Raw genomic sequence first — 69,730 nt, forward strand, 5'->3', positions numbered from 1 at the left:
CTCACGCTAATTGTAACATGGCAGAGAACTTGATCGTTCGTTGTGAAGTTGCTGTGGATTCTGTTCACCGCTTAGGACAGAGGTGCCCAAGCGAATGCTGACAGAATTCTGCCTCTTGAATCGCTGGTGAGACAAATTCAGTACAGTTCAGTTTTGAACTTGAGTAATCTCAAACTACACAAAGCATAAGCAGTGGAAAACATTTTTATAGAGAAAAATTTATATTTGGGTTACCTTTTAATCTTGGGTTTGCGTTAACCGGCTTTGGAACAACCCGGCCCTGATGATTCGAGAAATAAGACTGACGTGGGTTTTCCAATTCTGGTATCAGTATCATGCTGGGTCATGTGCGAAGTAGAAATATATATATTCAGCGTCAGCGTGTAAGGGAAAGTTTTTTTGGAACTGACCCAGCAGGGTCTGATTTGAGGTGGTTCAATACCATCACAAGACGTCAGGGGACTTAATTCTCTCTGGCACATTGATGGACTACACTGCCTTATCAGTTGGAGGTTTGTAATACACGGTGGTTTTGACAGGGCTTTAGACTTTAAGTTGTGCAACAAACAATTCTGCTGTAACTGGGCTCGCTCTGTTCTTAGATGCTGTGCAAAGTTATACATTGCCCTCTAGAGTGTGTTCAGGCGAAGGGGATGAAAATTAAGAGGTAGGAAGAGCTATGCTATGGCACAGGGGATTTAATAGGGGAAGCAAAATTGCTGGGTTGTCCTACACAACCAGTGAATTGAGGGTCTCTGGAGAGAAGTCTTTATTGAAGTCGGTCAGTTCTACTACACTCTGTTCTACCAGATGGAAGAAAATGGCATCCTGGAATCGACCAGCATAATCGATCTGTTCTGTTTGTATTGCATATTTCTTTCCAGAATTAACAACTAGTTAAACCTCCTAGTTGAGGCATGGAATAACCATGCTGTACGCACAACCAATATGGGTGAACGCAGTGATTTTACGAGATATGTGTAATACTGGAAATACTAGCTGTCAGGAATACATTTGATGATAACACCCAACCAGATGGATCATCTGGTGAAGACCCAATAGGACTTACACTAAAATCACATTCTGTTTCCTACAACTCCCCTTGAGGTATTGATATATCATAGGCTGGACGACCCACTCTTCCATTAGGAGCTGATACAGTTGGCAAAGCCCTAATGGGAGCACACTGAGGTGCATGAAACTGCTCTTAATGCAAAGATTTCTCATCTAAGTAGTAAATATTGCATTTGTCTCACCAGCGATTCTAGAGGCCGTATCCTCTCAGCATTCGTCTTGGTACCTCTGTCCAATGAGTCAACTAAAGGATTAGCCTGCGTAGCTTGGCGGTTTAGCAATTTTTTAAGCAATTTGAGCGCGAGCGCACAAAGCGACAAAGCCGCGAAAACGAGCAGGAACTCCCAAGGTTTCTCGTGGCTACGCCGTATTAGGCGCTTGTTATCGCAGCTTCGCCGCTTTCTTAGCGCGTTCAAATTGCCTAAAAACCGCCAAGCTACGCAGGCCACTAAACGATGTACAGAGTAATCCACAGCAACTTCACGACAATTAGCGTTAGGGTAAAATCTTGAACGGTCATTCAACACACGCATAACTGTTTCTAGACGTTCATTCACTGGAGCGCTGCAGTAACAAACATTAGACCAAGACAAGGCATTTTACCACTGCCGCCATATTGACGATTCCTAGTTAAAGTAATTTTCATTGCTATCATACACGAACGGCCATTCTTTTAAAAGCCACATTTCGCGCTGGCATATAAAACGTAATTTACGAGACCCGCATATACGCGCATTTTAGCACGCGTATATATGGGTCCTCGTAGGACGCGTATATTTGGGTATTTATTTCACATATCCCCGCGCTTGAATTTACGCAAATATGTGGCCCTTTAAAAATGCATATATACGCGATCTAAATGGTCGTACATATGAGCTTAAAACCCATAGGCTACGTATGTAAACAAGTATACGCAGGAGAAAAACCCGCGTATACTCTGTCGTAATTTTGAAACGAATGGCCAACCATAATCCACCGTAGGAAAAAAGATGTCCGCTCTATATTTTACCACAATACCTTGCGAACCTAACACAGCCTATAAGGCACAAAGAAAGCCAAATTTTTACAATATTTGTCCTTGTACTAAGGACATTGTGTATGCCAGGTTTGAAGATTTTATAGCTCTTCTGTACGTTTTTATGAACGTTGTTAAGGTTTTCGTGCGCTAAGAACTATGGGTAAATGTACCGGTCGCCATCTTTTTTCCTCCGGAGGATTATGATATAATGCTTCATAAATAGTTATGTTAGAAGTTCCAAGAACATTCTAGAAAATTAGTTAAATGTATATAAAGAATCAGCCAGATAGTAGTAGGGGTTGTTCTTGGCAGAGACCGAGTGGAAAAGCTATAGAGTGCTATTGTAAAAGCTGTTGAGGAACTTCGTTCAAGGTCAAGGGGCCCGTGCGGAGATTTCTTTGGAGACATCGAGATTTATTGTGAGTTCGTGTCAGTGGTGACTAAAGTTTAGCATTAGGCTTAACTTAGTTTGGTAGTAGATTGTATTGTTCAGAAATCGCTCCTTTGTAACCAAGCTCATATTACGTATTGTTAAATAAATAAGCTGGGTTCGTTGAAGAGTTTCTTAGTATATCTTTCTGTCGGTCGAGCGATACCGTAACAACTGCCGTGATTTCTTTTACTTAAAAGGTTTCTTCGGCGGCATTGGTATTATGTTGCTCAAGTTTAGGCTTTTTCGTTCTCCAGACATTTTTTGAAATCATGCCTCCTGAGCCCAAAAAGGGGAAATCTCGAGGTCTACATTGTCTACATCTACAATGAAGAATACAAAAGCAAAAACCGACACAACGTAGGATGATTTTTTGAAGGTGTACTATATTTCGGCTGACCAAACCAGCCTTCTTCAGGTACAATGGAAATTTTTACATTGGGACGTGTTTTTATGTAGCCGATATTTACGTAATATCGGAAATACGTAAAAGTAATTGAAAGTGTAAATTAAAGATAAGCATAAGGTAAAATAAAATAACATGATAAAAGAACATAATGAAAGAAAACAAATGAAAAAAATTAATAAGTTTCTTCGCGGATATTCCGACCATCCGGATCAATTGTTCTGCCTTTTTGAATTAAAAAAGCTTCCCTGGCCTTACGGATAGAGTCTCGGTTAGAAAATATTTTTTTGATGGGGATTAATTGCATGTCGTTAGCAGTGTGGTTAGGAGAGGACAGGAAATGTTCGGCGGCTGTAGTAGGTTTAGATTTGTTGTTAGGGTTATCTATGGTACGGCGGTGTTCATTAAATCGGTCTTTTAATCGTCGTTTCGTCTCTCCTATGTATTGTAAATTACAGCGGTTACATTGAATCATGTAGATGAGGTTTTTAGTGTCACAGGTCAGGTCAGATTTTATGGGGCGCGTTTCCCCGGTAGAAAAGAAGGTATATGTAGTAAGTCCGTGAGAAATGTAGGGACAAGTAGCACAGTTTTTGCCACAACGGAAAGAACCAGAAGGGAGTTGGGGATTAGAAGAATTAGAAGAGAGTTTAGCTGTAACTAGTAAGTCACGAAGGTTAGGGGAGCGTCTGAAGGCTACAACAGGCAAATGCTGAGGACAGACGCATGACAAACTGACGTCAATTTGTTATTTTCTCTTTATCTTAAAAAGTAAAAAAAGCTTTTTTCCCCCATTCTTTTTGCATAATATTTATCTCATTCTTCTCAATTTGAACAGCCAAAAACATATTTTTTGCATTTTTCGTAAAAATCCACCTACCATGATACCTTAATTATTTCACTTTTTATATCGTTTCTATCGTCTTAGCGTTTTCAATATTCATGCAGTAATTTTCTTGTATTGTTTCTATGTAAATATTTGAGAATTGTAGTCAGTGTCTCATGCAGTGTCTCTCTCATTCACGAGAGAGGTTTACTACGGTTACTGCTTACCGAGGTTTCGTAACTAAGGGACCGTTCATTTTTTATGAGGGAGGGGGGGCTGGTGGGATTTGGGAAGCACCATTTAAAAATTGCATGACCCCCCCTCAGCTTACCAATTTTCTCACATGGCCCCCCCTTATAGCGGTCATTTTTTGGGATGACCCCCCCCCCAAAAAAAAAAAATTGAACAAGCAATATTTAGATTTCAACTTTTTTAATATTTCTCTATTATCCCCCTACTTCACGTTATTGTGCTCACTATGAAGACAATATTTACAATCTCTATACGACAGAGAGCTGTTGTTTAAAAAACAAATCAAAAGAAAGAGAAGTCAATTTCGGATCTCCTAGTTATGGCTCGCACTGAGCGTGTGGCATTTGGCCTCTCATTGGCATCTTCCTCATCTGAATTGATGAATGTCACTTGAGTCATCTTCTCCCCCAGAGTCAATGGCATCACTGTCATACTCATCATTGTCACTTTCATCCGTTTCACTGCTGTCAGCACTTGCCCTGTTGTCATTTTGTGTCAATGTCCTGGCATTTCTCTGTGTTGGTTGGCCAGCTCGGAGAGGACTCTTCTGCTGCAAGGATGAATGTCTTACAATTGCCTTTACTTTCTCACTCTTGCTGCTTTTCAAATGCTGCTTCAGCCCGTGGTGGTTTGAGTACTTGTTTAGTTCTGGAACACGTAGCTGTTTAAGCTTGGTTAGATCTTCGCACAACTCAGTCCAAGGATAATCCTCCTCCCTAATTAACTTTGCCTTTTCTTCTGCTCTCTTTTTCCTTTTAAATTCCAGCACTTCGAGATGCTGAAGATAATCCACCACAAACTTCGATTTGACAATAAACTTATCTGCAAATAGAGCAACGCTCTCTGGGTCAGATAAAACCAGCCTGCCACTTTCATGCTCTTTCTTCTTTATATTGTTAATCCAATCGGGGAAAGAGCGCATTACTACATGAGCATCATGAAAGAGGCTCATTCCAAAATGCGCAATAATGGCGAAAGCGACGAGTCGTTTAAGAAAAGGTATACAGCTGAACGATCCGGGCAGTTTGACATCTTACATGCAAAAGAAGCAATTTTTCTAGGTGCGGATGGCTGTTCAGAAAGGGCGAGTGAGTTTTCCATGCAAGGGTACCAGTTGAAGCCCAGTGATGGAAGAAAACTGAACTTCTCCATCAAAGAGCACAGAGCAATGGTGGAAAAGTTGAATGTCTTATTGAAAGATGTAAAGGAACACGATTCCACACTCTTTCAGTCCAATGGGCTTGCTTTAAAGCAGGGCGAAGAATTTGCCCACAGTTTTAATGTAAAACAGATCAAATGTACAGAAGCTAAGTTGACGAAGGTTACGCAGGACATGGAAGCACTAGAAAATAAGAACAGCAATTATAACAGCATATTCAAAGGCATACTCAAACAGCACATCAACAAAAGGAGAAGGAAAAAAGAAAACCGCAGAAAGTCAAATGAAAGAAAGAGGAAGCGGACTGAAAACAACGTCCAACGAGTTTATGGAATCTGTGTTGGAAACCCGCTAGGAAATGATCTTCCACAATGCCTTGTGTACCCTCCTAGAACGGCCGTCCCGGAAGAGTGTCTTAAAGTTGAGGATGTTGCCACGTCGATATTTAGAAGAGGTGGGCCATACATCGCACAGCTCTTGGAAGGGAATTATTTCACCAATGCTGCAAGAAGCAGAATCACCACCAACCTTGAGCGGGAAGTCAGAGATTATGTTTACACCTTCATGTACCCTGAAGAGTACACTCTGACGGAAAGCATTGCTGCTTCTTACAGCATTGGTGAAAGAGACTCCCATAACAGCACAAGCGGCGACGAAGAACTCGACGACAGCGGAGATGAAGATGAGTGCCAGTGAAAGTTGCATTCGAAAATAACAGTGTTAAATACTTCTTTTCAGTAGCTACAAATGCTTTTTGTCGCCAAACGTTTTTTTAAAGCAGAAGGAAAGCTTGTAATAAATTTATATCCTGCCTTCTATGTTTATTCTATAGCAATTTTTTTGATATTCAAACATTATGCCATTTTAAAGTTTTACTAAAATATTTCACGGGACCCCCCCTTTTCCCTTATTTTTTTGGGATGGCCCCCCCTCGAAAGCCATTTTTTTTCGCATGGCCCCCCCCCCAAATCCCACCAGCCCCCCCTACCTTATAAAAAATGAACGGTCCCTAAACCGCACTGAGTTATTAGAGAAGCTGTTTACACGGAACTAATTAACTAAAGTAGGCCGCATGCAACGGACGGTTTGAGGTTTTCTCGGAAAGCAAGTGCTGTATTGTCGCTCAGAAACTATTGGAAAATTATAAAATTTGACTTAACCTTAATGCTGAACGCAGTTCGTTGTCAATTTGCTTGCGGTGATGTCGAGGCAAACTCTCCTTAAAAGTAAAGCTTTATAGATAAATAGTTGAAAGAAAATTTTGATATCTCGCTGAGCCTCTTCCCGCAAAAAACCTGAAACTGCATCTGCCACGGAGCCCGGGCTACGAAAATGTTTACCGGTACTTCTTTTTATTCGGGGCCGCGTTAAATTCTAACATTTGCTTTTCTTCTCCATAGACCTCAATTATGATTTTTTTTCTCTATATTTGTGGTAAGTCTTCTTTTAGTTGCGCCTCCCTGTACACTGTAGTCTGCTGGCAGCCGGTTTTTTCTCTTAGGGTCACTTAGACGAGTGTTTAGTCATCGCGGACGCAAAAGGGCAGTATGGCCGTGGCCGAGTGGGGAAGAAGGCGAGACGAGAGAAAACCGTCTGCGGACTCTTTTTAACTTTTCAAACTCTCCGTCAGCCCAGCAACGTGCGTGCCGCGCCCATGTCTCGTCCCATTCCCCTTTAGGCTAAAGCGTCATATCCTCATAGCCCCTGCTGAATTTCGAGAGAAAAACAGACTGCCAGCAGTCTATGCACACTGCTACTAAGCTACTGAGCTTCTAACAGAAAGGGAACGCTTACGGCACTTGACGATGAACGGGAAACAGCAGTCCGGGATTTCTTTGCCTAAACACGAGTTTAATTAGCTTTTTTTGCCCGTTGACTTGAAACCTACCTACATTAGGAGGAATCTTTGTCTATTTTTCTCTTCTTTACGCGCTGCACGCGTGAACACTTGCTGCCAAGATATATCACGACAACGTCTGCTTTTCCTCGGTTACTGTCGGTTACTGAGCTAAACCATGCGTGACGGGGCGATCAACTGTCGACAAACCTAGGTTGGCTTACTTTTGATTTTGCCGCCATTTACCGAGGTTTGCTACTGTGTTTACACGATTACAAATTTCACTCCAGTAAAGTTAAAACAAAACCAAGGTAAACATCTCTCGTGAAAACACGGGCTCATTAGTATTCTTATAATCGATTGTATATATTTGAGCGTATACAAAAATTTTACTTTCGACTTGAAAATGACCGTCGAACGGTCGAAACGTCGTTGCTTTTTAACGTTAACTTTCATAGTGAAATCCGTAACAAATTACTTACAAGAATTATGGCCTCAAGAAAAACCTGATTTTCCCGATAAACTGGATTGCTATGTGCATTAGGCTGTATCTGCTTGACGCGGTCACCGCATTGGCTGCAGTGCCAGTAGCGGCTTTGTTTTCTAAGATTCTCATCCCGTTAATATTCTTTGGATTCGTCATACTTCAAAGTCAATTCCTACAAACTTTAAGGGACGATCATGTATATGTGGGTTATTGCGGTCGATGTGTTCAAGTTCCAGGTCGCTGGTACAAGTTAAGCGGCGAATAAGACTTGTACATTTTTTTGCGGGGAGGGGGCGGATGTACACAGGCTACAGTGGAACCTGCCTTACCGTCACTTGTTATGACGGCTAAATTTTTTTTTGTCCCGGTGAAACGCAGTTAAGTTAATACGACCAACGACCACATTTTGAAATCCCAACCTGTATAATCCTTTATAATTTTAACCCGTTAATCAGCCACTCGAACCAAATATGCATTCGTAGTTGATCAAGCAAGTCAAAGATTGAGAAACAATGTTGAAAAGTATTCTTTTATATTCAAAGAGCCTATAACATGCTTTTGACATTGAAATCTTTTCATGATATTATTGCCTATACTGATTGAAGCTTCAATTTTTTAAAATGACAACAGCTTACATCAGATGTAGTTGAAAAGCTATACTATTTTCCTTCGCTCCTTTACGTTAGCCCATAATGTTTTTGAAAGAAAAGAAAACGTAAATAGTCGTCAGTAAGAAATATGAATAAAAAATACATTGTTCGAAATCTATAAGATGGAGGAAACCCCGGCTCACCTAAAGGCTGGAAACGATTATCGAGCTTACTGGAGACAAAAATGGAACAAACCTTGTCGTGAAAAAGGCCTTGACTTGATTTTCCGATAAGACGCGAACTACTTTGTTTAATTCGCATGTTTTTACGACCAAGGCTTTGTATAACTTGCACAAGAGGTTTCTCTATTTTGTTTTCATGGATGGATAGGATATGCTGTGATTGGTCGTTGTTTAAGTTGGTCGTATACCACCTTTACCGTGTAGCAGTTTGCTTGTGTAAAACCGTGAACTCCTATTGGAGTGTTAAAACTCTTTTTTACAACTAGTCTGTCCTTGTTTGATTTGTCTTCACCTTCTGCATCTGGACAAGTCAGTGTTCTATGAATCAAGCTCCAAATATTGCACAATTTTGTGTCTGTTCTTCGAAGCCGTTGATTCTCTCTGTTTTCTACTTTGCCCTCTGTCTCCGCTCTCTATCCGGTATTCCCTGATCTTGGTGGCTTCTCGACGCCTTCCCTCGCTGTGCCCGCTGCTCTTCCCGAGTCGCCACCCTTGCTTGTTTTCGCTCGCATGTTTGCCCTTCCTTCTCGTTCGCAGCTCGACGTCCTCTCTTCGTAGCCGCTTCCCTCTTCGCCGCAACGGTGGACGTTGCCAACGGTGTCCACTGTCCGTTCCCCAACGTATACCTCCTTTTGCTCGCTGCCTCCCTGCTCCGATGTGTTTCAACATATTTCGGAAAACTTTTCCTTCTTCCTTCACGTCGCCTTCTGCCTCGCCATATCGCTTCAAATTTGGTTATGCATGTCTCCGCCGCATATTTCTTTTTCTTCAATTGTTCAACGGCTACGAAGAATATGTAAGGAATATCAGTGTCTCCAAACCAAATGACTTTTTTTGGGGCCCCCCCCCTGGAGAGACTTACTTAAATTAGCGTCCAAGGAATATATATATAGTGCTCATTGTGTTCACTGTGTTCCTTGTGGTGCAAAGACCCTTGTCTACGCATGCGCACATTTTTACGCATGCGCTTCGCTTTAATTTCTGTTTTTTTCCTTGGTTTAAAAGCCACTCGTTTGTTGCTATAAAAATAAAATGATGAATTCATGCTTTGGATTTGTGGGGTTCGTGATGAAGAAAACAAGCAGATCGAAAAGCTGTTAAGCCAAAGTGACTCAAAGCATCAACGGCCGTTTCAGGATACTGGAAACGAGGTTTCCCAGCGTACACTTGGTTTTTTAAACACGAGGGCGGCCATGTTGCTTTCGCCGCGAACTTTTCTTTGACAAAGTTTTACAAATTTTCTGATCGGTTTTCACGCGATGTCGTATCATCCGCCACCACAACAGCCACTCGGCCATCCTCCAACGGGAATCCGTCCTCCTTCAAGCGCTATGCCACCCGGAATGCCGCCTCCTGGTAATTTACCGCCGGGGCTGCCTCCTCCGCCACCGTTTCCTGGTCCTCCTCCCGGCTTTCCACCTCCTCCGATGCCTCCACCAGGCACTGCAGGTGAGAAAACTAGCATACAGAGTGTCGTAAACGCTTTGCAAAGGGATTTAAAATGTTCTGGAGATTCCATGAGACGCTAAGAAGCGCTTTTAGTGAGTATTTTAGAGTTAAACCTGCCCGTTCTTTATCGTGTGTGATCTTAGTTGATGCTCACTGTTGGCTGCCAGTTGTACTGCACAGTTACAGTCAGGCCTGGAGCATTTTCCACTTGTTCTACAGAATCCAAGGCCTTCTTTTTACAGCTTTAAAAAATGTTGGAGTTCCTTAGTTTCTTTCAAAACTGCAATAATTTATACGCAGCTTTTAGAGGCATAGTACGGTCGACAAACTCTTGACTACATGCATATTCGTACGTACTGTCGTGTAAGCTTATGTACTGTTCTTGCAAAACTGAAATTTCATTCTTAGTTGACTTTCAATTTTAAATGCCGATAATTGTTGTAAAAATAAAAGATGTATAGATTTACAACTTCTTTTGAAGTTGAATGAAGTAAGGTTTCGTTTCTGTGCCGAGTTATTCTGGGACTTGTTGATGTCGTTGAAATTTTATAATTTATTTTATTTATTTTTTGTGCCCCCTATTAGTAGAGGGTTTTTTTTATCCTCGGCTAGAATGTATTTGACACATTAATAAAGTTATTGATTGATTGATTGTTGTAATTCATATTTGTTAGAGATTCGTCGCTCTTTATGGCATAAATAACTTCATATAGAGTTGACTTAAAATATGAAATAGTTTCCTGTACTCAAAGCGATATAAGCCTCTGAAGCCATTTAGCTCAATTTAAGGAATGCATTGGTCTATCAGACTGATGCAGCTCTAAATTGTAAATTGTGGCTTTGGTATAATGTGGTTCAGGATTTGTACAGCAAGCAAGTAATACTTTTGAGCACGAGTTTTGTTGTGTCAACTTTGTGATACTTGTGACATTGCTACCCTCCAACTATGGTCAATACTGTTACTTAGTGTAATTTTATGGTGGCAAGTGTTCTGTTCCACTGCTTCCTTAATGCAAAATAACTAACCACAAACTAGGTCATGATCATGGCCATGATTCCATGGAGTGTTCAAAATGCAGGGTAGGAAAAAAATTGTGAAATCCAGTGGGCCCCCACTAAAATATTACTTGCCCAATAGGCACAACTATGGAAAGAAATACAGAATGTTTGTGTTTTTCGTTGCGATCTTTAATCTACCATGTGCTTTATTAGTATGGAGTGTGTTCATTGTTACGTAATAAAAAATAAAATCAAAAACCATTCAGTGGATAAAGTCAAGAAATTGTGATATTATAGAAGATAAATAAAGAAGACAGTTCTCCAAATTTAGGGTGTGTGCATTGTCCCAAAGTTGACAAATTTGTCAAAATATTCTGCGCAAAATTATAGAGCCTAGTATGGAGCCGTCAGGTTGGTGGACCTCCTTAGCCCTCCAATATGGCGGCCAGAAAATAGTGTAATCATCTGGAACTTGCTTTGGCCATCTAGTTGACTGATTATATGAACCGAACCAAAAAACATTTACACACACACTTTCCCTAATACTTTAACTCCTAAAATGGCTAAAAATCACGAGATAAGTGTATATTTTTTGACAAACGTGATTTTAGCTTTCTCTCATGCACAACCCTAACTCCGAAATTTAAAACGCACTGGTTTCCAAACGAAGTTCACTATTGAGCTGGAAAGTTGTAAACAGATGTAAATTTAGTACCTCTTATGCCTGATGAGGATAAAACCTTTAGTGGCTCTTTAGTTTTGGATTTCAGAATTTGATGACATCACATGAACACACTCTCTTGCCAGACTTCTTTTTTCCAAACATGCAATATGGTAGCCAATATGGCAATCGGAGGACGAACACAAGCAACGTATGCTTGGATTTTAAATTAATCCATGTTTTCGACTCATTGTTATGCTCATCTTGCAGTCTGAAGTTTTGAAATTGTTTTTGATTGGAAATTATCACTGACAAGACCACTGAGACTAATTTCACTTCCCCACCGGACCACTAAACTTCTATTTTCACTTGCCCAAGAGAAAAATTTACTCTCCCCCCCCCCCCCCCGGGCAATTGGACCTTGGTTTTTTCATGCCCTACGGTAGTGTTTCATTTGTGTAGAGTACTCATGTAGTCAAAATTTTGTGTTGATTAAATTTAGTGACACCACGCTTGAGTTTAGTACATTTAAACTTTCCAATTTTGTTTTTGTTTTTTTTTTTTTTTACTATTGCATACAATACTAACATTACTTACACTACTAAGGCTTCTTACAATACTAACGTTACCTACAATACTTACATTACTTACAATACTAATATCACTTATGCCACAACTGACCTTACTTACAATACGACCGTTACTCACACTACGATTACTACTAACACTACGATTACACAGAACAACTACTACAGATGCTCTGCCTACACAACTGATAATACAAATCTTACTCTACATTGTACTCTAATTACACAATTACTTTTCGTGTTAACAAGATACTTTATATGAAATTACAATACAGCTATTTGAATTATCATGAATGTACATATAAATTTACATAATTTACAAGCAGCACTTACTCCTGTCCAAAAAAAAGCTTAAGATGCTTTGAGAGGCTATAAGCTTTTTAATTTCATATTTTCTCTTGACCACATCTTCGAAAGGCAAAAAGAGAGGGATTTGTTTATTTTTGCAACAATTCCATAAATAAATTTTACCTAAAATGATAAAGTAGTTGAGCAGGTTAGATCTCTGATCTAATATTCCTAATATAATGTTAATATAGTCCAGTTTTATTTGCTCCCTGGTTACTGTCAACCAAAAGTTTTCAAATTTAGTCCAAAATTCTGTTGAGAAGGAGCATTGATAAAAGAAATGTTCTAATGTTTCTCGAGAGGTTTGACAAAACGTACAAATATCACTTTGAATCCTTCCGATTTTTGCTAATCGGGTATTCAAAAACAAAATGTCGTTTAAAATTTTGAACTGAAAACATTGTATAAATGTTTCAAGAGCAACTGATTTTGCCAGTACAAACGCTTTTCGAGTCTCTTCTTTAAAATCTGACATTAGTTTAGAGAACCCTCTTGAATGTTTGGCTTTTTCTTGAATGAGAAAAGCATAAAAGTTTCTACTCTTGCTCGAGAGAGGATCAAAATCTTTGTTACCACATTTTAACTCAAGTGTATTTAAAACGTTTCTATCGATGATGAGATTCCTTAAATGCTTTGGCACAGAGCAACGAACAGCAGACCACATCAAGTAATTTGAGCCATTAGACCCTTGTCCTTTGCTATGTTAAAGGATTCAACATTGTTCCGAGAATACATTAAGTCGCTGATAAAAATTAGCCCAACATTCATATAGTTATGATAACAGATCGGTTTGCTGTCTATCTTTATACAGTGGAACCCCGTTAATACAGACACCAAAGGGAGATGATTAAGTGTCCGCATTATCCGGGTATCCGTATTAAGCGGGCTAATTTAAGAGAAAATATATGAGCTTTTTAGTTGTCGGGACAAAGAAAACTGTCCGTTATAAGCGAGTGTCCGTATTAAGCGGGTGTCCGTAGAGCAGGGTTTCACTGTATTACAATTATTCCAAATTATAGAGTCAAAAGCTTTAGAATCCGTTGAAAAATTTGAGCGAAATTCAGACCACCACTGCAGCATTTCTAAATAAAAAATCGAATTAATATGATAGTCATTAATATTATAGCTGCAGTGAAAAAAGAAAAAACTTCCATAAGGTTTGAGCAAATGTCTAAGATAGCTTTTGCATGGAGACGGTTCAGGATTGAAAATTTTCGAAATCCATGCTAATCTAAAAGACTTAATTGAAGTCTCTAAATCAGTGAGATTTAACCCACCATAGTCAGAACAATTAATTGTAGCTCTTCTGGTTATTTTATTAGGCCCTTTCCACAAGAATTTATATATTATCGTTTGAATCAGGGATATAAATTCCGAGGGAGGTGAGAGGATAGAAAATATATATACCAATTTAGGGAGAAGAAGACTTTTAATGATTGACACTTTATCAAATAAAGAGAGACCTCTCCAGCTCCACTGATGTATTTGTTTTTTAATTTCGGCAATCTTGTCGTAAAAATTTTTCTGAGAAGACACTTCTTTGTTATAACTGTAGTGTACCCCAAGAGCTTGTACGCTTTTGCACCATTTTAAAGATAAGGGTCTCTCGGGGCTGTCATGACATGAACCAATCCACATTGCCTCTGTTTTAGTATAATTAATCTTTAAACCTGATAGTTTTCCAAAACGATCAAGTAATTTAAAGAGATTTTGTGTGGATGTTAAATCGGATAAAAAGGCAGTGAGGTCGTCTGCATATTGGACAAGTTTCCATTCCTCTAAGTCTAATTTAATTCCTTTAATATCGATACTAGTTCGGATTGCAGCAGCTAAAATCTCAATTGCGATCACAAATAGATATGGCGACAGAGGATCCCCTTGCCTAACACCTCTGCTTAACTCAAAATTAGCAGAAAAAGATCCATTGTTTATAATGCAACTGGATACATTTCTATAAAATGTTTTCAGCCATCTTACAAGACTGTTACCAAAGCTGAAAATTTCTAAGCATTTAAACATAAAATTCCATTCAAGGCTATCGAATGCCTTTTCAAAATCTATGAATAATAATATACCCAGAATATTGAATGTGTTAGTGTATTCCATGACATCTAGAATTGATCTAGCTGCGTCCCCTATGTATTGACCTGAAACATATCCAGTCTGATTGCTGTGGATTATCTCTGGTGAAATGTTAGTAATTCGTGTTGCTATTACTTTGGATGCTATTTTATTGTCAACATTGGTGAGAGAAATCAGTCTCTAATTTTCAAGACGGGTTCTGTCTTTACCTGTTTTTTCGATAAGTGTAATGACCCCTTACCTTTGTGAGTGAGACATTTCTCCCTCTTCATACATGTAAGCCTCGTTAAAGCTTTCGACCACCATTTCACCGATTGATGACCAAAATACATTATAAAATTCAATTGGCAGACCATCATTTCCAGGAGTCTTACCTAGTTGGAATGTTTTGATAATGTTTTGGCATTCTTCAATTGTTATTTTTCCTTCACGTCTCGCACTTGCTTCATTTGATAACTTTGATAGATTTGGATTTTCAAAGAAGATTGCTGCATCTGGAGTGTCTAACTTTGTTTTGGAACTGCTGTACAGCTTAGTGTAAAATTGCTTTTGTGCGCTCATTATCGAGAGTGGATCGGTAGAGATAACTCCACTAATATATAATTTTCTAATATGTTTCTTAATATGGTTGCGTTTCTCCAAATTTAAAAAATATTTACTATTCTTTTCTCCGTGTTCGTGCCATCGTGCCCTTGCCCATATAATTAAACCTTCAACTTTTTTGTCATACATCAATTCAAGTTTGCTTTTATATCTTTCCATTGTTATTCACGTATTGTTACAGGGATTATCTTGAAAGGCAGCTAATGATTCTTGATATTTGTTAGTTAATTCTCTTTCATGTTTTTGTCGAATTTGCAATAAACGCTTTGAGAAAATAATAGAATTGGTTCTAATATTAAATTTTATCCAATCCCAAATTGATCTTTGGTCTCTGAGATCCTTTGCTTCCTCAAGCCAAATAGGCAATTTATCAATGATCATCTTTTTATATTCTTCATTCGCCAATAGCGTCGTATTCAATTTCCAGTAGCCAGGACCTCTGTTATTTTCCTTAATTTCTTTGAGTTCTAGGAATACTGCAGAATGGTCTGATTTGATTGAGGGCAAAATATCCACATTTGTAACTAAATCATGCAGTTTATCCGAGATCAACCAGTAATCTAATCTACAAAATACAAAAGGATAACAGCGACCCCAAGTGAAACTTTGTTGATTTGGATTTTTTATACGCCAAATGTCATGGAGACTGAACTCATCTTGAATTTCTTCAATAGATTTTACGACGTGTCTCTGGGGAATTTGAATTCCACCTTTTTTATCCAGATTAATATTCAGGGGACAATTAAATCACCTCCCATAATTATGTTCTCTTCATTTCCGAAATCATTGGTTCTTAATAGTTTTGATAGTTTATGATAAAATTGAACAGCTTCTGCATCTTTGTTGGGCCTGTAGATATTTCCAATTGTATAATTTTCCTCTTTGATCAAAGCTTTAAACAACAAAAGTCTTCCACTCGAATCTGTCTGAGACATCATTATATCAATGTCAAAACTGTTCTTTATAAGCACCGCGACACCTCTGGCGTTTGTACTCCCACGAGAAAATAATATCTCTGCACCCCATTCTTTTTTCCACTGAGCCTCACGCTCCTTGCTTGAATGCGTTTCTTGTAAAAATATAAAATCGGCTTTTTGCTTTCTGCACCAGGAAAATATTGCTCTTCTTTTTTTAAAATTACTTTGACCTCTCGCGGTAAAGGATAATAATTTAATTGTATCAGGCTTCGAGTTTTGTTTACTCATCATTTTAACTATATACGGGAGGTTGTTTCATTGCCTGGAGTAACTGCCGCTTTTTTAAATACAATGATGTTAGAGATAATGTTTTCAATATGCATGGTATCAGTTTAAAAGTAGAGATTATTGCATCCAACAGTAAAGTGTTCAGCGCAGTGCAAGCAAGAACAAAAATCAACATACACACAGTGACAAAAACACACATACATATAAACGAAAGTGCACTTACCATCCTGTGGTTGCAATGCACTCCCGTCGGGATCTCCACATAAAGGCGATTATCATTCGAATTGAACTAGTGTGCTTATACTCAATCTTATACTTAAAGAAGAAAACTAAAATAAAGCCAAAAGAGTATTCTAGCTCTTAGAGCTTGACATACACTGCAGTAGTACCCTGGTAATGTTCTTACAATAACTATACATGAGATGTCAATATCAGTGTTAATAAATCTGAACTCGAATTAATAACTAGCGTAAGGAACAAACTCACCATTCAATATCAGAATGTTAACAGGGAGATAACCTAGAACAATAACAATCGAAGATATTTGAGCAAAATATTAATAAACGTCAAAGCGTAGACATGTTCCTCTGTCAGTAGATTGATTTCAAAAACAAGTTGAACGTATTTACTCATCCGGAAGCTTGAAAGATTTTAATTTTGAGCAGTTTCGATCCTTGAACAAAATTTGTGCCGGTACCGACCAAGGTATGAATGCAAATTCGACATCACTTCTTTCTTTGATCCCCTTGAGATAGTCTTTTCAAAGCTTTGCTCGGTCTTTACGGACGTTCTTTGAGACATCATCAGAAATAAAAATCTGACTGTCTAGAAAGGGATTATCCTTCAAAGCATTTGTGGCGACCTTAAGAATTTGAACTTTGTCCGAATACCTCAAAAGATGGATATGAATCGGCCTAACTGTCGATGTGTTTGCCTCCGTGGCTCATTGGTTGACAATCGTTCGATGGGCCCTCATCACCTCAATGTTTTGAAGTTGCATGTGTTTCTCGAAGAATTCAACCCTCAGGAAATCTTCTAAGGAATTGTGTCCGGCTTCTGCACCTTCTTTGAGACCCCAGATGACAATGTTATTTCTCTTCGACCTATTTTCCAGGTCCTCCATCTTTTTATAAACAGACGCTAATTCTTCACGGCTCGCTTTGCAAGTCAGCTCATTATCTACATCTATCATTTGCGCGTCCAGTGAGCGGTAGCTGTCTTTCAGGGCATCAACATCGGCAGCGGTTTTTCTCTGTGAACTCTCTAAACTAGATAATTTCTCAAGGATACTATTCAACTTTGTTTCTTATAAGTCTGTTGACTTAAGTAAGTCGTCCATTTTGGCAAGGATGCATCCAGCTTGTTTGAGGTTGAGTCAGTATTAGACATTTGTAAGGTTTTAGATGTGGTTCTCACATTCATATAGAACGTTTATTGAGCTTAGGAGATTGTCATCCGTCGAGAAAATGAGATTGACCAACTTCAAAGTGGAGAGCTCGAACTCATGCATCCTACCTGCGTCACGTCATCGTGTGACCTCCCTCATTCAAATTTTTAAATTCACTAATTTATTGTTGCCAACATATACATGTAACATGTACATCATTCTATATATCAGAGTGGACACTTCTTTGTTCAACAGTTCCACCTGCTTTACCCACCAAACCTCCGATACCTGTTCCAGGAATTCCTCCTCTTGCAGTTGTAAGTAACAGCTTGCTTTACATAACTGTACATTTCATAGTGGTTTAAGAACCTGCTGGCAGAAAATTGCCATTTAATACTCCAAAATAGAAAAACCTGTTTAGTCATGTAGGATCAAGTAGGTTCTTATATGTGGGTATACAAGTCTTGTTACAGAGAAAACACTACATTTATGTACATTCTGTAATCAGTTATGTAGGACTTATCATAATACAGTTGTGAACAGTGGCAGATCTAGGGGAGGGGCCTGGGGGGGGGCACCCCCCCCTTATTTTGGGTAATGAAAGAAAAAAACACAGAAGGAAGAAAAGCTGGCAGGGCAATCAAAACAGAACTGTCCCCTCTCCCTCCTTTCCCCCACCCCTTTAGCTCAAGGTCTAGATCTGCCACTGGTGAATATTTAACAATTAGACCTGTAGCCCACAAGGGCTACGGGTCAATAGCCCATGAGGCGAAGCCGAATGGGCTATTGACCTGTGGCCCTTGAGGGCGAAGGGTCTAATTGTTTTAGTATCACCCAACTAGTCGGACAGAAAAGGCAAAGTTAAAGTTAGCAAATGCAAGTTGAAGAAATATTTATTTGGGAATAAAACAAAGGAAAGTGTCACGCTCGATGGCGCCAATTTCGCTACTCGATGACTATTACTAATAGTCCCCTAGTAGCATAGCCAATCAAAATGCAGGATTTGCATTAGTCCACTAGTTGGGTGATACTAAATACTGTTATTAGGGCCGCAAGTTGTAAGAAATAATGCCCATTGTAACAATGCCATCAGAGTAAGTAAAAGATTTCATCTAATCACCTCTATTCACTCTTGCTAGTGATTAATTTGATATGTTACTTGGAGAGCTGACATGCCAGACATTGGCATACGTCATTGTGGCAGGTTTTATTTCATTGTTGTTGTTGTTTTTAACCTCCAGCCACCTGGTCTGCCTCTTCTTCCTACTCCGACAACAATTCCCTCTGGGCGACCTCAATACAGACCAGAAAATAAACACACTAATAACCAGGTTAGTGGTTTATCTTTTTGATTTCATGTTTATTTTCTAATGGGTTATCAGTTAAGTTCAGGGCTGGGTTGTTCGAAAGCCGGTTAATGCTAACCCAGGATTAAAAGTTGACTGAAGTATTAATTTTTCTTGTGTACAAATGTTTGTTCACTTTTTATGTTTTGTGTACATGTTTTGTATACAATATAAACAGGAAACCTCACTGAAACTAAAATTCTCATTAATCCTGGGTTAGCTTAATTGGGCTATGAACAACCCAGCCCATGTTCTTCAATACACAAGAGGAAATCTCATGGGTAAAGCTCATATATTGTATATATTACACTGTATTGTACACAGTATCACACTATCAGAAAGTGTGTCCTATGAAGATATGAGTGATCATTGCAATTATACAAATTATGCTTTTACCCATAAATCAAACCTTTGTAATATATAGGTATATGTAACAGTTATTTCTACATGTATATGGATAATCAATATTGTGTACTCTTTTATGTCGGTCATAACAAGGTTTTGCAGAGCCTGTAGAAATGACTGTGTCCAGTGTTGAGTGCTTAATTCGATTTATTTTCATTTCAGAATCAAAATCAAGGAAATTCATCCAAAACAACAACAGTGTTTGTAGGTAATATAACTGAGAGAGCGTCTGATGCACTTATAAGACAAATTTTAACGGTATGTATATTTCCTCTACTCGTTCCAAATTCTTAACTGTGATTAAATATGCTTGTTAAACTGGTCTTTGGTGAAGGCAATCCTCAGTGTATCGTGTTATGTTTTTGTGAGAACAGAAATGCGGTCTTGTAGTAAACTGGAAACGTGTGCAAGGAGCCAAGGGAAAATTACAAGGTAAGCATATGCTCACTGTTTAATACTTGATTGAAACTTCTAAAGTGGAAAAAATAAAAAGATAAAATCATCCAAGTTGGTATTAATTGTTTTTCTTCACATTGTAGCTTTTGGATTCTGTGATTATGGAGACCCTGAAGCAAGTCTTCGAGCCATAAGATTACTTCATACTAAAGTACTGGGAGACAAGGCATTAGTTGTAAGTAAATTATTGTTCATCATCTTGTAAATCTTCAGATTCTTTCCTGAACGTGTATATTGGTTAAGCCATTCTGCTTACCCCCCACATGAACTCCCATGAGTATTCAACATTTACATTGTATGGGATTGTCAAAGCTGACAACGGGTACATTTTACCTGCTATCCCAAATACTGTGCTGGTCTGTCTGAAATGTTGATAGGTCAGTTTGGAGAGAATATTGAAATAGAATTGCTCAGTTAGGACCAGAAGCAGTGGACAAAGTAAAATAGGACATAGGATTAATGTGATTTTAATTCTATTTGAGAGAAAAAGATAAAGGTGCATATGGTTAGTTCCTATGGGGACCATTATTATTATAGAAGTATGAGTATGAGATTAAGTGCCAGTATGGCATGAAAATGTCAATCCAGTTATGTTCCCAGAGTCATCAATCACTTCACCTTGTTGTTGAATAAGAGACTATTTACTTACAAGATTAACGTGAGAAATGCGCAAAATGTGATAATCAAAAGCATAAGAACTAGTTTTACAAAGTCATGCTCTTAAGTACTCCAATCAGCATCTTAAGGTCCCATGTTGTCCTGAAAGTGTTTATGAATAGATTATCAAATAAGTTGTGGAAAACTGACATCTGTGAAAGCTGAATGATATTGTACGTATGGAGGAGTGAAAGATATGTGAGGCAGTCATTACTTAGGAAGGGTTTATATTTCACCACTTGCTACTTTGATGATATTGTTATGGAGCTACTGTACGTACATAAATCTAGTTAATTGTATATAGAAGTGCATGTAAATAGTTTTGCCAAATTCAGCTTAGCCACTGCATGTGTACAACATGCCCTTTCTTAATATATGTTTTCATGTTCTTCTTTTTCCTGGTGGACATGTAGGTTAAAGTGGATGCTAAAACCAAGACCTATCTTGATGAGTACAAAGCTGAGAAGAAAAAGGAAATGAAAAAGGTAGCTCATTGAAACTTTGTACAATATGAAGTCAAGGAAAGTATAAAATATACTTTCTAAAAAATTATGCTAGCACATGTGGAGGTGTGTTGATAATGTACCAAACAACGGGATAGTGTTTTGTGTAAATTCTGTTAAGAAAGTACAGTAGTGGTCAAAAGAACTTTGAAAGAATTTTGCTAAGGAAACAAGAATTCTTGTTAATCAAATCAATAAAATATTATTTGCTACCTATGTTTACATGTGAACTTGTCTTTAAAAGCTAGGTCACACAAATGGTTCTTAAGGCATTGTTTAACAAATTTGTAGGCAGTTTGATGTAAAGTGCAAAAGCTATTTAGCATGTGCAGTGGCTTCATTTTTGAAAGCTTATGTTACAAAATAATTATTTGTCAGTTTAACTGGTAACAACTTTATGTTACGGAAATCTTTTACATCTTTGGTAGAACCCAGAAGACAAGAAGAAAGAGGATGGGGAAGCTGATGATGACGAAGATGATGATAATGACGATCTTGATGAAGATACATTAGTAAGTAATAGAACATATTTCTAGTAAATCCTATTTTCTTGCTTACATAAATTAATTTTATTGAACCTCCCCAATGGTGTTTTTCAGGAACAATAACTTTTAAAAAGCGATAATAAATTCAATTGTTTACAGCTATAGCAAACTGAATAGTTTGTCTTAAAATTAATTTCTAATCCTTTGGTGTGTACCTGATTGCTTGATGCATATGAGATCGATATACAGAAATCAAAAATAGAAAAAAAAAATTGGATATTGTTTTTTTCTTTGCCGTGTTTCAGCCTTCTGAAAACCTCAAATTTCATGGTTAGTGCGCCATACACTCACAGTGCCTCTTTCCACCCAGGTGTTTAAATGGGTACTGGCTAATTTAATGCTGGGGGGTGGGGGTAACCCTGTGATGAATAGCATCCCATCCAGGGGGGGGGGGGGGGGGTGGAAATTATAAATACTCCTATCAACTGGAGATAACTACCTTTACCTGTGTGCAAATCTAACTATATGGAGGTCTGTATGTTTCAATAAAAAAAATCAAATAAGTTGCACAGTTTGTAGCACTGCACTCTCTTTGTTAAATTTTGTACATGTCTTAATGTTTTTTTTTTTGTTTTGTTTTGTTTTTTGTTTTTGTTTCAGGCAGAGGATACAAGGGTCCAGAAGGCTATTGAGCAGATATTAGTAGAGCATTCTGATATTTTAAACAGGAAAACAGAAGGTATGTGAGTTTGTTTTCATTGATTTGTTGCTGTGTTGTTAAATTTAAACATGCCCTCTTAAATTTTCATCAGTGTCCTCAAGTTTTTGCTTGAACCTTTCAATATTTTTTTTCACTCTTTTATCCCATACTCAATTAACAAGTTCAGTTCTCATCAACTTGTGCCAACTCTTGTTCTCATTTGGCACTGGTTTGTGGACCTGGATTAATGCAGTTGTTCATCTTTCTTTGTCAGGTGATACTTATTATCGGCCCACGCACAGTGGTTCAGAGGTATGCCATGTTCGATAACTTTGAATATTCTGTACTAAAATGTTACCTCTTCAAATAGAAGATGAGGTTTTATACCTTTGCTGACATCCAGTTTACTCAAAGCCGGTTTTGGCTATACACAAATGCTTGTTTGAAAAGCTATTGCTAATTTGCAGGTGTTTATGTGGTGAAAATCTATGCTCCTTAAGCAACACTTTGGCTGTTTACAGTTCATTTCATTTTGCAGACTGGTAAAAAAATAGGTTGCCATCTCCTTGCCAGCTTTGCCTTTTACCAGCCACCCTAACAATGTTATCCACATTTGAAGAAAACCAATTTTTGAGCTTGCCCTTTGGGCAAGTTATAACTGTGATGTACCAGCCAGAAAGCTTTTCACTAGCCTCCCCAAAATTTCATGCTACAGTGTAGCATGATAAGTGAGTTTTAAATCAAATCAATACAATGATTTTGTCACTTAAAGTTCTTCTGAAATTTGAATTTCCTCACAAATGTTCCCCAAAAAACTTCTCTTGCCCTTTGGTCAGGATCTGCTGGCCCATAAGCAAAAGGCACTTGTCTAGTCTTGAGTCATCAAACATGGCTTTCTGTGCACCCTGGTATTAAATGATATTTAAGTAGAAAAGGTGTTTTTGTATGGTTGTGTGTTTATATAATTTGTCTTTCTTCTCAGCAAAACTTGGAAGGACTGGATATGGATACAGAAAAGAAAAGCTTAGTGTCACGGGAGATCCGAAGCTTTCGAGACACGTACAGGGTAAGTTGACTTCTTTTCGTACTTTCTTGTAGTACATTTTTGGTTTGATTTTGTGTTGGGTCATTCAGCTTTTGTTTTAGAAGTATGGTACAGCATGTATGAACTTGAAGGGACATAAACTAAAGTACAGCTAAAACTGTTGGGCTACTGTAAACAGCAACAACTATGAGAACAAAAACAGACCAGACCAACTCAAACATATTGAAATGCTATCTGTGTATCCATCAATGATTGGCCCAGATTAACAAAGTTGAAAAGCTTCATTTTTGTTCTGCATTATTGTTATTAGTTCTTGTTGTGTTGTCAGTGTTTGTACAATTTGAAGCTAAACGTGAAATATGGGGTTTATTTCAAATCATATTTTAATCAAACCAGTAACTATGCCATTTACGCAGCCTAACCATTTCCGCGCAAAACAAGCTTGTATGTTCAATGTAAATTGGAGTGTGGACCCTGAATTTTGTGTAGATGGAAAGCACACCTTTTTGATGTACATTACGTATGTACAGAGGTTTAATCAGCATTATTATTGACACATAAAACAGTTAATTGATGAGTTGGTGAGAATGGGCGATTTCCTCTTCTGCATTTTCTGCTTCTAGGATGAGTGGCGGTAAGTAAGTATGTAAAATCTTTGTTATAAAATAGCTAAAGTGGAACACACAATTTGATCAGTCAATAGCTGTGAACCTGTGCCAAAAAAAAAAAAACAATAGTCAGTTTATAGAAGAAATTTTAAACCTGGCCGACTTATTGGAACAAAGAATGAAACCTCTTGGGATGTATACCAATGTGAATAACTAGGTTGAAGTTGAAGAACAAAAACTGCGCTCCACTTCTTCAGAATCTTTGGGTTTGTTGTAAACTGTCCTCATAAATGTTGGGCATACAGGTGTTTGCCTAAATCCATTTTGTTTGTTGGAAGTTAAAATAACTATGAGAATATGTTTTCTTTTTTTTAAAAAAAATAATAATGACATTTTCGTAGTCAAACTATGAAAATGATTATTGGATTGTGTCAGACAGTGTTAAACTGGTATTATAGACCTGATATCATCACCACATATATAATTGAAAATGACTAAGAAGCTAAAGAAACAAGTTATACGAACCCTCCTTAGCTTTAAGGTCACTTTGGTTAAAAAAGAAACACTAAAGAAGCGATAAAAACGGGTGTATTCACATTTCACATGGTTTTTGTTTTCCAATAAATTCCCCAAAGGGCTCATTGCATGTAATGTAAGCTAGTGCGGAGGGAATCTCATATAAAGGAAAAGTTCCTATAAGAGGTAATAGACCATTCAGAAAAACTTGGCAAAACTTTTCATTTTCACGCCTTTAACCATAAGGGACTCATCAGAGTACAAGGGGGAAGAAATGTATAGGAAAAGGGGACAATTAATAAAATTAATTAAGTAGAGTAATTAATAATCAATACTCGAGAGATGTACCAAGTACTTGAGTGAAGCCGGTACATACAACAGACTTTCAAGAACATGGTAAGTATGAATGGACTGTGTTCTGTGAACGGTTCGTGTCTTGTACGTGTCTTGTGCTTGTCCTGTGTGAATGTGTTTTGTGAAAACAGTTGTTGCTCTTTTCTTTTGAACAGATGCAAGTTGTAATCAAGGAGACGTTAACTGGGATAAAGAAAATGTCCTTGCTGAGGTTTAAAATTGAATTTCGACTGCCTTAAACGCTAATTTAAATGGCAGCGTATTTTGTTTCAGGATCTTTTGGAGAGAGTGGAAGCATTAACGACCATTCGCAGTCTGTAGGAAACTACAGACATTCATCGTGTTAACCGCTCTTTTACTTGATGTTGTTAATTCTCATCATTCCTCGTCTTTCTGTTGGTGTTTTTCAGAAAGAGGACAAGAGAAAGGAAGAGGAAAAGTCGGAAAGGAAGGAAAAAGAAAGGGAAAGAGATAAAGATCGAGAAAGGGACCGAGACAGAGATAGAGACCGAGATAAAGATAGGGAAAGAGAGAGGGAAAGAGAAAGAGAAAGGGAAAGAAAACGTGAACGCGAAGAACGTGAACGCCGAGAAAAAGACCGTGATCGTGGTGATCGTGATGATCGTGACCGAGACCGTGATCGCGATAGAGATCGTGATCGCGACAAGGCGCGTGAAAAAGACCGTGATTCTGACCGTGACAGAGAGAAGGATCGTGATTATGACGAGGAGGAGGAGGCAGACAGAAGACGGCGAGAGAGGAGACAGAGGGAGAAGGATGCATCTTACCAAGAGGTTGGACTAATTCACTTGCTTTTAGATGAAAGTTTTTCCGTTTATTCTTGTTTGAGCAGTTTTCAATTGAACGTCGTAAAACCAAAACCAGTGTAATCACTCTAGCCAATCACAAAGGACACAGACAATCCAATTAACCAATCAAAACGTGAAGTAATTGCATGTAGCCTACGCGAAGCGCGAGAAAACGTATGCGAAGGAGTCATGATTGGTTTTGGTTTTACTTTGATTGGATGAAAAAGCGGCGCGAGTTTTTTAAGCCAATCATGAAGTGTGGTGATGCAGAAAACCAATTACTTCTCAATATACAATATGCAATGGAACTGAGTTCAATTCAATGGAATTAAGTTAAATTATGCGCTGCGCTAATGGGACTTGTGCCATCAAGTACTGCTAGCATATTTTCCCGCGCTTTCTACCGGTTTGACGTTTTCCCGCGCTTGCCATTGCCTGCCCTCTTTCCCGCGTTTTGCAGCCATTTCAAAGTTTTCCGTACTTTCCACCACCAATATGTTTTCCTCCGCGTTTCACCAGTTGCATATTTTTCCAGACTTTACTGTCAGTAACATGCTTTGTCGTGCCTTCTAACTGTCAAAAGTTTCATTTTACTTTCAGTTTTGAACCAATCGTTGCGAGACAATATTGACCAACAGCACTTGGCTAAAAAAAATCAGTTTTGAGAACGTCTCAGACAAAACTGAATAATAGGGAAAATAAGATAAACTAAGAAGTATTTGTTCAACGTGCATTTATTTCCTTTCCGTTTCCTTTTAGCGTTTGAAAAATTGGGAAGCAAGAGAGCGGAAGAGAGGCCGAGAATACGAGCGAGAGATGGAAAAGGAAGGGGAGAAGAAAGATGAACAGGTATGATCACATTATTTGTTGTCAGTCTTACAATAAAAGAAATAAAAACGATTGGAATCGATACCGTGTGCCTGTCACCATTGGACTGGACCACACAAAAACAAGAGCGAATGAATGAGAGTAAGAGAACAGAAACTGTCAAACGAGCTGAATGTATGCAAAAGTTGACACCAAGAGAGTCCAAATTCTTGATAAGTCGTGGTATGTGTATCCGGCCATGACAGTTCCGAGAAAGGCCTCCTTACATTGAAAAAAAATTCGGCTGGGTCGATCATCTGTTTAGAAAGAAAGAAAGAAAGAAAAGCACAGATAATTTTTCAGACACTTCATTCGATGAAGAGCCGTGGGAAGAAAGGGTTCAACCATCCTCAAAATAAACAAAAATCTCCTCACGTTGTTCATTAAATACGGTTACTTATTTTCTGTTTCTGACTTAGGCCCGCGAGAGGAAACATTTATTAACATTTCTTGAAGACTACGAAGATGACAAAGATGATCCTAAATATTACAAGTAAGTGACGATGACACGTCTTACATTTACAGTGATAAACGTCCAAGAAATTTACCAACCTTATTTTCATGAGTCGCTTGTCGTAGAGCTGACTACGGCCTACACAGGCTTTCGCTTGCCATACGTTACCATTATTGGTCACTTCCTTAGAGGACTAGCAGCAATTAATTTACAGCTAATTCTCTACTTTTTACTGGTAATAGTAGTAATAGTACTAGTACTAATGTACTAATAGTAGCCATAGGAAAACTTCGCGAACCTGCAGCCAATCAAAGTGGAAGTAGTTTTGCCTCCTCGCTCTGACTGGTCATATCATCTTGCAGAAATTTTAAGACCATTCACAAAGCTAAGAAAACGCAAAACCCGGCTAAAACATCAACTTACAGTTTTGTTTATCTCTTGAAGGGGAAGCGCATTACAGAGACGGCGGCGGGAGCGAGAAATGGAGGTGGAAGCCGACGAAAGAGACCGGCAACGAGAAATGGAGGAAATCGAAGAGATTAGAAAACAAATTGTTGATACTCAGTCGGAAGAAATGGATGAGCAGGTTAGAGCATCCGTTGCAGAGCGCACAGATGCATCTAGATAATGACTATTTTCACTAATAATTCAGACCTTTGTCGAGTGTTGTTTCTAAAGCTCTGATATTGGGTGTTCTCCGTCAAAATTTTCAAGTTAACAGGCAATTTAAATCTTGTCAACCGTTAAGGCGTTATTGCAAAGAGTGGTTTTTAAACGTTGAATTGTTGAGCTGAGGGACACATACCGGCACCAAACTCCAAAGACTGGGTACTTATTTGTCATCAACAGTAATCTTGAAAGGGACTCTCAGGGAGTGAAATGCAAGATGGCGGCCACACCGCTGTGAACTGCGGCTAAATACAAGAATTGCACCTCATTAAATGTTCTCCGGTTAGCCTGAATATCACTGTACTTGGCCTAAACAGCACTCCAGTTAGCCTAAATACCACTTTGGTTAGCCTGAACAGCACTCCGGTTAGCCTGTGTAGCGTTTCGGTTAGCTTAAGGTAACGCTGACTTGGGAATGGTTAGCTGCTTAATAGAGTGCAATTCCTGTCTTTAGCTGCATGTCTGCTGTGACAGCCCGCCATATTGGATTTCAGTGTCTGAGATAGTCTGGGAACAAGGTTGAATCCTCGTACAAAAATCTCGAACCCCTCGAGGGCACGTACGTTACGTTTGTTTCGTCATCAACGGGCGTCTTTTCACGTAGAATTTTTCTGGCGAAAAATTTGTTTGGTCCTCGACTCAGTGAACTGCTTTGTTCATGTACAGGATGGTAAAGACAGCGACAGAGAGGAAGAGCCTAAACCCGCTTTACAACCAACCTTTAAACCTGCGGTAGTACCACAACCTCATGTAAGTTTCCACCTTTCCTGATCTGCATCTATTTTCTCCTAACAATAACGAGACCATGCAAATAACCGATGATTAAATCATCATGTTGGTAGTGTTGTCTTGATGTACCACGTAATTCTTAGAACTGGCGTTAAAAGAAATTTATGGCTTTCGGTGAGGAGAATCCGTATTTTAACTTGTCTCGTTGTTCTTAAGTTTGTTCCTCAGGTTGAACCAGCCCCTGTATCGAACTGGTCACCAAGCCCCAGGTCAACAGACTCTTCACCGGTCACTGTCGGCATGAAAAGATCGCGAGAGAATGGGCAAGAGGCTGAGGCAGACGTGGAGCCAGCACCCAAGAAGGCGTTTGGATTTGAGATGAAGTTGAGCAGTAACATGGTAAAAATATTTAACGTCGATTTCAGTTTATTAGGATACATAACATCACCTCCTTATAATATACAGTGTTGTCTTCTCTGGTACGAAAACCACAGTTTTCGGCATCCTTTAACCTTACCTTGCCTGTCTGATGACCTGGTGAAAAATTATTATGAAAATGAGTTTAATTTGCATGTGAATGAAATCTCATTTTCATATAAAAGGATGGCCAGCACTTTGACTTTAAGAAAGAGGCTAAAGGTAATTCGGTAATGGTCTATTGACTTCACCTGCCAATTTTTTTTTTTCTCTTTGCATGAGGTGGGGAGGGGGGGGGGGAAGAGGGGGGGGGGGTTGAAGAAATCGAGGACCAGGTTGGTTCATTGTGTTGTGAGAAAGTTCTCTCTACACAGGTGTTTAAATATCATATCTGTACCAGCAAGTACTGGGAGCGTTCGGGGCTACAACAGCAACAGAGTGTAACCTTTTATTGTTTCGTTTGACACCAGCCTTCCGCGGCCAGCCAGGCGAGTCGTAAGAAACTCGAGGCAGTGTTTGGCGGCGTTGACGATGATGAATTGGCAGGAGCGGTTCCCAAGCGGAAACTGGTCAAACTGGACGAGGAGGAGGCGTCTAAGGACGAGAGTGATGAAGCTGAAGATAAGAAACGGATTATTAAATCGCTTATAGAACGTATTCCTACTGCTAAGGAAGAACTGTTTGCTTATAGCTTGGATTGGAGTATTGTAGACCAGGTAGGTGTGTGCTGTTCAGGGTATGTTTTGTTTCAGGTGGAGGTTGTTGCTCTGTTCGCCCCCTTGGACGCCACAGTAGCGGAACATGTAAGCTTAATATAGCTTGCTCAGATTAGTACCATGTAAAACAATGCGTACGTTCTTGTTTAAATGCCCTGTTCGGACTGTGTTAACTGGGAAATCGTAATGACTGTCCGCGTCAAGTTGTCGGGGTGTCTAGCGATCAGGAAAATTAGCGATCTGTAATTAAAGCTAATCTCACCGCAATCTTAACAAATTCTCTGGGCACTGGGCGTTCACCAAAACGCGGCATTTTTGGAGGAAATATTACAAAACAGCTCGTAGAAAGTCTGTATACCCAAGAAGTTTTAGTTTTAAGGTGGCTCAGTGTTGACTGAATATGCGCTTGTCAAGTCTTCTTACTTGCGATTTCATTGGACACTTGGATCATCATGTGATGTAAGTACAGTTCCTATATTTAGTATGTAGTCAGACTCCACGCCAGATCTCGCGCTACTTACTGAATATGTTAGTGTAACTAATTTTGCGTATGTTGTATCTGTAACGTTAATATAGCGAATGGGATCTGGGCGCGAGGCTGTGATCACGTGCACAGTTCAAATCCTAAGCTCCTGATTGGTTCATTTTAGGGTCTTGTGGATCGTAGAATACGACCCTGGGTTAATAAGAAAATAATTGAGTACATTGGCGAAGAGGAGCTGACCTTAACAGACTTCATTTGTAGCAAGGTAGGACGTTATTTATTAGTTCAGTAAACTGCAATCCTGGTCAAAAGTAACTTTTCACACATGCGTTTGAATAACTTTTGCATTTTTATGGAGTAGCTGTTTTGATTTTCAATTGTGAGGGTGACACTTCTTGCTTAACAATGTGGAGGTGAGTGGGTGGGTGGGTTGTGAGTGTAGCGAAACCTTTCCTTGCTCAAATAAGGGGAGTGGTATGTATTATCGAAGGTGCAGAGGGGGGGGGGGGGGGGGGAGTAGTTGTGGCTAAGGGCCCCTCTCCGAGAGAGGCATATCGTTTACGCGATGTCTCGTGTGTGGACTGTGTGGAAGCAGTGCAAAAAAGCGATTAGAACAGAGATTCATGATTTCTCTTTTCATCTGTTTTGATGATTTAACAACATTCGTCGCGGGTGGAGGTCAGGCGCCCGGGGAAAACAAACCCATAGCCTTTCGACCTTAATCTTTTGGCTGTAAGTATTAATTTTGAGTGTTTTTTCCTCCAGGTCATAGCTCGCAGTTCGCCAAAACATATCCTGGAGGATGTGTCCATGGTTAGTAAAAATGTTTGTACTTTGTACGTTTTAGGATCAACAAATGTTGTACCGTTTATATAAGCGGGGATAAGAAAGTACAGCAAGAATTATTAACCCAGTAATTGTTTTCATTTCGTATGCCTTTTATTGTTTTCACAACTATTCGCGTGTCTAGACAACAGAAAAGTACACATGCAAACAAAACAAGAAGCCATGCAATGTATACCTCGTTCTATAAACGTATGCAGACAAGTGATACGTTTTTTAAAGAAACGCTCGTGGAAACAAATCAAACTACACACCCATACAATGAAACGCGTTTGCAGACAAACTAAAACTACGTGTGCAAACAAAAAAGAACAACCACGTAATGTATACTTCGAGCTATTCGTCGGAAATGTCAGTGTCGGTGCGTGATTCTGATCATAGTAGTGAGAGTGGGAACGTTTTTCTCGCAGGTGTTAGACGAAGAAGCAGAGGTGTTTGTGGTGAAGATGTGGCGCCTTCTTATCTACGAGACAGAAGCCAAAAAGCTGGGGTTGGTCAAATGATCCTGTTAGATTAGTGTTTTTTCCTTAATTCTTATTTGTACTTTCCATCTGTGTACATGTGAATGCCATTTAGAGTTTTACAGACTATTTAAATAATGTAAATACGCGTCATTGTCGCCTATCCGTGGATAGCAATTCTTTCACTGCCATGATCTTCATCGTGTAGTTCATTAATAAAATGGTGGAATTTTCCAAACAGCGTTTTCCCGCGTGACATTGGTTAGCTTGTTGCTTCTATTTCAATCATCTCCTGTTAAGAAGGTGTACGATACCTGTATAGCTTGTGCCCACTGCTAGAGTAACGCAGTGCAACTTGCTCTAAAATTGTTTTACCGTACCTCAAAGAATATCACGATTTTGTTTGTAGCCCTTTTTGGCAACGTCATTTCTAGTGCCTGTCTTCGTTCTACACCCTGAGAAGGACTAGCTTTCGTTTGACTCGGGGGAAGGGGCATGCTCGATTGCCAGCCGCTGTCAGGTGGACGAACCCGGAAAAGCAGCGGAAATCGGGCCTAGGGAAGGGACTAAATAGTTGCCAGACTAGGTAAAGAAGGTTGCGATAACGCAATGTGATGTAGAAACCAATTTTAGAGTTGAGTGTTAGGGAAAGATTACAGAAACGTCATGTTTCGATTCAACTAAATAACTGAAGCCATCAGTGTATCAATGCGAATTTCTTAGCGTAATTTCCTAATGAGTATTTTCTCAGATCGTATAAATAAAAGCGTTGATTCAACTACGCCTAGTATGCAGTGTTGTCTCTCTTTAGATAGACTTCCTTATTTTCTCAGGTTGTATAGATAAAAGCGTTGATGCGACTACGTCCACTTTGCAGTGTTTGTCTCTCTTCAGTTCGACCCCTTTACCAGTGAGTCTTTTCCGGAAAGCTCAAAACCTCTTTCGTGTACTCGTGGTTGGTGGGTCGACTTTCGCTCTGCGTGGTAGTTGTTAGCCAGCTCGCTAGCTCGCTGACAGCTTGGAGCTAAGGACATCCTGGTTAGGGGAACAACTGTTCACAGACAAAGTTGGAGCGGGACGTTCGACAGTTCTAGTTTTGCGCGGTCATTTTCCCCTGCTCGTTTTGTAGCGTGTAATCTGTTTTTTATGCTCACAACGGTATATCTCATGATGCATGGCCTAGTTCTGGCTTCAGTTGTTCAAAGGGTGGATAACGCCCACTGTTTAGCACATTGCCGTAAACTGCCGCTTTTAAGCCCTGGGCTTGTACAACTGTGTGAGGCTTTTAGATGGGCTTATAAACGGAGGGGCTTAGTTATATCCGAGGGGGCTTATAACCGAAATGATTAAACAGTTTCGAGACGAGCTATAGCTCCACATGTTGATGGAAATAGGTTTTTCATTTACTAGTAATCGAACTTTGAAACATAATAAAACGAATTCAAAACAAGGAGAGCTAGAGGGGGGTGTATTTTAGTTTACAGGTAGATGGGTCTAAAACCGGGGGGGGCTTATAAGCGGCAATTTATGGTATCTGATGGATAGGGTGGTTTGTTTTGTCAACACTTACCCACTAGATAGCGATTTGTCCTGTGGATAGCATTATTCCATCCTTCTAACACTGGGCCCTGATCTTTAGCGAAAACATTTTTCCGGAAATTTCGTACGTTAAGTCCTATCCCCAAAATACCCGAATTATTTCAAAACGCAAGAGAAGAAAGCCCTGGTAACAACCCTAGTAGTCTCGCGCGGGGAATAAATTAGTACTCGAAGTTTAGTTTGTTTAAGTTAGTGTTAAAATATTTAGATGGAAACAAGGTGAGTCTAGATGATCGCGTTGGACGCAGATTTCCCTTACATATGGCCCCGTCTCCAGCACAGCTGCCTCAAAGAAGAACATTGAACCCCAGGCTTGCGCATTCTCACTTCCTAGCTGGATTTTGTCATCCTGGATTAAGGCTGCCTTAGTTGCGGTCAGGCGAAAATATTTCGGCGCTCTTTAGCGTATCATCTAGTGAGGGTATAGATGAGCTTGATCTTTTCACCAATGTGACGCTTTGCCGTCTCAGTGCTCGATTATCGTGCCAAATTGAGTAAAAATACAAAGTGTCATGAAAACTCGTTAAAATATGGGATACCAAACTTGCCAATTTGTAAAAGAAATGTATGCCAAGGGAGCAACGCTTGCGCCCTGGCATACATTTTTATAAAACTGGTAATTTTGGGATCCCATATTTTTATGAGTTGCAACGGATTATTTCAAAACTTTGCATTTTAACTTAAATCGGCATTATACATTGAACTATGGAAGTGGTTTTTGGTTATGTAAAAAATACGATAAAATGTTGATATTGCATGACATCGGTAAAAAGAAGTCCATTCATGTAGGTCAAAATTTTAATTGTCAGCTGAGAAATGGTTTTCTTTAAAAGACAGCGGAGATCTGCAACGTGTACGCGACAACGCCGAAAGGCATGGGCAGCGGTCGTTCACCAATGCTTGATCGAAGTGCATGGTATCTAACCGAAGGAAGGAGAAACTACAAATTATCTTTAGTGACTTTTTCTTCTATCCCAACGAAACAATGACAGCTTCGATCAAACAAGAGTCAGCTAAAGCTGCCCATAATATCTTTCGTTGTTGTCGCGTACGCTTTGGTGGGACATCACTCGAAACAGCAGTGTAGCTGAGAAATGGGATGAAAATTTGGACTGATAGTCGAGAAATCGCGCAGATTTAACCGATAACTGAGGTTACAGCACCTTATCTAGATCCTCTTTACTTGTTGACCTCAGCTTGATCCAGGGGGAAACGTTTACATTGAAGCCAACCTCGATCCCAGGCTCTCTCAGGACAACGAGATGGGAGACAAAGGAGAGAGACCCTGGGATCGAGGTTGCATTGAAGCGCGCTGATGGTCGCGCTCTCCAAAGAACCCCTGTTGGCCGTGGCAAGGTATGGCTGTCGACCCGGTAGAATTTGGAGGGAAATAATGACCAAAGGGATCGACTGTTAAATTTTGTTTACCTGCCTAATCGTTAAGCCTGTCCAAATGCGTTAAGAGAATGTTAAAGCCGGAAGCCGGTTTCCGAATCTTTAGCCTGTGATCAGCATAAACATTCTCGAAATACCAACACAACGTTTAAAGGGTTCATTTGACTTCTATTTCGGCATGGCTTTTCAACCCTTTTGAAATATACATTCAGCTGATAATTTTCCAAATAGGTTATTTGCCTTCAAGGTCGCTCTGAATTTTCTTCAAGATCCCCAGCATGTAGGGGGACATGGCGTTTGATGCCTTCTTGTTCTTACCTCATCCCCAGGAGCCCCTCTGGTTGAAGCGCGGTGCCCGTTGTGTTCTGGGCCTGTTGCAACGCGCTCTGTTTCTCGCTCTTCACCGACGAAACGCAACGGCGCGTGGGGACGAGTCAGCTCTTGTTCTGTTGTGCTGCGTGCCTGCTCACTAAAGTTACTATTACAAAGAGAATTTTTTTTTTATTTTCCTCTCTTTCCTTACTACACAAGCAGGATTGGTTTGTTGCTATGTCTTGACTTCTACGCTAGTTAACTGTGCTGGTAAAGTTTCTTTCAATTTGAAGGGAACTTTGTACGTCGCTAAAAGACTGTATACAAACAATCACAGATTTTTTAAACGTGAAAAACATCTACTTCGTAGACCGACGCGATTCCGAAGTTGATCTGTTCCTCACCAGAGCGATAATATTTATTTACATCGATCAAGAAGCCGACAATACTCTTAAATAAACTCTTTCATTGTATTTTTACGTCTTGAAGATCTTCACAAGACTATTTTAAGTCTTGACAGAGTGGTTATTTTTTATCCTCGGGTAACAGATGTTGAAGGAAGTTCTGAAGAAGTTGTAGCGCGCTTAAAAGTCCTCCCTGTTTGTTGCGCAGCACATATGCCTTTTGGTACATATCAACAAGCGCCAACAACCTGACAATGAGAAAACAACTTGTCATTGTTATAATCTACATTATAAAATAACTGAGATACTACGCGCGCTCTCATTGGTCGATAGGTGTGTTTAGATGAGAGTATGGAATCTCGATTGTGACGTTTTAGATTCGCGCGTACTTTTGAGAAATATTCTATAAAAACAATCGATACATAGTCTCATCTAAACATTTGGGGGATAGGGAGAACTCTCGAAAGTTATGCACACCCTCGAACCCCCCTCGTGTTTAGATGATGCTATGTAGACAAGGAAAAAGTGCTCTACTGCTTAATAACAGCACAACAGACAATCTGTCATCTATAGATCTTGTGACGAGGAGAAAAATATCTGCAACCTGAACAGCGACCAAACAACTTTAACACAGAGCGTGACACTGCTGGCTAGTCACGAAATCTTGTCACCTGAAAAACGTGACAAAATCAAACCACCAAGCCCCCTTCCCACGAGCCAAAATAGCTTTGCCACTCCCTCCCCTCCTCCCGCTGTGATACTCGATGCTGCCTCATCACACGAAAAGAAGAGGAAAAATAACAACAACAGCAGTAGCAACAACAACAACAAAATAACTCAACAGTGCACGACTGAATTATTCCTTAAAACTTACTTGTTTGCAAGGTCCGTTTTGCTGATAGCCGGTAAATCTTCAAGGGAACCACTCGAGCTCTGTTTTCGGTTTAAAAGCAGCGTGCGGCAAATCCTATGGATAAACCAAGAGTCGCCGTTATAATTACCATAACATCCCTCAGTGATAGGGTAGAAAAGCGTCAATCCTGTATTCGATTTATATGGGGAAGTTACTTTCTATTCAAGTATCTGTTAGGTGGACTGGGTAAAGAGTGGGGGGGGGGGGGGGGGTTAATCAGATATCAACGGAAAATATTATTCTCTTTAAGTTATAAAACGCAAAAAGTCCCCAGCAAGCAGAGTTCGACTAACAGAGAGAAAGGTCTGGCAGGTTTTTGATAGCTTCCTCCTGCCTCAACCAGAGTCTCAGAGGTGTTGGAGTAGAGTTAACATGATAAGTGTCAGATTTCCCGCGACATGATGTTGCATTGTTGAGGTCTCGACTCCCAAACAGTCGTTACTACACTTTCTTAGTCCTTTGTGGTTGAAAGTAGTCCAGGCGAGAAGCTCGAGCTTGCAATTATTTCTCCTCCTTGTGCTTTTCGTTCTCGGGTTTTGAACGAAGCGGACATATTTCTCGCTCAGAGCTCCGCTTATGCAGTTCGATATGTGGGCAAGTCTTCCAGACAGCAAGTTAAGCTTGAAGAAGAAAACAAAAGGAGAAAACATCGCAAACATGACACAAAATGACATCCATTACCTGGTTGTGAATAGTAGTATTTCTACCAATACATCAAGTTCCTTTAAAATATCAGTTTTCTGTTTGCATTTAAGGTCAGCGGCTATAAACGTCTTGTGGCACTGTCGTATTTGTCGCACAGCCCTCTAATGAATGAGAAAAAGAGTAAAAAATTACAACAGTCACACGTAGTAGAAGAATCATGTACAGTTTTGCAGCTTCTAGAAAAACGCCTGCTATAAGAAAATTAACGCTTTAGGATTCTATGCTATCATAGAATCCAGGAAAGCGACCTGTGACAAGATTTAAAAGAAATTAAGTCCAAACTGGGTTCGGTTTCTCGCACAAGTTTCCAGAGCAAACATGTCGTTCATTTGCATCCTGATCATTAATAGCCGAACTGATTTACTAATGGTTATCATTTGTTGAACGATTTTCTGAAAAACTAAACCATAATTTTTGTGTCTCTTTCATCTTGACATAGCAATATGTAGGAGCGTCTGGAAATCGTCCTAAATTATCAACTTAACAACTTGACGTCAGTTTTTTATGCGTCTGTCCTCTTATTGATGATAAATTGCGTCATAACATTATCAAAGTGGCTGTGGTTCCGCAGTAAACGTTGACAATGTTACGACAAAATTTATCATCAATAAGAGGACAGACGCATAAAAAACCTGTCGTCAATTTGTTTCTTACAATAACAAGACCCCAAAATGGTCAAATGGCGGGAATAAATGAGGGGAAAAGACGCCGTAAACTTGCCGTAAGCCAAGATGAATGAAATTTCTTCAAAATGACGCGAACATTGTCAATAGCTTTTCTCGATTTTTGATTGGCTACTTAAAATACTCTAGAACATCTCACTGGTTAAAAAGTTGACAGTTAGATAGCTGAAAATTGAACTTGAAAGCTTGCATAAATTAAAATTTTATCTGTCTGTACTCTTTATTGATGATAAAAATGAGCCAACCAGCGCGCGTGAAATTAGACAGTTATTTAAAAAAAAAAAACAGTTGATGAAGCAAGGCGCCATAATTACGTGCGAGGAACATTTAATAGACCATACTCGTATTCTCGGTATTGGACTGGAACTAGCTTGTAATGGAGGCTCATGCGAGGGAATATCATAAAAAAGAGATTAATGTCATTTGCATGTGAAAAGACTCCCCGCATTAGCCTCACTTGCAAGCTAGTTCCAGTCCGATACCGAAAATACAAATATGGTCTACTGGCTGGAGTACCACTCTATATGATCTCAAAAACATAATTAGATAACCTGTCTTTGTACCTGCAAACTATCCGAAGTAACTTTGTCAATACTGCATGAGCCTTCAGTCTCTAAAATTCGCCACAGCAGCTTGCTGCCCGGAGAATGCGCGACCGGGTGAACTCTTCTGTTGTCAGCGGTGACAAGTGACTCTATGGCGTCATCACTGAGTAAAATCGAGTGTGTTGTACCCAGGTCCATCAGAGCTTGACCAAATGTCCCGGAAGTATCCATAAACACGTGTTGACTTAAAACGTCGGGGAGGGATGTCTTCACAGACGACTAAAAGAGGACAAAAGGTGTTACTTAGTACAATCTCGTAAAAGGACTAAAATAGGTCTTAGTAAACAGACATATCTCGTCAATAACTGGGTCCAAAAAACTTTCCCCAGTCAAGAGATATGTTAATTATTTTGAGCTCTGAAGAAGGCCCTGTTGGCCGCCGGGTTGATCTGCATTACTTTGAATCCCCTATTTTGATTGGTAATCTGCACCTCTCAGTTTTAGGCCGCATAGAGCTAGGGGCATTGTCTGTAATCTTTATTGTTTCGTTTTTAGCCAATTGAAAAGAACCTTGTAAACGCCTTCTGTGTTGGCTGTCGGGAACGTATGTATTCTATCTTACAATATAGCGCCAAACATTTCACATGGAGACAACGTTGCTCTTCAAGATCCATGCAGTGCCTTTGATTGGTGTTTACTTGGCGCGTTAATTCAAAAACAAAAGGATACCTCACGGATTTCACAAAAAAAGATGGCAATTTCCTAAATGGTTTCCATGGTGCAACACAATTTTTGGAAAATCTCGCACCATTTACACGCGCTTCTCAATTTTTCAAACCTACCTACGCTGCAGCCATTTACATCCTCGCCACCGTTATGACTGATGAATCAAGGCAAATTTTAGGGCAAGTTGTCTAAGATTGTTTGGAAATTGTTGCGGCACAACATGAGTTGGTGAGAACATTGTCGTGCGGAACTTACTGTTACCGGCCGCGGAAGGAGAAGTCGAAGTCGTAGGCATACAAGACAAACATACAAAGCAATATGGCGGACAAAACGAACCTCGTGCGTTTATTTTTACCAATAAGTTTAAGGGAAGGAGGGGTGGAGTCGGTTTCTTATCCTCAACATCACCCCAAAATGAACGCGCCTTTCAACGTTTCCGTTGTTGCAATCGTTGCGACACATTCATGGCAAGCCTGACGTATTTTTTTAAGCCTCACAGTGTAAACATCCGCAGAAGAAGTGAACTCACCACATCTGCAGAAGCCTTCCACGCAAATCCGGCACCCGCGAGCAATGCTGGGATACTGACGGTCAGAGGGTTCACGTGACCTGGTAAGGACCAATCACAGATGAGGACACCGAGAGCGCCGCACATGACTGCCGCTTGCACAGCATTGTTCATGACAGAAATACTTTCTTCGGTGTTACCACAAGCACTGTCAAGAAAAACCCAGAATTTAACAATAGAAACTTACTAAATTCACACCTGCATATCTTCCCACTAGAGGGCAATCTTTTTGTCTTGCAGAGAGTCTCGGTATTAATATCGTTTCCTAAAGTTTTGGCGTTTGTTTAGCGAAGAGAAACTAAATTTAACGGCTCACCTGTTCCACGAACTAGTTCCTGGACAAACAAAGAAGCTTACTCTGAAATGGAAGCCAAAAATATATCAATAAATAAACCACTCCTCGACCTGAAACTAAAATACGCAACCGTATTTTTCTATTATACTTTTTTTACCAAAAGAAAAAGCTGGTAAAATACCATTTGCTTCATGTGATCATACTTACCCAGCATCGACTAATGGCTTACAACATTTGAAAAAGTCGTGATCAGCCTAAATATATAAACGAAAAAAAAAAAAACAGTATAAAACTTAAGCCTGAATTATGATTTGTAACATTCAAGTAAATAATCAATAAATCAAGAAGCGATTTAAGGACGTTCTCGCCTTCGAAGGGGGATTTTAAGGCAAAGTTAACCCGGCAGTAACCTCGGGAACATTTATCCCTTTCTATAACCCTTGAAATTACAGAAAATGAGATTCGTTTATGCGTTCGCTTGCTCTTATTATAATTTCTAACCAGATTAGTCCAAAAACAGGGTTTTACACAAAGCGTTCCTCGTACGTTTTGCGATTTCTTTTTTCCAAAGTTAATGGGAAGAAATGGTTAAGAAGCCTGTTAAACATCAAAGAAGCAAAGTTAACAAACAGGCTAAGATTTATGTTGGAAGGTCCTTGACCCTGCACATCTTTTGTTTTATGCTCATAGACTATGCATCAATTACATAATCGCAATGCTTCTATTGATTAGTGATACGAGTACACATAACCACCTTTTGTATTTTGTCAGGTTTTGTGCAGGGTCAACCCCCAAAAAAGTAAACAAAAACATACAACAAAGAACTTCAAGTGCCAGGTTTCATAACCATTTCCCTCTATTAACTATGGTTTTTCAAACTGACAGAACGAATCAAAATTACGACAGCAGTCCACTAAACTAAAATCTGAGCGCGGTTATTGATGTTTGTCTATTGACAATGTTCTGTTATCTAGCAACCATGACTGACAGCAAATTTATAGGCCAACAGTGTCTCATCGACCTGTCGCTTCTCTTTTCAGTAACAAAAAAGAGATTGAAAACACCGTAAACTATGGCTATCACAGCGAAAGAGAAGGAATACCGTATTGCCATATTCCATGGCTATGACTCCAGGGGGGAGATTCCACAACTGTTCAGGGTCATCATGAAGAGCGTTAGCCCAGAACTGAAGCGTGCGTCCGTGTCTCGAACATGATCGGTGCACGGAACGTAGATGGCTCATGTAAACCTCGTCCGCCCCCTTCGCCTACAAAAGAATAACCAGAAGCTTAAATTACTGGCCGAATTGGACAGGACAAAAAAGAAAAAGAAAATTTCGTGTACCGAACTCGGGAAAGACAAATTAGAATCAGCGAGAATATTACCTGTGCTATGACGTGTGATTTTCCTTTTCCAAATTCTGGCGCCATGTCCAAGCCAGCGTGAACAAACCTGAACGAAATGAAGTGTGCAGAATTACAAAATAACTTGTTAGAAACTGTTATAAAAGAAAGAGAGCTAAGGCCTTAGTCAACAATGTTTAAGAATGGCGAGAGATTGAGTACAAAAAAAGAAAATATAAAATATACCCAGCCAATCAGATGCAAAACAGAGCAACAATGATTTGGCCTGGGGCCACTTTTCCCGCCCTTTTCACCAATAACTATATAGACTACCAGTTCTGACTGGCTAATTTTAATTCCTGCATAGCACTTACAGCCGACGTGATTGGTTTAAAATTCAAGACGTTCGTAAGAAAAACGTCCAAAGTTATTTACCTTGCGGATGAAAAACAGGGAAACGCTTGCGCATGAAGGCCTAGAACCAGATTGATGCTTTCTTCGTTTGTTGGGCAGAGACAGGATGAAACTCTGTTAAACAACGTAATGGATACATTTAGTTGAGATTTAAGGAGAAATTGGTTTCTGTACTCGAATTACGTCCACCTTTATTTTTTACAGGGTGGTTACTAGCTAATGTTAAGGCACATCTAGACTTGCCACAAGTCGACTTCTACTTCTATAAAATGAGCGACAAGCGAGGAAGCGGACTCTGAGAAAGTCTAAGGCACTCCTCGCACTTTTCGCTTGAACTGAAGACCTCCCTCCTGCAGCTCAGGGATGTGGGGACAAGAGAGACTTTAAGAACGAAGTTGCTCTTGATTGCGTTTGCTTGATTCATCACGCATGTCACAAAATGCAATGATAACGCTCGCAAGATATAACAATTTCATGTGAGAGCCCCTTGTACACTTGCATTGGAGCGAAATACGAGTGCTACACATTTTAAAGTTGTCCATTTAAGACGAGGCTTACCTTTCCTGACGTGGATCAAATTCAACTTCTTCTTCAGCTAAGTGTTTATACGACTTAAACTTCAACCTGAGAAGGATAATAAATACTTGCAGTAAATATCGATGCTTGTAATTCATAAACTTAGAAAAATCCCAAACACATTCCATCAATGATACAGCCGTTTACTAGTAAACTTCTACTGTTTGGCCATGCAACGCACTTATAAACCTGTGTGTAACATGGTAGAAATGACAGATGTAACGCTACAAATTCCACGCTTCAACGGGATTCGCACACAAGCCTTGCGCAAGACCGATACGATGCTATATCACCCTAGCGCTGAAGTGTTAGTCGAAGCGGACAAGTTCTATACCAAGTCACACAGATGAATGAATCAGTTGAAGCAATGTCCTTAGTGGCACTCCTCATACTATAAAAATTGTATAGCCCTTCCTTACTCGATCTACAGTTCAACTAGGTAACAGTTCTATACTTACCATTGACTGAAGTCAGACAAGCTTTCAATATGAGGCACAAGCTCAATGTATCTTCTTCTACAATAACTGTCTATCTTGATGATATCACTGCAACAATGAAAATACAAAAAGAGAATGAGGTTATCAGGACTTTACAGGTTATCCTCCCTTCCAAATACGAGACCAGAAACCTTAAATCCTTCCCGAAACCAAGGCCCAACTTCCGTTTCGCTCGACATAAAAAGCTCCTCAAAGGGCTTCTCAACAAAAAACACACCCGGGATTATTTGTGGAGTATTACGGAATGCCCAGTCCCACGACATAAACAGATAAATTAGAATATCACATAGCTTTTCCCGTCAGTTGCTTCAGATGCCTCAGACGCATCACAAAACAAATTGCCAACTAGATGCTTTTTTCTTTACTACGGGGGTTATTTAACAATTAGACCCGTAGCCCGCAAGGGCTACAGGTTAATAGCCCGTGAGGCGATGCCGAATGGGCTATAGACCCGTGGCCCTTAAGGGCGAAGGGTCTAATTGTTTTAGTATCACCCAACTAGTCGGACAGAAAAGGCAATAATAAAGTTAGCAAATGCAAGTTGAAGAAATATTTATTTGGGAATAAAACGAAAGAAAACGTCACGCTCGATTGCGCCAATTTCGCTACTCGAGGACTATTACTAATAGTCCTCTAGTAGCGTAGCCAATCAAAATGCAGGATTTGCATTAGTCCACTAGTTGGGTGATACTAAAACACTATATTCATTAATCTTATAACAAACTAAATAAATAAACTTGGTCAACAGACCAGATTCGTATTCTCGGTACTGGACTGGAAATGACTTGGAACTGAGGCTAATGCAGGAAGTCTTTTCACATGCAAATGACATTAATCTCTTTTTAATGATATTCACCCGCATGATCCTTGCTTGCAAGTTAGTTCCAGTCTAATACCGAGAATACGAAAATAGTCTATTGACAGTGTACCTTGCACTGTAGGGAGTGGCATTCCGCCAAACTGTCTCGTGTCCAGTGAAGGAGAATGTGTTTTGCATGTACAATTGTAGCTGGTTGATTTTCATGGCAGATAGAACGTCAATGAGGGCAAACACCGTTTCCTGAGCGAGAGAAAACGTTAAAATGTGATGTGTTACACTCAATCTGGCATAATGTGCTTTAAAGAGTATGCCACATAGTTCAAAACCTTGAAAAACTTCAGAATAATGACAGTAAAAATACAGATAGAAAGCTCAGATACTTGTGTTCCCCCGGCATAGAAGACACCGGGGGGTGGGGGAAATTCCATATATACGGGACTGGGATGCTCATTGTATCTTTTAGGAGTTAAAAAGCGGTTTTGATACCTCCTAGGGTGATGGGCCTCAAAAGGTCCACAGCGGGAGCCTTTGCAGTACCTTGTAGGGTATTGAGCCGAAAAAAAAAAAATGACAGGAGATAATGTGTTGTTTTAGAATTGTTAGCTCTTAGGGGTGACAAGAAATTCAAGTCACGCCCTCAAAACAGCATCTTAGTACCTCTTAGGGGTTATTTTCACAATTTCCAACAAGCACCCCTGTCCTTTTTATATGGGAGTGCCCCCCCTGGGAGAACACAACGAATTTGTTTCATATAAGTTGTATCTTGCTGAAAACAGTACAAGTTACCTTCAGTGGCTACATTCCAACACAGAAACATTTGAGTTCATTTTAGAACTTGTTTAGATTACACATAACTTCTGTTTACCCAGTCAGCCATTCATTCTACTAAAGCGTATTCACTTACCAGGGTCGGAATGCGACCTGATGACACATCCCATAATACTCCTCTGAACTTTAAGTCTGGCCAGTCATTTATCTGAAATAAACAAAGTAACACAAGGAAGGCTGTTACAAAATAGAGCAATCAGTCAATCGATCAATCAATCAATATGTCAATTGATCAATCAGTCAATCAGACAAGCACTCAATCAATAATAACCAAAATACTCATGGCTAGGGTGATGGATAGTGTTAAAGATTATTTTTCTCTTCCCCATTTTTTTAGAAAATAGGCTTTTTTTGTGAGAGCAAACCACAAATTATGTTTACCGGAAGTTACAAGTTACATGTGGAATGATTGGGTGACATATTGTTAAAGTTGCAATAAAGTTCCCAGATTTTGGGGAAGAGCGCTTATGCCATGGAGAATTTGTTGAGTGGTTTATTTTCTTTGTCATAGCTGTCTTAGGGAAATTTCCGGAGTTTTTTGGAGTGTCAAAAAGAAAATTATAAGAACTTAACAAGAAACAGATAGTGTTACCTGTATCTGTGGTATTCCCTTGCCATGGAAAAGTCGAAAGATCTGAAGCAAAGTGTTTACAGCATACCACATGCCTGGCAGGTCACTGGCAGTTAAAACAACCTGTTTGGTAATAATTAACAGATTAAATATCATGCATGATCCCTCCATTCTCCTCATCAAGGGATAGTATAACCACTCCAGACAAGATTGGAGTCTTGCATCTCTCCTTCTAAATTCCTTGTTACGGCTGGAGTAAAGACCACAACAGAGACTAACAAGAGGTTGGTTACACACATACTCACTTACAAGATTGAACTGCAATCACCCAAAATAATATGTTCAAGAATATAACTTGAGAATTTAATTTGAAAATGAATGAATGGGTTAATATCCACCAGACCAAGAAAAGATCAAGTACCTTTATAGTTGAAATGTTGATTCTATAACTCTCTGACTTGTTAAATGAGTGTGGACACACATGACATTCGATACTGCTGGCAACACTTCCTCTCTTCACAGATGCTATCAAACAAGGACAAAACACAAATCAGCACAGCGCCAGAGACATAAAGGTCTAACTGACATCCAGAGGTCCATGTTTTCTTTTTATAAGGGAAGCAAGACTAATTAAAAGCTCTTTGGGCATGAAGTGGATCAGTAGCCTGGTGTTTATCTCTAGGCCTCTTGATTGAGAAGACTCCAGTGCACTTGCAATTCGACCACCAAACCCACTAAAATTATAACAATGCATCTCTCCACTTGACTCTATAAAGTTAAATGTATCCATTGGCAACCTGATGGGCTTACTTGATGTAATGCTGGGGAAAATTAGCCTCGTACATAAACATTCCCTTTTGGTAGAAGAACATGTCAAGAACATCACTGTAGGAGACAGCCGGCTTTAACCAATTAATGACCAGAATTTTCAATGTGGCCATGAATCATGAATCTGAATGTGAGGCAGCATTTTCAAGGGATAAAAATACTTTTAAAACACTCCAGTTTTACCTTCTCCCACAACCTTCAGATCCAGGGTGTAACCAACTTGTTCAAAACTTTCATTCACAGTGTTCCAAATCTCACAAATTTCCTGAAAATGATCTAGGATAAACCGTGAAAGGTAATTTGTAACTACACACGATTCCCTCCTTGAAGGTTAAAAAGAGAGTTAGAACAAGTGAAAAGAATGCATGCATTGTGTCACAGTCAACAACTTAAACTGAATTCTAATATTTACCTAAGTTTTTAAAGTAAAATGATTCAAACATGGGTAAAAAGTGAAGAACAGATTCCAAAAAAGATACTGGTGGTCATCTGTTGGCCAACTTTCAATGGCCATTAGTTGGTTGTGTGGATGAGAAATAACCCACTTCTTTCTGCTACTGTTTGGTGGAGGTAGTTTTGAATTTTGTAATTGTAAATGTTTGTGCCAAATTCCCACATCACTGATGTCAAATCTCATCTCAACTAAAAATAACACTGCGACATCTAAGAAAAAGTCTTGAAATCTTGATCAAAAAAGACATGCATTGTACTGTACTTGTATTTTCATTTCAATCTACAGTAAACACCTGTGTATGAGAACCTAGGTTTTTCAAGTTAGCCTCCATAGGTTCTTATATAAATGGTGTTTACTGTGAAATTAGGCCACCTATGTTCTTAATTTATTTTTTAACTTGTACCCATGGGTCTGGCCTTTATATTAAATCATTCACAGTATAGTATTATGGTCCCATACCACTACCAATGCTCTGGCTAGTTTCTGTTTACCTTTTTTTATATCACATGTGATGTACTGTATTGTATTTGAAAAAACTCTATATTTTGATAAGAACGTGTAATGAGATTTTAGCCTAGAATGGTTCTTATGTGAAGGATGCTTAACAGGGAAATTTTAGCCTAACAAGTTCTTAAATGTAAGGTTCTTATATGCAGGTTTTTACTGCATTCAATAACAGTTCAACACTTGTTTTCAGCAAAACAGTTTTAAGTCACTTGCCAACCAAAGTTCTTTCCATTTTTTCCCATCATGACTGGCTCCCTTACCTGATTGCAAGTCCCTGAATAACACAACAGGAAGGACAGATGTCGGGAAAAACCTGGTACCCTTAATCTGAGTGATCCTCTGAGGGTGTGGCCATACATGAAGAAATGTTGGGTCCAGAGGCTCACTGTTGGCAGGTGGGGTCATTCCTGTCAGCATCTGTAGATGGGACTTGGAAGATGGTGTGGACAGTAGAGAAGAGGCTGTGCTTGCTGGAGTTAGTGCTAGAATACTCATCTCAGTTGGAAGTGACTCTGTGGCCGGGAAGGATTCAAAATTTTAAAAAGAGAAACATCATTTAAACTGGTAATAGTTTTTAAAAACACCCTTACAGTATTGGCATAAATGCAGTGTGTGTGGTTACAGAGGTGTCTGCCTATTCATGGGAGGTGTTTGTTACTAGGAGTTATAGCCATCCAGTCATCTATGATTGAATGCCTATTAACAGTAGAAGAACATGGTGAAAACCATTGAGATTACAAGAGCAAAGTCCCTGGTTGGACAGCATAACTTGAGATAGTGCCTGCCTATGGGAGATGTTGGTAGTTGGTGGATCGGAAGATGCTTGATGGAGCATGAGGTGAAGATAGCTGGACAATGGACAAGTTCTTTTCTTATTGTGTGTTTATGGACCTCAACATAAAAACTCCAAAAAAGAATGAGCCCAATATCCACTCATCTTGACTGGACAAGTTTTATCAGTAAAGGAGTTGCATGTATTTAATAAATGATTTAATAAAAGTAGTTTTAATAATACAATTTCCTTGCAGAAAGCAGCATGCTATCTTGGACAGGCAAGATAGCCTCATATTGCCTGCTCAGATAGCCAATCACAGTGAAGGATTTGTTTCATTTCAAATTTGTTACAGCCAACTTTTGGATTGCCCCTAGCAGAGAAGGATAATGGAAGGAGAGCCATAACAGCGTTGAATGCACAGTTTCTAAATGGCTATGGGAGACTAAATCTTTGATATAATGCATCTGAATGGATACCTGAATCCATAGCTTGTTGATTGGTTGTTCCATTGGTAACAGGCTTGGTTTCTTTGATGATGGGTGAAGTGAGTAATTGTTTCATTTCCTCAGTGCAGACTAAGTCCATTGCTGTCTTCCCTTTGCAAGCTCTAAATGAAAATAAATTAATTAATGAATAAACCACTGCCTGACTGATTGAAAAAATGAACAATAAATTAAACAGTTACATGCACTCTGTCTGTCAAATCTGTATTAAAGTAAGCATCTATTTTTTAAGTGTAAAGAAGCCAAGGTCCCAAAATTTAATTCTGAAAATATTATTTGGTGTATGTTATACCTCCTTTAAGCTGACATGTACACCAAAAAAGTGGCTGACATGATTGTTTCTAATGTTTAAAACCTGTGATCAGATTTCGTTACCAACCAGGCCTGATTACCAGCCAAGAAAATAATCAGACAAGGCTTTAAGATGAACAAGACTTTGCTGTTGGTAATATTGTGGCCATCATGCAAAGAAGGAGCTCTTGCTGGTCATCAGTAAAATTGTACTGATAACTTGAATCAAATACGCAAAGCTTCAACAACTGAAGCTGTGATCCTTGACAAAACAATTTCTCCATGTTTTCACAAAATCTATATGAAACCTTACCCCTCTTTAGCTTTAATATCTGATGTAGCTCCATATTCAAGTAGTATTTTAGCAATATCGATGTCTCCTCTGTTGACGGCATCATGAAGAGGGGTTATTCCAGCTTTGTTGGTAATGTTGACTGTAGCTTCATTTTCTGAATTAAAAAATTAAATAAGTCCAAAAAAGCAATAATGGTAGGTTGGTACAGCAATTTAATTCCTGTCTCATCCTATTGTTGCTTCATGGAGTATTAGATTAAATTAATGTTAATTAGACCACCGATGGGTTGGTGGAAATTTTACATAGAGTCCAATAGGATCTGAAGTTACTGTAAGATCTTGGGTCAGATCCTGTGTGATCTTACAGCTAGGATCTTACACTGTACATGTATGTAAGATTTTAACCAGGATAGTGATTGAATGGTGCATAACATAAGCCTTGGAGTTTTATCAATCTTCAATACAAAATGACTATGATCCTCTTCAGTCCAATTCGGAACACAGTCACTGTGACAGTAATAATGCGTGGTTCCAGAATAATTATATCCATACCCACCCCAGGGAGGGTTTTGGAAATTCCAAAGGGGAGAGCCTGAAAAGACAAAATCTTTAAAGGCAAGTATCAAACAAAAACTGGAATTTCCAGGGAGATTGGGCTGGGATGGGGGAGGGGGGGGGGGGGGGGTAGAACTGTATCAGTTTTTCAAAGACAATTGATAGGAGAATCAAAGAGTTGACAATTCTGAAAGAACACTATAAAACTCCACTTTAATTCTTACCACAAAGAAGCTTAACAATGTCAGCATTCCCATAGCTAGCAGCCCAATGAAGTGCTTTGTTATCACTCGCTGCGCCATCACCAGCATTCACACTGACTCCTGCCTTCAACAACTTACGCACCCTGGGTACACTGAAGATTATGCAAAATAACATGTACGTTGATTTCATGTAACTTGCGAGTGAAATGGAACTTACAACATACAGCGTATGTAGTAATTCCAGGCTGCATCATTGACATTTATTCAATGGCAAAAATAGTATCATCATAGTATACTGCAGAAATTATCTTATTAAATATCACCTGTAACATGTTAACTTACTAAACAAAATTGCACTTTCAAGACCATGACTGTTTAACATGAGTGTCAAAAATTGGCTTGAAGGTTCAATTCCTTCAATTCTTCAGTTCAAAACACTCCAGCTATTTCCCTTGCCTTACATTGTTGGCAAAAACAATTGAATTTTGAAGTGCTACTATGCAAAAGGACATGTTTTGTCAACACCTCACAAAAATGCTGGCGAAGAATTGAGGGAGGGCAGGTGATAACCAATGCTGGACTAGCATGATCCATGAGCTAGCTCTGCATCACTTCTGTCATTCGATTGCAACTGGTCGGAGCTAACCGCAGCTGGTTTCTTCCATCATCTCTACTTATAATATTGATAGTCATTGTTAATAATAATAAACTATAACTGTTATTTCTAAAAGCAACATTGTCACTTACTTTGAGTTAGCAGCAGCTTGCAGTAGTTCCTCATTATAAACTCCTAGGATTGCCTTCTCTGTACAGTAATCAAACGCTGTGGCTCCTTCACTATTAGGAATGGTTGGATCAGATCCGGCTGCTAACAGAGCACGTACTGCATCTGTATAACCAAGCTACAGCAAGCAAAGATGAATTAGCTTTAGTTAGTGATAAGCATTTATTGACAAAGTTTGATTTTAATAAGATTAGAGTGTTTGAGAATTCATGTAATCTACTCCTTTGACATGGTGTGAGTTTATTCTATTATTTAGAACTGATATTTGTCCCCCTTAGTGTTCTTGCATTCATTCCTCAACTAGAACTCTCTGTGTTTTTTTTTTATAACATTTGACACAAAACAATACACAATGGAAACCCTGTTAATAAGACCTCTTTTGGGCCATAACATAATTGTATAAGTGGCAATTATAATATTGTATTTAAAGGGTTCTTTAATAAAGAAAATGAGTGACAAGCATTTTTTCAGGCCAACAAAGGTGGCTTAAATATTATTGAGTTGGTCATAACATGGGGTCCACTATGGGCATGTTTCTTAAGCCTAGTTCACACTTAGTGAAATAGGGAAATAAACATAAGAGGGCTGTTATGTCATTATGTGTTAAAAGCGGTGTGAACATCCTGACATAATGATATAATGGCATAATTGCAATATAACAGCATGAACATAATGACATACAGAAAAAACAAACAGTGATATTAATTTCCTTATGTCTTTATATCGATGTTCACATTACCGACATAATTAGTAACAGCAGGAGGTGTTTCCTCTAGGCTAACAAAATTTCAACTGGTTGATAAAGTGTAAGTATGTATGTTGTTATATCATCAAGTCATTGTGTTGCTAGTGTGAATCAGGCATAAGGGAAAATCCAAGATTGGATTCTTGAATACAAAAATGGATCACTTTTGCATTTCTTTACTAAACAAATTAATCCAAGATCACTCAGATCATGGGGCATCAAAGGAACCAAAGAATCCTTGGATTCTTTAGTTCCTTTGATGCAATATGATCAGAGTGATTTTGAATTAATCTGTTTAGTTAAGAAATATAAAATCTGCTTTTGGTCTTGGATTTTCCCAAAGAAATGCACCTTTTGTCTGACTTTGACTTTTCAAGGTAATCTTTGCCTGGACTTGTCAATTTCCACAGTCAAGCAGATTTTTGTGAAAGTGTACAGATTACATTCTGTGATTCAAAGTTAATCCTGGTTTGAAATAATTTTTTCAGATTATGATGATAAATATCAAGCTGTAAAAACCAAAATAATTTTATAAGCCAACTGGTTGAAAAATTTGGAACCAAAGAAAAACTTAAACCACAAAATACATGTCCAATAATGTACTTAGCAAATCAGTAAAAATGAACTTCATATGTACATGTACCATGACTTAAACAAATTATTTCTACAGTACCTGAGTTGAGAAAATGAGACTTACCTTGGTTGCAAGATGAAGACATGTGCCCGCATCATTATCGACATAGTTCATCATCATTTTCAGAATATCATAAGGATCGTCATACTCATCATAATAAAACTGCTTCGGAACACCTAGCTGAGCCTCTTCTTCCTCATCATCACCAAATAGGCCATCTTCTTCCCTGTCTATTAAAAAAAATACAAAACATTCAAGCATTGTAAAATAAAACATGTGCACATCATACCTAAACATGCATATGAATCTGAGTTGGATCTAAAGGAGCCCAAACCTCCTTTTTGTTGAAAACATAATGTAGACCTGAAGGGTTTAAAAAAACTTTCAGCCTCTCCCCTCCATATTTGTAGCAAACGTTGCCCCACTGCACCCCCCTACCAATTCTTTTGAGTGTCTTCAGATTTGCCACTTTGAACCAGGAAAATAATTTTTAATTATTGATTGTACATTAACCTTTTCATACTCTGTAAATATTCAGACCCCAGTTCTGGACACACATGAAACGCTTTCAAAAAAGCTTGAATTACACAACAACTATCGTGTAAAGAAAACTCGGGTAAAGTTCATAATCAGGGATACTAAGAAAAACAAATATTGTCACACTTTTCAGTTTGCTCTCTACGTTTAACTTCATAATTCACGCAAAAAAAAATCAGAACAATTTAAGTTAAGTTTACATATACAGACTCCGAAGCTTTCTTTTGTGTGTGGCTGACAGCTGCCAACATCTAGTACATATTACGTACAAAAGAGTAAACCCTGAGAGTCTTGAAAGAATATACTCCGTTTTAAGAATTTTCAGTCGAATGTTGGCTGCAGCAAAATACAAAACACTTGATTTCAAAATTACTAGGCCGTGGATGGAATAAAAAAGAGCAATTTCCTCAGCTTACATTCCGCAGCTGTCGAGAGAATGCTTCGAATGATGTCTGTTCGACCAAGAAGTATGGCCGATCTGAGGTTGGAGACACTCTCTTTCAAAGCTTCCTCATCGTCCATCATCTTCCTGGTTGTTGAAGAGTTCTTTATCGCATGTAACCTTCACATAAATAAGGACGTAACACAAAATATATTATCGAGTTTTTGCCACGTTCGAGCTGTACGCGCCTGCACTGCACAAACCGGCCGGCGGCGATCATCGACTCCTTCATATAAATTGACCAAAAATTCCCAGGTTTAAAATGTGCTAAGTCTGCTAATGTTGCTGTCACGAAAAATTTGTCACGAAATTTCGTTATTTTGCCTTTCTTGACTTTTCATTGTCCGTGGATGACCTGTTTCCAAAAAGAAGGCCGAATAAGCTTATTGTAATGGCTCAGAAAGACCAATTCTGAGTTAAAGGGGTACGGTCAGAAAGAAGAGTGGGCGTGATTCGTGACAATGAAAACTTTCCTGTATGGTATTAGCCTGCATAGTAAGTGTTCCACACCAAAAACTTTTTCCGCATTCTGGCCGCGTGCAAATTGAAGTGAGAGCAAAAAATATCAACGAAGCAGGGGGTATGGTCCGCTGGTGAACCTCGCCTGCGGCTCGGCCCGTCAAAGCCTCGTGGATCACAGCAGCTACTTTGACAATGTTATGACGTTGTCATGAGTAACAGGAGAGACGCATAAAAAACTGGCGTTAATTTGTTACATTGATGTTGATTTATGTCGCGTAGATTTACTCATACAATACATTCCAAAAGACGTCACATCCCAAAATTCAACTAGAAAGGTGTTTTTTGCATAAACAGGTTTATATACAAGCTGGGCGAATAATAATTTTTACATCATATAGACCCTTTTCATAAATGGCTGCCAATTATAAATTCTTTTGTAAGTATTAAAATTAGCCTGACTAACCTCGTTCTTGAGTTGACAATTCAAAAGAATTTTTACTTCCAAACGGGTTTAGTGAGGCTAATTTAAATACATACAAAAGAGTTTTAAATTGGCAGCCATTTATGAAAAGGGTCTATTGTCTACCGATAAAAAAACAAAACAAAACAAAACAAAACAAACAAAAAAACAAGAAAAGAGAAAAAAATATATCCTCCTCCCCGGCGGGGAATCGAACCCCGGTCTCCCGCGTGACAGGCGGGGATACTCACCACTATACTACCGAGGATGTGACACTAACTTTGTAATTTTGTAAAACCATATCAAAACTGCTCCAGGAGTTTACCGACATTTACATGGCCTTTCTCAATTCAGTTATTTTAAATTAAATCTCTAGGAACATATTTACACGTAACCGAAGAATGTTTGGTGATATAAATAAGACCTGCTAGTATTATAAGTTTTGTTGTTCTATTATTCAATTCGTGTTGCGCCGGTCTTTCTCTTTTCATGGGTTTACATTTTTAGTATAACCCATAAAGCTGAATTTTGTGAAAGTTAAGGTTACTTTTTTAAGTTCAAGTTCCGAGCCTTGCTTCACCAGGATTATACTAATCAACTTTGTCGTAATGGATGTTGTTACTGAAACAGGTAGGGTAGTAGAGTTTTTCCTTTGACTCAGAGCGATTTTTTTGCCTAGTGTGATGCGCGATACCGGGAACTTTGCTTTTTCCGGATCGCGGAAAAAAAAAAAAAGAATGAAACCATCTCACAATCACTGAAGGAAAACGTTGTGAGCATTTTCCTTGAAACTCCGATAACCCAGTCTAAATTAACTTGTCATGCTCTAGAGGTTGCTTGTCTGAAAAAGAAAAAAAAAACTTAGCACAGCACCTACCACAAGAACATTATGCAACATTACACCATCGTAAAATTATTAACATAATAACTGTAACTAGAGTCAAAAAAGATTTTTCCAAGACCCCACGCTTATAAGTTTTATCTTAGCTCTGATTTGGTCTGTTTCTGATGCTTTCAAAGAAGCTAAAGACTGCCTACTGCCTACTGGTAGCTGTTGATTCTAAGAAGTCCAAAATAGCCATTGCAAATGTTCTTGTCTTGATGAGGAAGAGAAAAACAAATAGGACTTCGTTATTAATGTACAACACAGGCAGTTTATTCTTACTAAAGAAAGTCTATCACCCTGCCTTCCTAGCTTCCCTCAGGTCACTTTTGTAAGTTGACGTAGCGCCTTGCAGTTAATTGGGATTGAATTTCAGAGATAGGAGAAAATCAAGGACTATAATTCTGCCTCGCGAAAATTTTTGGCCGAAATCAAAAGAAACCGCCTATCGCCATCACTACACACGCCCGAAAACACGAGTGATGATATCTGTGGCACCAATGCATGTAGTTGGGTAAAATTTAGTAGCGTCGGCTCTTCTGTTATCCAAATATTTTAAGTTAAAGCCTATTGGAAATGGTTATTAAGGTTGGGAAAGGTTGATAAGTGCATGGGTGACTGGCGCTTATCACCTCCCTAGGGCAGGGCAAAGGACCAAGGGCGAAAGGCCGATATTTACAAATACAGTGAGAAGCAAGAATGGGAGGAATCTCGTTGAAGTCTCGCCGAGACTGCTGAGATCTCTCCACGATGTTAGCATTTCGCCGAGATTTGTCAGAATCTCGGCGAGATCTATCTGAAATTGCCTACATCTCGCCGTGAGTGGCAAGCCGAGATCTTGTTGAGATTGTCGAGAATATAACCATGAGATAACTCTCGGAGGGAATGATTAATTTCATTGCCTTGATTAAATAAAAACAACACTAAACGTACACAAGAAAGGAATCTGAAACTCTTTAATCTACCCATCATAAATTTTCCTCCAGTTTGTTTCTATTATATAAGATACGGTGCTTTTAAAATTCATTAAGGCAATTATTTTTGGTAGAAGAAAGCTTACAGCTGAGTACATGTACATCGATTATAAACCTTTAAGATGACATGTGAGACACATTTCTTACCACTTTTTTGTCCACGTAAAAAGCTGTATAATTAAGGTTGCTAGTACCCTACCAGTTCTTCCTTTGGCAACGTTTGACGTCGCGATTCAGTCACAGTTACTGTTGGAAAAAATTGTAAAACATTTTTTTCGAAGAAACTTACAACAAAATGTCTTCGGAACGAAAAGAACTAGAACACCACAAAAGCTCTGTTTAGCCCTAGGAGACTTTTTAAAGTTGATAACTTCTCAGTGATTAGGTTGTAAAAAAAAAAGTTAGCAGCATAGGTTTGCTTAAAAAGTGTTAACAGAGAGAGAAAGAAAGACTTAATAGAGAATTAAAAAGCAAATTAAAAGAAGAAGAATTAAAATAAAAAGAAGAGAGGAAACTTAATGGGGATTAATCTGGGGGGAGGGGTTCAACTGGGGCCTTCTAGGGAAAAATAGAGAGAAGAAGAATACGAAAAAGTGTTGACAAGGGAGTAGAGAATAGCAGTAGAGTGAACGAGAGAGTGAGATGTATTAGAGCAGATCGATGTTCAGAATATCAGAGCTTTTACGGTATATGCGTTTATCACTCAAACACAACACGGATCATCTGAACACTGACCGATTGAAGAACGAGCACGTGTAGCCAATGGCAACCTTAATCAGCCAATATTGGGCATTGGTTGATGAAATGTACTACCGTGAACAATTGTGGACCGAAAAAGATCTCAAAAGAACACTTCGTGGTGTCATCTTTGCAGCTCAACCCTAAACTTCTGATACAATTTTGTTCACGTTTGTTAAAAAACAGGCGTCTCTTGCTGATTAACTTGATAATTATGTAAATAAATATTTCGTACTGATATAAACAAAACCAGGGAATGGATAGTAAAACATCGCTAGGAACATCAGCAGAACAAACCTGAAATAAATAAATAATTAATGAATGAATAATATATGATCTTTGCGCGAGCGCCCTTACGATATCAGCTAGCGCTGCCGCGAGATCTTACTGATCATATGTTTTGGTAACAATCGCGTTTTTCTTCTCCAGTTGTAAATTTAACTGCAAGCCTCGACAGGAATTACCCACAAAATGTATAGATAATAATGTTCTCTGCAGCTCTTTTTAAAGTCTTACCGTATTTTTCTTCCAGATTGCGCTGCGATTTGGTCATGACAATTTTTTTACCTCATTTCTCTCCTAGAAAAAGTAGAAAACAAGTAACTTTTACTCGGGAGAAAAAATGCGGGAATTTGTGTGGTGCAAAAGTGTGCTTGCAAAATTGCTGTTCAACAAAATTGCTCAATTCCCTGAGAAAGAACTTGAAGTTTAGTCATGAAACATAAAGATATTTGTTGAATTTCAACAAATATAACTAGTCATTTTATTTACTTGATAAATGGGTGCCGGAGATTAAAAGCAGCTCTCAGTTTAAACTGAGGTTTGTAGATAATGCAGTTTGCAAGTCGATCTGAAAAGTTGAAAACAAAGAATTTTCTTAGATTTTTTGTTGCTGAATTGTTAGTCAAATCCTGAGCCAGTGATAAGTTACGACTGAGTGCTTTCTCTCGCACCTCTCAAACTCATTAATAATTTATCAAGTTTAAACAAAGAAATCACAACGGTGAAGGAAGTTTGGATACCCGGTCTTAATTAGCATAGATTTTGACGATTTTACTTCCTCGATTACTCCTTAGTTTTTGTTTTGACTGAGAAGATATATCAAACACTCGCGACAGTGTTTCATCGGCTATCAAGACACCTCGAATCTCGTCAAAAATACTCCGCTGCGCGTTGTATTTTCAACTCTCTTCTCGGTGTTTGGATATCCCGATGAAACACTCTCTCGTGTTTGATATATTACATAAAATGTTTCCAGCGAATTGTAATTTTAAGAGATTGTTCCCTCGACATAATTTGAAGGCTTCTGCATAGTATTTGATACGCCTCCGCCGCATATCAGGTTCGTTTAGACTCGCTATGGTTACTTCGGATTGAGTGCATTTCACTAAAATATGAACCATGCCGGCTCTATCAAACTACTCACCTGATCGATATGCCACCTAAGCGCACCAAAAACTTCCGAGGTGCGCTTTGGTATATAACTATAACAAATGTCCTGTAGGCCGATACCCTTTAAATGAATAACTAAAACATATCGAGAGCTGAGAAAGTCTCATTACTTACCTATCCTTCAACAACTTGTAAATCTTTTTGCCCAACTGTGAGCTTTTCGTCCTGCATCGTGTCATCACCAGGATGTACAATGAACACAAAGTGATGTGTATCAACGTACGCATTTATGAAAATGTCTATGTACCTATGACGAAATGACAAACGGAAGGACGTATTTGTTATGATTGAAAATGAACTTAAGGGAATTGCCGTATTTTCATGGATGATCTATAATACGTTCGATATTAAATGCGTCTAGGTAAATACGAGTCGTATATACCTTGTTGGGTTGACGAAATAAGCTTTTAAGAGAGAAACAACAAACCAAATCACATTGCAGGGTCTCATTCTGCAAAATCCGCCTAATTTTGGTCATTTTGCGTTGTTGTCTGCAGAAGGCGGATAAGATAGCCAGATTTACAACACAGGTTCATAGCCAGTGTTCTGTTCATTCACCGTTTGTTTGGCGTTCTCTTGGCGATTGTGTTACACTGTTTAGCTGCATGGCTACAAATCTCAGTTCAATTCGTCTGTTTCATGGGTTTTATTTTTATGTGATCGTATTTTACGTCCGAGACGTGCAATGCGTCTGTTTTATGCGTGTGCTAGGCGGAAAGCGTCGACTCAAAGCGCGAGAAATACACGGTTTCTCTGGGTAGCATTTCCACGATGAAGTTATTGGCCCGCTCTTCCAGGTCGACTTAAAATTTAGAACTCTCAGGTTGTGTGGGGGGAGGAAAACCCCAGAGCTCAGTGCAGAACTCTCGCAACAAGGACGAGAAACATCACCAAACTCAACCCACATAGAGCCAAACCTCTATTAAACGGCCCTCTGTTAAGCGGTCACCCTCTTTTAAGAGGTCACAATTCAAATTCCCGAAATTCGCTTCACTTATTTACTGTACATTTGACCTCCATTAAGCGGTCACCTCTATTATACGCGGTCACCGTTTGGACTTCCCACTTGGCTAATTTTATGCATTAGGTGGTCAACCCGAGCACAGTTTTATGGTCACGAAGAACTCTTGCTGGTGCTGAATAAAGTCACTAACTTGCTTCACCAAATTAAGTTACGGAACCCCAAACCACAGACGATTAAGTGAAATGCCAGAACTGTCAATGATCCGCTTTAAGGCAAAGACACTTGCCTTACGAACAACATTACTATAAAATCTGTTGGTGAGTGCATGCTCCTCCCGGGAGGGGGGGGGGGGGGGTGGGGTTACTCCCTTATATGGGCTATATGCGGCCCCAAAGGGTAGGGTTTTTCAGCCGTTTTGGTCATAAATAGGGTATCGATTTTGGCCAATTTGGTCTTAAATAGGGTATGGGTTTAGCACTCTAGTCTTGAATTGGGTATGTTTCTTAGAAGAAGCTACTTTTCATCATTATCGATACGACCGTCAACAAAAGCTCTTCATAACTTGTTTAGGGCAACTGCGCCAGTTACAAAGGTCATAAATAGGGTATCGAATTTTTGGCCGGGTCATAAATAGGGTAGCAAAAATCGCAGATTTTGGTCATAAATAGGGTAAGGGTTTTGGGAAGTGGGCCGCACACCCCTACCCAACTTTTCTGGGAGTACCTCCCATGTCATGTCATTTCTGAGACACTATTTAAACAATAATAGCTCTGTCCCCTAGGCGTTCGTATTAGAGAGGTTCAAGTAAGAGAGTATTCAAGCAAGAAAATGTACGAAGTCCACTGAATCTAAACTCTTTCATCCCATCAGCTACCTGTTTTTTCTTTTTCTTTCTTTTTTCTTTTTTCTGTCATACCTTACCTATACGGAAAATGACATCCTTGTACGGATGGTCGTCTGTTTCGTCAGGGGAGCACACGTCATTTCTAGTGATGACGTCATTGTTTGTCCCATTAGTTGATGTGTTGCTGCTTCTTTTCGCCAAGGCTCGCTCGGCATCAGTGTTGCCCTCGACGGATTCAAGCATTGTGGTTCTTGCAGGAGTTGAATTTCCTTTACAGTCTAGAAACCGAAGAAAAACATGTTACTACATGTCTAAGGGACTGATTTTCAATTGCATGACTTAGAACCAAAGTAAACACTCTAGCCAATCACAAAGGACACAGACAATACAGTGAACCAATTAAAACTCGAAGAAATTACATCTAGCTGACATAAAGCGCGGGAAAACGCGTGCGAGTGAGTCACGATTGTTTTTGTTTTTTTACTTCTGATTGGATGAAAAAGTGGTGCGAATTTTTTAAGCCAATCGTGTAGCGTAGTTGATGCAAAACCAATCGCTGTTTGACACTCACATGAGAAGCTCTCTAAAAGGCGCGTCGATTACGTTACTAACGAGTGATGGCTCAATTGACTAAATAATTTTTATGTCAGTGTACGTAAGACTTACAAATTGTTCCGTTCGTGTTGGCGCAGCCATAGTGAGCAAGAGGTTTCTTGCCTTTAGATACTAGGAATGATATTGAGTAAAATAATCAGAAATTCTGTTATCAAGATGTGTTTGCTTACAAAAAAAAGGGTTGGATACACGGACACTCTTGCTTTAGTATATATGGGCAGATTTAGTATACTGATCTAAAGTATTATAATGTCATTCACTGGCTGGCATTGCTGGCTGACTTACCGGCCGACCGGACGACCAAATGAATGAATGAATGAATGAATGAATGAATGAATGAATGAATGAATGAATGAATGAATGAATGAACAACCGACTAACTGACTCACTGACCGACTGACTGACTGTCTGACTGACTAACTGACTGACTGACGGACGGACCGACGGACGGACGAACGGACGGATCGACGAGCTGCTGACTGACTGACTGGATGTATCAATCTGTCTTACTGATAACTAAGCAATGGAGGGAGTAAGTTATTTACCTCCTCTGTGTTTTCTCTAACAAGTTTGCTTGTGTCGATGAAAGATGCATGAATACAACGACTGATAAAACACTTACTTAGTCCATGGCCATCTGGTACAATAAAGGAACCACCCAAACCCAACAAGTGCAAGGTTTTTTGTAACTTTTCCCATTAAAAAATGACTATGTTAAGTATCCTAGAGATATCTACCCGTCACCTGATTAAGTCTCATACGATCAGTTTTTACAATGACGTCTGTTTTTTCAGGACCATTTCGTAAAGGACCCTAAATAATAAGTGTAAAGGCCTCTGCGAATGATCCTGTAAAAGCAATAGCAATGATTAGTATCCTGGAGATATCGACCCATCACTTAATAAAGTCTCATATCATCACTTGTTACAGTGGACAAGTATTGTATATGTGTTTGTCAGGGAAGTTCGGCTGCAAGGTCTGGTAGTCTTGGAGACTCCAATTTCTTTTCCGAGGGATGCGAACCTTTCTAACCACCATGAAACGAAGACCTTTGGGAGAAATCAGCCAGCATCAATTTCAGCGGATACTTTCTCTACGCATGTTCAGAAACCGTTTCTGAATTTGAACCAATGGGCACATTTAATTCGCGAAACCAGGATTTTCTGGTTCCCAAAGTATGGGTTGTTCGGTCACTGTTCACCGAGAACGCGGGGGCTCTGGGGAGGAGATTTCGAGGACCCCTGCATGCGCTCTTTCCTCCAAGCGCTCCTTTTTCCAACAGTCCACCCAAAATGACACCAACCATTTACTAGGTTGTTAATTAACTCTAATGTCGAATACTTTTGAACGAGCCAGTAGAAGGCAATCAATCCTTTACATTCAAGTTTCAGAGTTAGGCGACATCTTCGGATGCAGAAATTCTTGGCAGGCAAAAATTTCAAATCTCTTTTTTCGTCACCACGAGCCCCACACCTAGCTAAGACTAGTTACGCCAATGTTTTGCATTTTTTCCCCCACTCTCTGCCATAACACAGCTAAACAGCAGTACATTGTCTACATTTGCATTTTAGTTGCGCGCTGTGACTCAAAGAAGTGATGTCAGTCGATTTTCGTTTTGCCCTCTACAGAAGGTTTCCGGAAATACGTTAATAAGTTCAGTTAATGTTTCAATCAAAGATTTGAATTTTACAAAGGTTTAACGCATTGAAAAAAACTTTGATTCGTCGCGCTATGCGAGATGAAACATAGGCCTGTAGAATTGTTTTTAATAGGCTGTAATTTGTAACATCAATCCATCTGACAACCTTTAAAATACGTCGACCTTTATGATTTTCTGGAAAATTGGGAGCTTTGCCCACAAGTTGCAAAAAGTTACTTCAGGGAATCTTGCTGTTTTCACCGGCTGCTGTGAAAAATTGTTTCACTAGTAAGAGGTGATTCAATAATTTCATGAATGAAGATAAGCCAAGCAATGGATTAGCCTTTGCCCTGTAAAACAAAATTTGATCTTCGCCCAACTTACCTCATCTACCTTCATGTACTGTAAATTGTTCTCCTGGGTAGGCCTCTCCTCAACAGCTGGCGTGGGATCTTCGTCGTCGCTAGTATCGTCATAGTATATTTCCCATCTCGCCTGGCTGATATTCTTCTCTTCAAATGCAAGTTGTTCCACAACAGCTTCGGCGCCAAAACCAGTTTTACAGTTCTCCTCTTGATTATTGACTTGAGGTAATTTACTCAGTTCTTCAGCGGGTAATTGTACTCCAACTGCTTGGGTCTCGAAGTCTTCTGTCAAAGAAACAGTTTTTTAAAAATTTATTTGATTTTATTTTTTACGTGTAAAACAAAACAGGACATAAGATACGTCAAGTTGCTAAACGACATCCACATATACAGCGAAAACGTTCTACCAAAAGTAAAGACTAAATATACAAATATGTTATTTGCCGTCGGGGAGTCTATATTGAGAGAAACTTTGCCGAGACGTTAAGGATTCAAATGTTTTTCCTTCAAAATCATTTCTTAGAACAACTGTCAAATTTCTTTCCTGCTCATTGACTATTTCTTTTTTTATCTTCAATTAAAAAAAAAATGACGGCAACATTTTATGCGTCGTGCCCGTCCTCTCATTGATGATAAATTGTGTCATCAGACCGATCAATGAACCCGATGACTCGACCAAACGATCGATGCCATGGTGGTTGATCGATTTCAGGCCGCAGCCGTAAGATGCCAAAGATCATTTAATTTTCAAATGAAGGAAAGAAACCTCTGACACATTACGGATGCGATATAGGGTATTATTGTAATAGGAATGATAAAGAATAAATCAGTCAGATATTATGTTTTCAATATGTCTTTCCTTGGTACAAAATGAGGGTGGCTACATGTTCCCTATTACTTTCATACTTCCTTTAAGTACACTTAGTATGAGACTTTATCATGTAATTGACTGACTGACTGACCGACTAACGTCACTGACTGTCGGCCTGCCCGCCTGCCTGCCTGACTGCCTGACCGGACTGACTGACTGACTGACTGACTGACAATCAGTCTAAAAGTGTTGCCGTGGACACCAACCGACAGAACTCTCAAGCCAACGAGAAAGCAAATAACTGACTAGTTATAACTAATTTTGAGCTTAATTCTCTAATATGCCTGCTGGAATGAATGACGGATATATAAGTTGTTAAGAATGGCTGATTCAATACTTACGTTGACCATTTTCATCCGACACAATAAAAGAACATAATCCTTTAGACAGCAAGTTTGCAGTCTTTTGGTCATGTAAAACAAACACAATGTTGAGTATCCTAGAGATAATAAAGATTTTATGGTAATAAGATGTTTAGTGTCGTTTCTTTGCTAAAACGAGCAGTTTGTTGCTTAAGCACAGAATTACTGAAAATACTCCGAAAGTTTCTTTTCATTGGTGCCTTTACACAATTTAAAATAACCCACACAGTATGGCACCAACTAACTTGTAGATAGATACTCATTACAAATGTTAGGTACAGTGGAACCCCGTTAATACGGTTACCAACGGGCCATGAAAATTTGGCTGGCCGTATAAACGGGGTAGGTCAAATTTCATGACTGGTCTAAGTTGTGTGACGTCTTAGGCTTAATTATCTTTAGGCTTAATTATATTAGGAATACATGTGTAATAAATTAGTTTTGATATACTTTAAGATTTTTACGTTTTAGATCTTTTTACCTGTATTTGTGTAAATACCCTATTATTTTTTTTATTTTTTTTAATGTATCCACTTAAGATTCTGTTGGTGTCCTCAATTAGCATACACGTGTAATAATTGCCTAGGATTTTTTACCTTTTAGATTTTCCTACTTGTGTATGTGTAAATGTCCTAATTTTAATGTATCCACTTAACATTTTATTAGTGTCCCCGATTAGTTTGTCAAAAGCTTAACACCTCGACACTTAAATGAAGTCCTACCTCTTAGCGGACTTAACAGATGTATCACAATTGCACTTCGAAACTGTTATCTATAAACATCCGGAATACAGATATAATTTTACAAAAACTGAAACTTCAATCACTTCATACAATATCAACAATGAAAAGACGAACACGACTGGTTTGAATGGCCGTATAAACGAGGTAAAATGATAGAGGGTTATGCAGGTTGGGAGGGTTCTCTTATAAAAAAATGTATGGCGTTTCGCTGGGACAAAAAAGTGGCCGTAATAACAAGGTGACCGTATTAACGAGGGTTAAGGCGGGGTTAAGACCGTATTAAGGCGGGGTTCCACAGTTATAAACCATTTTGCTAATGCTAGCTCCAGTCCCTTGTGGCGGCAAAATTTGATCTATTTAATGAATTAATGAGGCCATTTTTGGCCGAGTGATCACTTCTTGCCCCCACAAGGGAATGGAACTAGGAAATATTTGCATTAGCAAAATGGCCTATTGCTTCCACCAAGTTAAAAGTAGGATATATTTTTCAAATTTTCTGACAAAGAAAATATCTGGCAGCAAATTTTAGAGACCAAATCAATCTCTGTCGACTGAGTTAGGTTGGATGTAACATCGCTTGGCTGCTGTGTGCTGAGTGGCACCCTCCCCCAGAGTAGAGATTTGTTTACTGCAGTCTCTACGCCAAAGTATTATTTTATTCTCCACACCCATTCTCCAACGAAATACTGATGGTTAAAAACGATTAGTTAAAAGGGAGGCAGCGTGGCCGAGTGGTTGGGCGCTGGGCTTAAAATCCGGAGGTCGCGGGTTTAAGTCCTGCTCTGACCACTTAGCTGGAGTTGTTATCTAGCTGCCGTTTTTCCCGCTACAGCGCACATATTCATTGGCTAGTTCATGGTCACATGGCATCCAACAATGAAACTATTTCCCGCCAGATGCCATATCATGAGCGGGCAACATTGCGAAAACTATGACGTCAAACGGGAAACAGTTCACTGTTACCCGCGAAATGTTGACCGCTGTTGCACGTCATTTGTCAATGAAGTGATTAGTTGTTTTCCGCCGGCGTGACCCATTTGTTTTGCTATATAGCAAATCACTTAATGACTGGTCCCTTGGGGAACAGTGAATTTTGTTCCCCTCGAATGTTAATGTTTCCCCGAGACGAACACTGGCATTCTCGGGAAACAAAATTCACTGTTCCCCTCGGGACCAATCATTAAGTGTTAATTGTTTCTCGGTAGACTCAAGCTCAACTCCTTGGTCATGCATGCTTGTAAATATCCAGCTGGTCTGCCTCCCGCCAGTTATGATTTTTAAGCGCATTAGTGGATATATTTGTTTCTTTCAGTTGAAGTGGCATGTCTGTGAACCAGCCAGGTGTAGCTAAGCACATTGACCTCTATAAACAAGAACATTTGAACATTTGAAGGATTACTAATTAACAATTAGATTATTCGCTCTCGATTTCTATGATGTAGTAGTTGATGAGGCCGTTCGGCCTCATCAACTATCACCTCATACAAATCGAGAGCGAATAATCTAATTCTTTTAGTAGAATTCTCACTATAATTTACTTCAAATAACGGTTTCCAATTATTTCTTGACGTATTATTAAACTTTGCGCCGGAAAAAGATCGCTCGGATTGAATTGTCATTTAAAATTGAGTGTGTGCAGGCGCGCATCAGTTTTTTCAATAATTTTAACTTTTTTAAATGTCAAGAAACCGTAAATGTCCTTCGTTTAGACTTCTCAGGAATTTAATTATCCATTTGCATCAAAATTTTCTTCCACTTCCTAGACGACCTCCAGCCACTGCACACTAATGGCTGATAGTGTTTAATGGCTCAGCCAATCAGATTACAGCATTTGCATTAGTATACTAGTAGAATTCTACTAATAGGGATTATAAAATAACTGGGCTACTGCGCCCGCTCTCATTGGTCGAAAGGTGTGTTTAGATGAGAGTATGTAAACACGGTTGTGACGTTTCAGATTCGCGCGTATTTTTGAGAATTATTTTGTAAAAGTAATAGAGCACTTCTTCCATGTTTACATAGCCTCATGTAAACACTCGGGGGCTGTGAGTATTCTCGAAAGTTATACAAACCCTCGACTACGTCTCGGGTTTGCATAACTATCTCGAATTCTCCCAACCCTCCTTGCGTTTAGATGAGGCTATGTAAACACGGAAAAAGTGCTCTATTGCTTAACTCTAGTTGTTTTTCTTTGCGAAACACAGGCAGAGTCCGTGATAGTAAAAACCCTTAATATCACATAGCTGCTGTAAAGCGGTGCTTTAATGTTAAAATTGATTTACTAGTATCAGAAATCCATATGAGCCAGAAATATAAAACGGCCTTTGCCCTGTAAAATGGCCTTTATTTTCACACAACTTTAATAGTACCGTTTTTTCGTGTTGCAATGTGTTCTCCTGTGTAGGCCCCTCCTCAGTAGGTTTCTTACAATCTTCCTCCCGGCTAGTATCGTCATTTTCCGCGTCCTTTCCCTCTTGATGTAGATTCTTCTTGTCAGTCGTTAGTTGTTCCACAGCGTCTTCGGTGTAAAACCCAGTTTTCAAGTTACTAGCTTCAGTATTTTCTTCAGGTAGGTTTCTCTCCTTGGATGTTAATTGGCCAATCTCGGCTTGGAGTTCGTAGTTCTCAGTCCTCTCTGAATTTTCCAGTCAGGATGAGTATTTTTCTCTTCTGGTTGTTTTCCCAGCTGCTTAGTTGACAAAGAATGGAAAGAATCGATTAGAAAAGAACAATATGGAAAAGAAAAGAAAATACTTGATTTAAACAAGGTCGAAAAAACTTTGTAAAATTCAGTCACTTTAGAAACGTGGAAAAAGGTTTGCCTGGTTCTTAGGCCTTGATATTTCGCCACGGTCAATCACTTTCGGGTCACGTGGTCCAGGGCGAATAGTGTACTCCGGGGCGTTTGTCTCGGATACGTCACCTAAATCAATTAAGCTTGCCGGCCTGGGAGTAAGTCGTACACTGTGAGGAACTAGGCAAAAACAGGTAAGGTTAGACTCATCTCGCAGTTGCTTTTGGGTTCGTTACTGGGTCTTGAGAAAACAAATTAACTGGCACAGCCATATTATCCCCAGAAGCATTCCCACAAGCAACAGCGAGGTGAGACTCGCCTCAGACATGATTTCTTTCGTTTCTAAAGGAGCGAATATAAGTATTATGAATATGTATCTAAACTAAGGAGGCATAATTAATGTTTTGGCAAATACTTTTCACACGCCGTTCCTAATTTATATTCTACATTCCTTCGTGAGCAGTGAGATGACGATGAAAAAAATAACTTAAGCGAAGCTTAAGTCATCTCCTGCACTGTTACCTCGCTTCTGTGCCAGGCTCTCCTCTTAATTAATTATTTTTCAGCAGCTTGAGTAGAATAAACTTTTTAACTTTTTTCTTTTCATTGAAAATTTTAATGACTTTTAGGCGTCACCAATGGGTTGGGCATGTACATTGACTCGTTTGATAACCGCCTGTCGCGTTAAAGATTTGAACATTTTCCTTTCACTTTAAAATTTGGGCAACTGTTTTCTTTGCGTGATTTCAAGTATTGTTGGAGATTGTCAAATAATATGAAAAGAAATGTTAGATATAATAAAAACAGTAGGATACCAAAACTCACCCGATATTAATGCATCACATTTTTTCTTGACCGCCCATCGCGCAGAATGCCGCGAGACATCCGGGACTTAAGTGTAGAGTGCGCGCGAAATTCAAATTCAGTTAGGCTGCCGATGGTTAAACAATAAAGAAAATGACCAGAAAATGGCCGACTACGCCTATTTGCTTAGAGTTTACGTGCTTCATACTTGTGTTTCGTAGTGGTTATCATATGGCTTTTGTAGATGAGACATTGATGGAATAAAGGAGACATTTTTTGAAATGTTACGTGGAGTGGATTTAGTCGTTTTCTTTTCCTGAATTTGGTCCATTTGAGGGAAAATATTATATGAGGAAATATTTGGAGGAAGAATTTTACTCCTTCAAAGTGCCTTTCTTAACGGTTATCATACGGCTTTGAATGTATGTTGTTCAAGGAAGCTTTATGCCAAGTTTTAACGGAAAATGATGTTTCGAAGTGATCGTTCTGTCCAACCTTCGAACACTCCTAACGCTCTTTCAGCTTTCGTTCGCCTCGGAGACTAGAATAACAATAGAGCGAAACTCTTTTGAATTTCCCGGGAGAATATTAATATATGCCAAGCTCCGCCTCCACAAACAATAGGACACACGCCGACGCTATAAGGCATTGAAATTGAGGGGTGACAAAATGTATCACTTAAGAGCCAGTGCCCATAACTATGGACCAAACAACGGCACAAGTCGAAAAATCGATTTTGCTCATTTTTTGCCCATAGATTGGCCCTAGCTAGTAAACAAACGGACCATAGTTAGTTTCTGCTAATGCAGCTTTTTTGGGGAGAAATTTGCGAAAAACTATTTTGCCCCGATTGAGCTCAAAATCTACTTCCTGTTATGCTAAATTTTCTGAAAATTTGGTTGCTTTGCGCGTCGCACAGCGGCTACTTAAGAATCTTTCAATGGTCTTTACATTCAGCTCAGGTCTTCATGGTATGACTGAGCGAAAAATAAAATTAATCGAGGTTTCGTTTGAGCCCGAAACGAGATCGAACAGAAACGCAAAATATTACGATGTGTTGCAAACGAATTATAGCACTAAAATATCGCCATATTTTTCTATGGGCTATAACTTTAAATGTCATAAAAATACTTTCTACGGGTTAACTATACACCCACCTGTTTGAAAATCAAAAAATATCTCTGGGCAAATGGTTTTAAGTCGCCCGCCTTGGCCTGTGCTTCTCACAAATTTTTCCCTGAAACGCCGTGAGAATGTAAACAATTGCGTGACGCGGGCGTCCACCGTGAATACATAATTCGTTTCCAACAAACCGCAGATGGCTATCTTAGAACATTTGGGTGAAAAAAGAAAAACATAATGGACCACTTTTAACTTTAATATTTTGTCGTTCTTTCTTTGATCATTTTAATTACAAGTGCGAGTTCTAGAAAGAAAATCGTTCTAAGTTCATTTGTTAAGCGTGATGACAAGTTGATATTGTTGGTTTGTAGCCTTACGTGATCTGAAGGAACGCTACAGTGATTAAATTTGTATTTGTTGATTTCGACGGATCGATTTTCGGTTAAACCTTTTTATTTGTACCAACACATTTAGTGCCTTTTCTCCGGCTAAAAAGTCAGAAAAAGTAAAGTAAACAAATCATAAAAGTTTAAATCATAAATAAGAGGCATCGACAGTGCGAGTGTCTCGGTAAGCTGTTAATTTGAACAATTACTGTGCTGGGCGGATTGCTTTCCATGTTACGCACGTACTATACATATAGTTCATTGTGCGCGAATGTTTCTGTTTCAAACAACTGAAATGCTCAATGCTTTTTTTTCTTTTTTTCTTCAGTCTTAAAACTTAAGGTTAGAGTTAGGCTAAACCCTAAACTGTTTTGGCGGCCAACCTATTTTTGGCTAATTGCTTAATCAAATTATACATATATTTCATTGAAATTCGCTCTTCCGTGACCGACTTCCGCTAACAAAACAAGATGGATGTTCGCTGTTCATTTAAGACTGCAATCCTGGTCAAAAGTGTTGGGACAGTTCGACAGATGACTTCACAGGCAGCCTCTCTTAAGACCAAAACCGCGCAAGCCCGCCTACCCCTCTCCCCCTGTCAATGTTGATAAAAATCTTGAAGAAAAAAAATCCTTGACAATAGCTTCAGAATAGCCACGTTTCAAGAATTGTTGGCCTCCTAGAACAGTATTCTCGAACTAAAGAGACGAGAAGATAGATATTCACGTCTTATTCCAATAATAGCGATTTTTCAGCAATCGCGTTTGGTTCCAACACAACTGTCTAACCACTTTCTATTGTCCCTTTTTCCTTTTTTCCCACATCCGATCTAGTCTTCAGAATAGCTTCATTTTCATGCAACATTGCTAGGGGGGAGGGGGGTCAATTGTACTTGTTTCTATTCATCTTTTGTTCTAAAACGTTAAGGACCTAGTTGAAATCGAGGGTTTTAGCGCGCAAAAGGGGGAGGTGTCCCAACAACTTATGGCCAGGATTGTAGGTTTACACTAGAGGAAATTGTTCCGGATTCGTGATGAATTCGGAACGTTTTAGTGCCGGATTGATTTTGCCGTTTACACAAAAGTGGACGAATCCGAAATAAAAACTCCCCGGTTTGGTCGTTTCTCCGAGGAGATTTTGAATTCGGAATTTAAAGTGGGAACTTTGAATCCGAAAACTTTTGAATCTGGAGAGTTTTGTCGTGTAAACGATTTTCTCTCGAATCCGGATATTTTTCCGCCTGTGATCTTTTGAGTTTGCGGTGGAACGAAAATGGCAGATTACATGATCCAGTCGTAGTCGAGTCGTAGGCACATTGATGGCCATTTGATGGCGGTCGC

General features: G+C 39.2%; 2 protein-coding genes, 1 non-coding gene and 1 pseudogene across 3 annotated transcripts; 1 reads left to right on the forward strand and 3 right to left on the reverse strand.

Moving 5' to 3' along the window:
• Positions 1 to 9,480: 9,480 nt before the first annotated feature.
• Positions 9,481 to 31,947, forward strand: LOC110044687 (RNA-binding protein 25-like). The gene is made up of 21 exons (XM_089290952.1): positions 9,481 to 9,770; positions 17,898 to 17,959; positions 18,884 to 18,973; positions 19,556 to 19,651; positions 19,768 to 19,825; positions 19,933 to 20,024; positions 20,920 to 20,991; positions 21,438 to 21,521; positions 22,155 to 22,233; positions 22,469 to 22,506; positions 23,177 to 23,260; positions 25,128 to 25,511; positions 26,286 to 26,375; positions 26,813 to 26,886; positions 27,292 to 27,433; positions 28,183 to 28,266; positions 28,462 to 28,644; positions 29,133 to 29,378; positions 30,029 to 30,127; positions 30,628 to 30,675; positions 31,116 to 31,947. The coding sequence occupies exons 1-21, from the start codon at positions 9,581 to 9,583 to the stop codon at positions 31,206 to 31,208; spliced, it is 2,388 nt and encodes a 795-aa protein (XP_089147078.1). The 5' UTR covers positions 9,481 to 9,580; the 3' UTR covers positions 31,209 to 31,947.
• Positions 16,833 to 17,447, reverse strand: LOC149110064 (uncharacterized; annotated as a pseudogene).
• A 2,694-nt stretch (positions 31,948 to 34,641) lies between the features above and the next one.
• LOC110044698 (uncharacterized) lies at positions 34,642 to 52,121 on the reverse strand. Its single transcript, XM_089290951.1, has 24 exons — positions 51,887 to 52,121; positions 50,997 to 51,163; positions 49,518 to 49,672; positions 48,792 to 48,922; positions 48,032 to 48,167; positions 47,401 to 47,531; positions 46,410 to 46,661; positions 45,372 to 45,464; positions 44,782 to 44,885; positions 44,382 to 44,483; positions 43,866 to 43,937; positions 43,071 to 43,201; positions 42,103 to 42,189; positions 41,627 to 41,692; positions 41,090 to 41,182; positions 40,697 to 40,763; positions 40,414 to 40,578; positions 39,519 to 39,565; positions 39,333 to 39,374; positions 38,978 to 39,164; positions 37,741 to 38,001; positions 36,471 to 36,595; positions 35,751 to 35,843; positions 34,642 to 35,124 (listed from the first exon to the last, which is right to left on the reverse strand). The coding sequence occupies exons 1-24, from the start codon at positions 51,993 to 51,995 to the stop codon at positions 34,998 to 35,000; spliced, it is 2,943 nt and encodes a 980-aa protein (XP_089147077.1). The 5' UTR covers positions 51,996 to 52,121; the 3' UTR covers positions 34,642 to 34,997.
• Positions 52,122 to 53,030: 909 nt separating this feature from the next.
• On the reverse strand, positions 53,031 to 53,102 carry Trnad-guc (transfer RNA aspartic acid (anticodon GUC)). The gene has a single exon. It is a non-coding gene; the product is annotated as a tRNA-Asp (tRNA).
• Positions 53,103 to 69,730: the final 16,628 nt, after the last annotated feature.

Source organism: Orbicella faveolata, unplaced genomic scaffold (genome assembly GCF_042242905.1).
Source record: "Orbicella faveolata isolate gen_17 unplaced genomic scaffold, um_ofav_v1 contig_24, whole genome shotgun sequence".
Classification (NCBI taxonomy): Eukaryota; Metazoa; Cnidaria; class Anthozoa; order Scleractinia; family Merulinidae; genus Orbicella; species Orbicella faveolata.

What these genes read in the sequence shown, in the direction of transcription:
- LOC110044687 (XM_089290952.1), top strand. Translation starts at nt 9,581, where the DNA reads ATGTCGTATCATCCGCCACCACAACAGCCACTCGGCCATCCTCCAACG. An exon ending in GCTTTCGAGACACGTACAGG is followed by an intron (nt 23,261 to 25,127) that starts GTAAGTTGACTT and finishes GGTGTTTTTCAG; the next exon opens with AAAGAGGACAAGAGAAAGGA. An exon ending in TCCTGGAGGATGTGTCCATG is followed by an intron (nt 30,676 to 31,115) that starts GTTAGTAAAAAT and finishes TTTTTCTCGCAG; the next exon opens with GTGTTAGACGAAGAAGCAGA.
- LOC110044698 (XM_089290951.1), bottom strand. Translation starts at nt 51,995, where the DNA reads ATGATGGACGATGAGGAAGCTTTGAAAGAGAGTGTCTCCAACCTCAGA. An exon ending in AGGGAATACCACAGATACAG is followed by an intron (nt 43,938 to 44,381) that starts GTAACACTATCT and finishes TGTTTATTTCAG; the next exon opens with ATAAATGACTGGCCAGACTT. An exon ending in CCATGGAATATGGCAATACG is followed by an intron (nt 39,566 to 40,413) that starts GTATTCCTTCTC and finishes TTATATATTTAG; the next exon opens with GCTGATCACGACTTTTTCAA.